A 72,089-nucleotide genomic window follows, 5' to 3' on the forward strand; every position below is an offset into this window, starting at 1 on the left:
AAAATTTTCAGGCAATTTTAGGAGCAAGGCCTATAAGAAGGGAGTGTGACTTTGCACCAATATTGCTAATGCACCAGAATTTTTGGTGCAACTTTCTGGATTAAACAAAGCCAACTAATAGGAGGTGCAAAATACTAGATAGTCTTATACTACACCAGATTTATAATCTGGCATCAACACTACTCTTCACTGCCTTCTTACACTTTTGATAAATCTGCCTAAAAAATTGCCCTTTTTTGGATATTTTTTGTGATATCTCTAAGTGCTGTACTTTTTGACCTTGGGGTGAATTTGCCAGGAGGTCCCTTGCTGAAAAGATTGTCAACTGTTTTGAAAGTTTATGTTTGTTAAATAATAAATAAATAATTAAACAGTGAAACTTTATTGTTGGTCAACTAAGGTCTCAGTCACCAAGGACCAGATGTTTTTTTTTAACTTTGTCTTGATGCAAAAAAAAATCGATACAATTCGAAGAAAATGTACCTTTTTTCTTGACTGTACTTATATATGTAAGTGCTTCTCACAAGCTCCATTATATGTTTGCAGAGCATATTTAAAGTTTATTCTGCAATCTGCCAAGAGCAGGTCTGAAGCCCAACTGTCTCCTACTCTGAGAAGAAGTCAGAGGATGTTTAGAACCACTTTTGTCTTCTTTTCACAGCTTTCTGAGTGGTCTGAAAAGGTCATTAAGTGAATAAAGGTAGCCAAAACTACCTATTTTTCATCTATGTATGTAGAGGCCAATGAGAATGTTGTGTCTCATTTTAAACAAACAAATGATTAGGAAGAAGGGAATGAATTATGCATTGACCATGTGCATTATTTAAAGTCTGTGGAACTGAGAGGCAAGTACCTGCAAACTTAAAGGGGTTTTCCCATCTTGACCTTTTAGGACATATCCTTAGGAGATATTATAAATAGATGATAAATGTAGACATGCACCTATCTCGAGAACAACCACCTTCTCACAGCTGGGCTGTGCAAACAATCTCCATTTAACTTTACAGGAATGATGATAATAGTGTAGACTATATGCTTGGTGCTTCCATCATCTGTCACAGTATCATCCTGTGGATAAGTTATAAATAACCTAGATGAGAAAACCCTTAACATTAGGAACCTGTGAGCTTCCTTTTTATTTTAAGGAGCTCTAAGTTCATTTTTTAAATCAATGGAGCTTATTGTATTCAGATTTATACAACTAGTAAAGTACTGTGCGAAATAAATATTTTATTTATAGCATAAATGTATGCCTTAAGAAGTATACATTTGGGTTTATTTCACACAAAGACACAGGTTTGCATAGAGGTTTATTGATTTGTGACAATAAAGGACAAAGATCGCATAACACATACAACTTCTGATATGCATGAATAGGAGAATGTCAGCTGGGAAAAAGAAATAGGGCAAAGACAGAACGAAAGGTATCACCGACCACCATGTTGCTGCCTGGAAAAGAATTGTTACAGTTAATACAAGGTATTTTTTGGAAATAAGTGTTCAACATTTTTAGGTAGGTCAAAGCTGAATTGCAAATATATCCAACTAAAAGTCCAAGCTGGTTTTCACTATTGTAATTAATACTATTTTTTAAACTTTTTCAATATAACTTTTAAAAATCTTTTTTCACTTTTGTTTGTTGTTGGGACACCACATTATTTGCAACTTTCATGACTGCTTGACTGGATGGTTTTTGGATTATTTACAGTGGAAATATTATTTTGTTTTTGGCTTTGTTTGGCTGGGACATATATGTATACATATACGTTTGACTAGGAATAAACATACATTTCAACCAAAAACTGTTTTATGCATTCATATTCAATTGGTACATTTTTTAGTTGGTCATACTTGTAATTCACGGTTGTTTGAAGGTCACATAGTGCCTCTCTATAGCCCCTCAATGATTTTTGTGAGTCCTCCAGTAATATCAGCTACGATGGTCTATAAAAGAAAGAAATAAGAAAGTGAAAAAATATATACATATATATATATATATTTATTTGCACTGAAGACATATATTGACTGAATTGGCTGATGCATTCTGGGCCTTTCTCGATGGAACATACATACTTGGGGAATTGTACTGTAAATTTAATAAAGTAAAAAAGTCCTACCAGAATGTTGGCAATCTTTGTAAGGTAATGGTTCTATGTAGATAAAAATAGTATATTAATAGAGATTGACATGCATGCATTTAAAATAATTATTACTGAATATAAAATTATAGTTCAGTGATACCAGATCAACACTAATACATGAATATTCTTACCAACACACTGCAGGCAAGATCTCTGACATCTTGAGTAAGAGGAACATCATTCTAAAATTAAATTAAAAAGACTGAGTCCCCACATCACATTTCATAATTTTTCACTAAACAAATTGACCAAGACTGTTACTTACAATGAGGTCACCGATTAATGGAATGTCTTCCTAGATAATGATAATAAAAATACATTTTATTCCAGTATAATATATTGTTTTAAAACATAGTAATGGAATCAGTTATCACCATTAAATATTTCAGACAATGACTCACAAGCTGTAAAAAGCAAAAATAAACTAATCACATAAAAAAAATTCGATCATTTTCACATGATGATATTTTGGTCAGTTTTTGTGAAATGTTTTTACGCTAAAAACAGAAAATTTACAATATTCACTCTCTATGGCATCCACTTATGTCTTTGCTTACAAATACTGACGGAAATTGTAAACTGAGATACTACCATGTGAGAATGATATAAGGCTTGGTTTGCAGGATATCTAGGAGTTATATTCACAAAATACACTATGGAGATTTTTTTAATTGTAAACAAAGATTATCATTAGTAGATGAGGACATGCTATTTGACCCAGAAAATGTTCTACATTTGCTCTTTTGTGGTAAGTAACATGTTAAAGCAGGGGTTACACTTTGTAAAGTTTGTGAACATTTTTTTGTTGTTGTGTTATATGTATTATACCTGACACACAGGGTAATTCATATAAAAACATGACAGACCTAAAGGTTTTGGCTACCATGACAAGCTGATGGGGATTCCAGCCATTGCTTCTAGATGGCAGATGGGTTAAGTTGACTTAAATTTACCTAATGTATGCATATATTAATGATGTAAATGACAATGCCACATCACTTTTTATGTATTTTATTTGTACTTTGTATTGGAAAAAAAAGTTAATAAAGTATTTATAAAAAAAGATTGTTGTCAAGCTCAAGTTCTTTTGAAAGGAAGATTGGGTGGGCCTGGCAAAAGAGCTTTTGTCAGGCTTTTAGACTGTTGTGATTAAAAGAAATCAGATTTGGAATAATAAATGGCCGTTTATATATATTTTTTTAATTTCTTATGACTAAATCAAAAACTGCACGTATGTTGTTAACATATATAAACACAGATTCTTACCAAAACCTTCATGACTCGTTCAATGATGTCTTGCTGTATTAAAGAAATGAAAATACTGTTATTTATGTGTATTAAAAAATTGAAATAAGAATAAGGAAAATGTCATTATTTTGCATGTGAAATATTTGTGAAAAGAAGCAGTAAAGTTACCACCATGCTGTGTAATTGGAAAATTTGTCAAAAACTTTGACACCTTACAAACATGTACTGTTGTTATAGACTTCATTAACAACTCAAGACTTTCCATAGGTATATTATTTAAAATAATATTTATTTAGAAAAAAGTAAAACCCAGATGTCAGAGAAGAAAAATGTTAAATAATTCTTACCAGAAAGTTGAAAAGGATGAGGGAAACTTCATTAGCCAATTGTGCAGCATCTTGAGTATTGATTGTCTGGAATAGGTTGTGAAAAGTACATCTGTATCAGTTTATTACAGATCACGTAAATACCTGACATATAGTATATAACACACTGGCCCACATTTATAAAAGCCCCTGTACCAGTTTTTTGTCTGACTTTGTACATTTTATCTAACTTGCACATGTATTTCTAAAGTGACAGAACAGTGGCTGAACTATACCCGACACAACACAAAGTTTTGCATTGAACGGGCGTTCCTATGCACGGTTGGACCTTGCTCCACACCACATTTATCACGAAGTGTCCATCAGAATTGTGTCATAAGCTATATGTTAAAGTTGCACCAAAAAAAAGTTGACCGGCGCCAGATTCATGAAGAACATGCGCCACAAATCATGAACCTGGCAAACCCTCCACACCTTACCGGTATACTGTACCCACTGCAGTTTTAACAGTTTTTGCTAACTGTGGGCCAAAATGTATCAAGTGTACAAATTTAATAGTATAGAAGTTCTTAGTGGCTTTTTATATGTATAATATAGACTTCATACAATATAAAGAAGTTTGTAGGTTGAAAAAATGGTGTAGGAGTTCATAGACCAGCTGGCTAATATCAAATATATCCATTACTTCCCTTTTAATGTGTTTTCACGTGATGTTTTACCGTAAACTATTACATCAAATATACAGTCATCTAGTTGTTATTTCTGAACAAACATACATCACTTAGCAAAGGCTTAGTGACATTTTATCTTTATGACAGGACACCAGTTAATGTCTGACAAATACTTCTATCATCAGTTTTTTCCATTTCTACACTTGTATAACATCTTTTATTTACCCTGGTTGTTTGGATTAATGTAATGTAATATGTTGTGAGAAATCAATGACTAAAGCTTTGTATTCAGTAAGCAAATATTAACAACAGATAAAAAACGTTTCACTTACCACTGAAGTGCCCAGAAGGTTGCTCAAAGTGCAGCCAACTTCTTTCTTTAACATGAATTGACAAATGTTAGAATTCTCTTATACATTGCATCTAACTTTGGAGTAAGTTAAATATGTTTATATAGCTTATATATATTTTAAATAAGCTATTAATTATCACTTTGTAGGATATTGAGACCTCCAAATTAGGTATGCAACCATACACAATAATGTTAATTTTCTGTGTTTGATATTGGCGCTTAGCCCATTTACATTAATAGGACTGCACCAGTCTAAAACATTGGCATAAACCTTAAAGGGACTCCACCACCAGTATGAAGGATTGTAAACCAAGAACACTGATATGTGTGTGTGTCCCCTTTGGCAGGATCCACTTTTCTTAAAGCTTTTTATGCCGTTGTTTTTGAGAAAAAAAAAGGCTTTAAAATTATGCAAATTAGCCTAAGGAGATCCAGGCTCCATTAACATCTAGGGAACCCAGAGCCCCTCAGGCTTATTTGCATAATTGTTAAATCCTTAGAGGAGATCTTGCCAAAGGGGGCACACACCAGTATAATAGTGTGATTGGTTTACAATCTTTGATCCTGGTGGTAGATGTCCTTTAAACTTGTATTTGTGATATTGTAGTGACTAGATCAACCCAACTCAGTCAAATTGACAGCGGCTGTCATAGCATGTTTATTTCTATCCAATATACTTATTCTCTAGGAATTTCTATTAACATAATAAAGTGTATGAAACTGTGAGATTTATGAAATAATAGTTGAACACAATAAAAGATCAATGAACAGAATGTGAAAAATTGTGAAATATAGAAATTGTATTTATCGACTAGAAAAATAAAGTTGTGAGGAATGGCTATTTCTATATATTTGTTATCTGTACTCCATACTCATATGGTGGTCAACATATGAGTGTGACCAAACTGAAGTTGAAAGTTTTTCCACAGCAATTACTAGCTATTTGTTGGTTATAAAAGTTAAATTTCTGGGGGCTCCATCACTTAAAAGTCAGAATTTTGTAATATGATACTCAGGAGAAATGGGTTACTTCGGTGCTTCATACTAGTGATGGTGTTGGAGCCAACAGTAATCAAACAAACTGTAGATATTTTGTCCAAAATGCCTATTTAAATGCACTTTTTCAGAAAGAGCTTGAAATAAATGCAAATGAAAGCCTAAAATAATTGTTGTTTGGGAGGATATGTGCACATATAGATTATAACAGTTGTATGAATACATTGCAGCGGGTTTTCATTTGCCTGTATTCCTGCAATGTATAATGGAGGAGCATTTGACCGCCCCCGCCCCCCCCCCCCCCACCGCTCCCTCCATCAAGGTTTGGTACAATTGCTGCCTCTATAGATTTGGAACTGGAAACTATAAACATTTTGTAATGAAGAAATATCTTACCAGAATATTGTCTACTTGTTCCAGGAAGGTAATGAAGTAAGCAACATTTTGCTGTCTCTAAAAAAAAGACATTTCTCTTTAATAAAAACACTAAAAATATGAAAAGAAATAATATAAATGGTGGGGTGGATAGACCATTTATGCAGTTTGGGCCATAGGGTATCACATAGTGTGAGGGGCTATGTTGTAAAAATGAAAAGACCATGGCAAATGTTATTTTGACTTGACTTAGTATACAAATATTTATAAGATATATATCTTTTTATCCTCTGTCACTGCAAATACACATTTTATATTGGTTTGCTCTAAAGTTAGTGAAGTGAGCAGAACAAAGGTAAGTGGGCGAAGTCCTCAGGGAGGACTGTGTTCCACCAATAATATAAAGCACAATCCTGTACTACCATTACTACTTTCTTAATTACTTTTTGACAATATGAATATGGTCCAGAAAGACCAAAATATATTTTATTACCTGTGAGATTGAATATTTACATTATTTCTCCAGTGTAGAATACTGTGATGTTCTTTATTATATATATATATATATATATATATATATATATATATATATATATATATATATATTCATTCTCAAAATCCCTTTAGAAATTAAGTGATATAAAGCATCTATGCCAACTTAATGTCATTATCAGCCTTGATAATTCTTACCTGTGCAACTTTGTAGTTACATAGGAGTGTTCCCAAGTTCTTCAGCAGTGTTGGAGCATCTTTCTGTAAAGTTTTTTTAAAATTTTTACAAAAGATAAGTCAAAAATGAATTCATTATGTAATTCCGCGTACATCATGTTTAAAAATAATATTTAAATCCCTTGATACTTTAAAAAGCCTATATCAATGGATCTCTAAAAACTGTGAGCTAATACAGCAGCCCTGACACTTGGTAAATTTCATAATCTTCAAATTGACTCTGACATTTTTATTAGGGTAACTTTATATATTTCAGCTCTACATCAGCATATGTAATTGACGTGACCTTAAACATACATTTTCCATTACATTTTTATCTCATGGCTGGCAATGGCAGATTCATGTTACTATATGAGGTGCACATGCCAGTGAAATAGAAGGCTTAGGGAAACAATTCAAATCTTTGAGTCTAACACTGTAGACCCAGTGACAGACTATAGAGTATGAAAAACAAATCCAGTAGTTAACATCTGTGCAGTGAATTACTCTCCATTCAACCTACAATGTTAGAAAACAAGCATATGGGGAAATTATAATTGTCGTGCTGTTAAGTTGCACTATAAATTAGCTTTGTTTCTAATCTTTGCAATAAAGCCCCCTAATTAATGTTCTATTTATAGCAATGGTTTATTCATTTGGGGAAGAAACACCTTGTGGGACCCCAAAAACTCCTAAGACAGCATCTTCTGTTCCCCCTCAAGTTATACCCCTGCCCCTTCTCATTTATCCTTGCCATATTTTGAAATATTTTATATATATATATATAAAATTGACCAGACTACGCAGCTTGGTTAAGTGTTAAACTACGGTGTCTAGGGCCCGACGTAAAATTCTTTCACTAGTAGCCTCATATTGGCTACATGCACACATATAGACAAGTGCTGCAAGATAGTTGATGAAGGGGACCTTGGAATTTGCCAAAAGAATGATATTTGTTTCCTTTTCTCTTAACCCAGATGTAATTTTAGTAATACAATGTGCGTATAATACTCCATTTATTATAATGGTGTATAGTCTGGTGAAGATTTTCTATGCTGATTTTCCATATGACCAATTATCAGTCAAGTAGGAGGTCTCCCTGTGACCTAAAGGCCAAACCTGATGGACCAAGCAAGACAATTCACTAGATTTACCAAGTGGGCCAGTCCAACCATGGCTTGTTGCAAATTTTGAGGTGCTTTTTAAAGATTAGTATCAGCTATATTTCCAAAAAATCAATAATATTTAGTGAAGACTTCCTAGGAAGCTCAATTTAGAGCAATTTATGCTATTTATTTTCCTACCTAGTTAAGCTTGAATGATAATGTATAGTATACCTTCAAAAGCTGCACAAGACAGTCGAGTTTTGGGACTGGTTTTGGAGCAGGTTTAGGTTTTTGAGGCACAGGCTGTTGCTTAGGAACGGGTTGTGGTTGTTGAGGAACAGGCTGTTGTTGCTTAGGAACTGACTCTGGTACTTTTGGGACAGGTTTTGGCTCAGATTTTGGAACTTTTGGCTCAGGCTCTACAACAGGTTTTGGCACAGGAGCAGCTGGCGCATCTACAAAAAAGGCATTTCAATAAAATGAAATATAAAGTGAAATATAAAGCATGCAATATTCTATATACTAATCTACAATTATATTACCAACCTTTTTTGTCAACTGGTAAAGTGAAGCAACAGTTTAGAGATAAAAGCAGAAAGGCAATAGCGAACTTCATGGTGGTATTGTACTTGGTAACAAGCCGTGAATAGCAGAACCAAAAACAAGAACTGTGCAACTCAGAATGCCTTGCTTTATACTAGGACAAGGTGAAAGGTATCTTTTGATGGTGCCAAAACCTCAATATCATTTCCTTATCAGTTAAATGTTTCTAGATTTCAAAGTGTGACAATAGTTATGTTGTCTATTATGTTATCTCATTTTCTTTCCATGTAGTGATAAGAAATTAAGTTAGATATTATGCCCTTTCATATCATTGAAAAAATGGATTTATACTATGTTGTGTTAAATATTGAGGGCTACAAGTTGAATAATCTTTAATGGCTCAATGTATTTAACAGGCTAATGGTATTTTTAATTTAGGTAGTTTAGGGTAATATGAAGTAAACAAAATAGAATACAGTAAACAACATTAACTTGTTGTGGGAAAAGAACAGGTAATTACATCGTGATGCGGCAGGGGATGTATGAAAAGGGCTTATGGGCCTAGCCCATTTCATACATACTGGATGTTTGCTGCATAATAAATGCTCACCATCAACTTGGCTTTGTCATGTTCATGGTGTCATCGTGGTGTGGCAATCAGTCGCCTTGAAAGTCGTGAGTTTCTATGAGGCAGACCAATACAGATCAGTTTCATATACTGCAATACAGCCTTACAGTCTGCAAAATAATAGCAATGAAAATGTCAGCTTGTCCTGCAAAAAATGACACCATACAAGCTCAGTACACTGAAGTATGAAACTATTATTGGTGTTCGAACATGCTAAAAGGAAGACATTTAAAACATTTTTAAGACATATAAATGTTAGATATATATGACCTTACTGACCCAAAGAATAAAGGAGAGGTGTCATTTGTAGTGCAGAGTGATAGCCTACAAGAAAAACTGATCCACAAGAAAATGGCGTACATATATTTTTCTGTCAATTTTATCTCATTTGGAATTTTTTCTAGCTTCCCTGTACATAGCATTGGATAATAAATACTGACACTAGTACATACAAATTATTATGCAGAAAACAAGCCCTCATACAGCTTTGTACACAACAAAATTTTGGGGTTTTTGAAAATATGGGGGGGGGGGATGCAAACATAAATGAAAAAAGGACATTGGCGGCAAAGGGTTTAAGTTGGTCAAAAAAGGTGAAGAGGCATTTCATAAACAATTTGAGGGTAAACTGTTTATTTTTTTATTAATTTTGGGCAATATACTAAATATATTTATGATTAATTTAGGTGATACTGTATATATTAAAAATAAATATGGCTGTATTCTATATTATAATTGATTTGAGAGAGAGCTACTTTGGTTATTATTTTCATCCCTTACTTTCCCAGCATGTTTTTAGCCATGTCGCATTCAAAGATAATTTTTCATAAACACGACTATACAAGGGTTTGTTTTTTGCAGGACAAATTCTAGTGTTAAATGGCATCTTATTGTTTGCCTTTTCTGGGGAGGAAATATTTCTTTTTTTTAAATTATTATTATTTTGTGGGAGGGGGGTCATCTTTAGACCTTAAAAACAATAAACTATTACCGCAATACCAAACATAAATCATGATCACATTTTTAAAATTCCTTACAGCATTTAATACATTTGTCAGTTCTAAAGTATCCACTATGCACTTTCTGTTAATGATGTGAGCACACAAAATTGTTTGCCCTTTTAACCTTTTTGTTGCATAGGTGAGGCACCATTTACACAAATTGTGGCCTAATCATGGCCCCCATAGAGGTACAACTGGTCACAGTGTACTGAGCATACTGGAGCACATTTACTAAGGGTCGTGCACCAGTTTTCTGGTGGACTTTGCATATTCTTTTCAGTGCAAACTGCATGCACAGGTATTTAAGAAGTGTCCAAGACACACGGTGTTGCACATGACACATTTGTTTTGCAGCTGCACAATGCTGCACTAAAAATGGGCATTCCTGTGCTTAGTTGGACTGGTAGCCACAAAAAAAAAAGTTGTGCACTCTGTCCGAGCAGTGCAGGGAGCGCCAGTGTAAAAAGCAGCGGGTTGTGAACCCATTGTGCTATCTAACTGGTTTGACTTTGGGCCACACACTAAGGGCATTATCCCTGAACCCTTTTGGTATTCACCTTTTTACCCCTATACAGGAATCCAAACTCCGCTGCTGAGAGATCGCAAGGCCGTGGTGGTTCCAGTATAGATAGCAGCTGGCCCAGTGGGCAGAGAGACACCAGTACGTGGTACCAAGGGGTCAGGCAAGGCGGGTAGTCAGTAACAGTCCGTAGTCAAGGCAGGCAGCGTTCAACTAGAATCCCGGGACAGGCAGAGGGTTATGGCAGACAGCACAAGGTCAAGAACAAGCCGGGGTTGTATACCAGGGAGGGCAGATCAAATCAGAGTCAAGAACAAGCCGGAGGTCAAACACAATACAGCAGGACTAGCAGGCTAGGAACCTTTGCTCAGGCATGTAGAAAAGGGTATGCTGGGCTATATGGCTGGATTTGCATGCTGATAGGCGGGGACAGCCTAGTTGGGAAAAACCCTGCTCCTTTAGGGAGTTAAAGCATGGCCGGACACGGTGGCTGAAGGTAAGCCTGCAAAGGGGAATGCAACCCGTCGCCACCATTACAGCCAGATTTATGAAGAACATGAGACAGAAATTCTGAATCTGGCGCCCTCTGCACACGACACAGGCAGTTTGTACTGTTTTTAGTAAATTTGGGCCACTGTGTCTTACTGCACTGTGAAAAAGCCAGCACATAGTTATGTGTATGGGACCCAAGTCTGATGTTTAGAGATTTAACACACCCATTTCCCATCCACATTTTAAAATTGGACAAAAAGTTGAAACTTTTTTGCACATGCAAGTATAAACATAACAAACTCCCATTTTGGGCCTCTTTGGTGACATAATTGTGGGGTGCAGGGCTTGATTAAGTATCCCCATCACATGTTACTTGTTAATTGTGTCAGTTTACAACTATTGGAAAGCAGTAGGATGCAGACCCTAAGGGACATAGTAGATTTTCAGAATAAGTAAAGAATAGAGATGAGCGAACATACTTGTCCGAGCTTGATGCTCGTTCGAGCATTAGCGTACTCGAAACTGCTCGTTGCTCGGACAAATACTTTGCCCGCTCGAGAAAATGGCATCTCCCGCCGTTTTGCTTTTTGGCGGCCAGAAACAGAGCCAATCACAAGCCAGGAGACTCTGCACTCCACCCAGCATGACGTGGTACCCTTACACATCGATAGCAGTGGTTGGCTGGCCAGATCAGGTGACCCTGGAATAGACTAGCCCCTGCCCGCGCTGCTCGGATCATTCTGTGTCTGGACGCCGCTAGGGAGAGAGCTGCTGCTGGTCAGGGAAAGCGTTAGGCTGTTCTATTAGAATAGTGTTAGGCAGGAGTGATTCTACAAGAACCCAACAGCCCTTCTTAGGGCTACAATAACGTTATACTTTTTTTTTTTTATGTACTTGTGGCTGGGCTTGCTGGCACTAGTAGTGCAGCTAGTACCATATTGTGAGGAATTTGCAGGGGGACTTGTTACCGTTGTGTTTAGCTCTTAGTGACACACATATCCACCTCAAACACCAAAGTGGGACAATTTATTAGGGGTTTGAGTAGAATTAGGCAGAGTCTGCTGATTTTTTTTTTTTTTTACCTTTATTTCATTTTATAGCTCAAACTCATCTTGCAAAGCAGTGTGCTTTCAGTGTAGGCTACAAAATAGCCATAGGAGAACCCCAACGGCTTACTTAGGCCTACAATAGCGTTATATTTTCCTTTTTTTTGTTTGCTTGTGGCTGGGCTTGCTGGCATTAGTAGTGCAGCTAGTACCATATTGTGAGGAATTTGCTGGGAGACCTGCGACCGTTGTGTTTAGCTCTTAGTGACACGCATATCCACCTCAAACACCGAAGTGGGACAATTTATTAGGGGTTTGATTAGAATTAGGCAGAGTCTGCTGATTTACTTATTTTTTTTACCTTTATTTCATTTTATAGCTCAAACTCATCTTGCAAAGCAGTGTGCTTTCAGTGTAGGCTACAAAATAGCCATAGGAGAACCCCAACGGCTTACTTAGGCCTACAATAGCGTTATATTTTCCTTTTTTTTGTTTGCTTGTGGCTGGGCTTGCTGGCATTAGTAGTGCAGCTAGTACCATATTGTGAGGAATTTGCTGGGAGACCTGCGACCGTTGTGTTTAGCTTTTAGTGACACGCATATCCACCTCAAACACCGAAGTGGGACAATTTATTAGGGGTTTGATTAGAATTAGGCAGAGTCTGCTGATTTACTTATTTTTTTTACCTTTATTTCATTTTATAGCTCAAACTCATCTTGCAAAGCAGTGTGCTTTCAGTGTCGGCTACAAAATAGCCATAGGAGAACCCCAACGGCCTACTTAGGCCTACAATAGCGTTATATTTTCCTTTTTTTTGTTTGCTTGTGGCTGGGCTTGCTGGCATTAGTAGTGCAGCTAGTACCATATTGTGAGGAATTTGCTGGGAGACCTGCGACCGTTGTGTTTAGCTCTTAGTGACACGCATATCCACCTCAAACACCGAAGTGGGACAATTTATTAGGGGTTTGATTAGAATTAGACAGAGTCTGCTGATTTACTTATTTTTTTTACCTTTATTTCATTTTATAGCTCAAACTCATCTTGCAAAGCAGTGTGCTTTCAGTGTCGGCTACAAAATAGCCATAGGAGAACCCCAACGGCTTACTTAGGCCTACAATAGCGTTATATTTTCCTTTTTTTTGTTTGCTTGTGGCTGGGCTTGCTGGCATTAGTAGTGCAGCTAGTACCATATTGTGAGGAATTTGCTGGGAGACCTGCGACCGTTGTGTTTAGCTCTTAGTGACACGCATATCCACCTCAAACACCGAAGTGGGACAATTTATTAGGGGTTTGATTAGAATTAGGCAGAGTCTGCTGATTTACTTATTTTTTTTACCTTTATTTCATTTTATAGCTCAAACTCATCTTGCAAAGCAGTGTGCTTTCAGTGTCGGCTACAAAATAGCCATAGGAGAACCCCAACGGCTTACTTAGGCCTACAATAGCGTTATATTTTCCTTTTTTTTGTTTGCTTGTGGCTGGGCTTGCTGGCATTAGTAGTGCAGCTAGTACCATATTGTGAGGAATTTGCTGGGAGACCTGCGACCGTTGTGTTTAGCTCTTAGTGACACGCATATCCACCTCAAACACCGAAGTGGGACAATTTATTAGGGGTTTGATTAGAATTAGGCAGAGTCTGCTGTTTTATTTTTTTTTTTACCTTTATTTCATTTTATAGCTCAAACTCATCTTGCAAAGCAGTGTGCTTTCAGTGTCGGCTACAAAATAGCCATAGGAGAACCCCAACGGCTTACTTAGGCCTACAATAGCGTTATATTTTTCTTTTTTTTTGTTTGCTTGTGGCTGGGCTTGCTGGCATTAGTAGTGCAGCTAGTACCATATTGTGAGGAATTTGCTGGGAGACCTGCGACCGTTGTGTTTAGCTCTTAGTGACACGCATATCCACCTCAAACACCGAAGTTGGACAATTTATTAGGGGTTTGATTAGAAATAGGCAGAGTCTGCTGATTTATTTTTTTTTTTTACCTTTATTTCATTTTATAGCTCAAACTCATCTTGCAAAGCAGTGTGCTTTCAGTGTCGGCTACAAAATAGCCATAGGAGAACCCCAACGGCTTACTTAGGCCTACAATAGCGTTATATTTTCCTTTTTTTTGTTTGCTTGTGGCTGGGCTTGCTGGCATTAGTAGTGCAGCTAGTACCATATTGTGAGGAATTTGCTGGGAGACCTGCGACCGTTGTGTTTAGCTCTTAGTTACAAGCATATCCACCTCAAACACCGAAGTGGGACAATTTATTAGGGGTTTGATTAGAATTAGGCAGAGTCTGCTGATTTATTTATTTTTTTTACCTTTATTTCATTTTATAGCTCAAACTCATCAGGCACAGCACAAAATCCAGTTGTGTGCTGTCAGTGTAGGTTAGAAACTAGCCATAGCAATAGGATAGCATCGTTTTGTTAAAAAATAAATAAAAATTAAAAAAAATAAACACGAAAAAAAAAAAAAAAATTAAAAGTTTACACTTTAATTTGGAAAATGTTTAACCCGAGGGCTAGGGGTAGAGGACGAGGGCGTGGACGTGGGCGTCCAACTACTGCAGGGGTCAGAGGCCGTGGTCCTGGGTGGGGTGAGACACCACCTGCTGATGAGGGAGCAGGGGAACGCCGCAGAGCTACACTCCCTAGGTTCATCATGTCTCAAGTTACTGGGACTCGTGGTAGAGCACTGTTGAGGCCAGAACAGTGCAAAGAGGTGGTGTCGTGGATTGCGGACAATGCTTCTAGCCATTTGTCCACCAGTCAGTCTTCCACGCAGTCCACCCATGTCACCGAAATCAGCACTCCTCCGGCTCCTCCAACTCAGCCTCCTTCCCCCCAGTCTGCTACCTCCCAGCAAAATTTGGCATTTGAACCGGCATACTCTGAGGAACTGTTTTCTGGACCCTTCCCACAGTCACAAACCACTTGTCCGGTTGCTGCTGAGCAATTTTCCGATGCCCAGGTTTTCCACCAGTCGCAGTCTGTGGGTGATGATGACATTATTGACGTAGTGGAAGAAGTGTGTAAAGAGGTGTCGGACGATGAGGAGACACGGTTGTCAGACAGTGGTGAAGTTGTTGTCAGGGCAGGAAGTCCGAGGGGGGAACAGACTGAGGGATCGGAGGATGATGAGGTGACAGACCCAAGCTGGGTTGATAGGCCGGGTGAACACAGTGCTTCTGAGTCAGAGGCGAGTCCTATAGCAGAACAGGTTGGAAGAGGCAGTGGTGGGGCCAGACGGAGAGGCAGGGCCAGAGCTGGTGCATCAGCGCCAAATGTTGCCCGTTGTCAAGCTCCCGTGGCGAGGGCTAGATTTTCAGAAGTCTGGAGGTTCTTTAAAGAAACACCGGATGACCGACGGACTGTGGTGTGCAACCTTTGCCAAACCAGGATCAGCAGGGGTTCCACCACTACTAGCTTAACTACCACCAGTATGCGCAGGCATATGAATGCTAAACACCCCACTCAATGGCACCAAGCCCGTTCACCTCCGGCCGGGCACACCACTGCTCCTTCCCCTGGGTCATCTGCTAGTCAGCCCCCTGCCCAGGACCACGGCCCAAACACCTCCCGTGCGAAAACCCCATCTTCGCCTCCACGATCCTCCACAGCATCCACCAGCGTTCAGCTCTCCATACCCCAGACGCTGGAGCGCAAAAGAAAGTATAGCGCAACCCACCCACACGCCCAAGCCCTCAACGTCCACATCTCCAAGTTGCTTAGCCTGGAGATGCTGCCCTATAGGCTGGTAGAGACCGAGGCCTTTCGAAACCTCATGGCGGCCGCCGCCCCTCGGTATTCGGTCCCCAGCCGCCACTACTTTTCCCGATGTGCCGTCCCAGCCCTGCACAAGCACGTGTCAGAGAACATCTTCCGTGCCCTGACCAACGCCGTTTCTGACAAGGTCCAACTTACCACGGACACGTGGACGAGTGCTGCCAGGCAGGGCCACTATATATCGCTGACGGCACATTGGGTTAACTTGGTGGAGGCTGGGACCGAGTCTGACCCTGGGGCTGCTCATATACTGCAGACGCCGAGGTTTGCGGGGCCTACCTCGGGCCAGGTCTCAAAGGCCTACTATGCCTCCTCCTCCTCCCACCCCTCCTCCACCTCCTCCTCCTCCGAATTACCATCTGTGGGCATGGCGCCATCAGTCGGTAGCTCTAGGCACAGCAGCAGTGCCATTGCTAAGCGACAGCAGGCGGTGCTCAAACTGCTGAACCTAGGCGATAAAAGGCACACCGCCCAAGAGCTATCACAGGGCATCACGGCGCAGACTGATCTGTGGCTGGCACCGCTGAACCTGAAGCCAGGCATGGTTGTGTGTGACAACGGCCGAAACCTGGTGGCGGCTCTGCAACTCGGCAGACTGACACATGTGCCATGCCTGGCCCATGTGTTAAATCTCATAGTTCAGCTTTTTCCTCAAGACATACCCCAATCTGTCTGATTTGCTCACGAAGGTGCGCCGCATCTGTGCGCATTTCAGGAAGTCCAGCACAGATGCTGCCACTCTCAGGGCAGCGCAGCGCCGCCTCCAACTGCCCGCTCACCGACTGTTGTGCGACGTGCCCACGAGGTGGAATTCAACATTAACCATGTTATCCAGAGTTTACCAGCAGCGCAGAGCGATTGTAGACTGCCAGATGTCAACTTCCACCAGAACTGGTAGTCAGGTCAGTCAGCTTCCTCAAGTCTACAATGAGGAGTGGACAAGGATGTCTGATATCTGTCAGGTGCTGAGTAACTTTGAGGAGTCAACACAGATGGTCAGTGGCGATGCCGCCATCATCAGCCTCTCCATCCCGCTGCTTGGCCTGTTGAAAAACTCTCTGGTCAGCATGAAGTCGGAAGCTTTGCGCTCGTCACAAGAGACGGGGGAAGAAGATTCCCTTGTTGATAGCCAAAGCACCCTTAGGTCTGTTTCTCAGAGTATATCGGAGGAGGTGTAGGAGGATGAGGAGGAAGAGGAGGAGAATGTTGGCGAGACAGAAGAGGGGACCATTGTTCAGTCCTTCACTGTTCAGCGTGTATGGGCAGAAGAAGAGGAGTTGGAGGAGTTGGAGGAGGAGGAAATGGGCAGTCAGGCCAGTGAGGGGAGTGAATTCTTGCGTGTTGGGACTCTGGCACATATGGCAGATTTCATGCTAGGCTGCCTATCCCGTGACCCTCGCGTTCAAAGAATTTATTCCAGCACCGATTACTGGGTATTCACTCTCCTGGACCCACGGTGCAAGCAAAATCTTTCCACTCTTATCCCTGGAGAGGAAAGGAGTGTGAGAATGCATGAATACCAGCAGGCCCTGGTGCACAAGCTGAAACAGTATTTCCCTTCTGACAGCGCTAGCGGCAGAGGGCGTACTTCTGCGGGACAAGTAGCGAGGGAGAGTAGGCGAGCAGGCAGCTTGTCCAGCACTGGCAGGGGTACGCTTTACAAGGCCTTTGCCAGTTTTATGTCACCCCAGCAAGACACTGTCACCTGTCCACAGTCTCGGCAGAGTAGGGCTGATCTTTACAGAAAGATGGTGAGGGAGTACGTAGCTGACCATACCATCGTCCTAAATGCTCCACAGCTCCCTACAACTAATGGGTTTCAAAGCTAGACATGTGGCACGAACTGGTGCTGTACGCCTTGGAGGTTCTTGCCTGCCCTTCCACTAGCGTGTTGTCCGAGCGGGTTTTCAGTGCAGCTGGTGGCATCATCACCGATAAGCGTACACGCCTGTCGACTGACAGCGCTGACAGGCTGACGCTTATCAAGATGAATAAAGCCTGGATTTCTCCGGATTTTCATTCTCCACCAGGTGAAAGAAGCTCAACCTGAATAATGTATGCGCTCCTCCTCCTCATTGTCCTCCTTCTCCTCCTCTTTGTACACTAAAGCATAGGAAACTGGCTATTTTTTGCCAGGGCCAACTGGCTCTAGCTATAGTACTCTATGTATTTAATTTTTCTGGAGGGCCACCTACCCGGTCCTCTGTTTTAAGCAATTTTTGGGAGTGCCACATACAGGCACTAAATCTATTTAATTTTTCTGGAGGACCACCTACCTGCTCCTCTGGTTTGAAAACTTTTTTGGATTGCCACATACAGGCACTCAATTTATTTAATTTTTCTGGAGGACCACCTACCTGCTCCTCTGGTTTGAAAACTTTTTTGGACTGCCACATACAGGCACTATCCAAATTAAATTGTCTCCATAGCAGCCTCCACATGTCGTCTTTTTAGCTGGCTCCACACGTTGTCTCCATTGCTACCTCCACACGTCATCGCCATAGCTGCCTCCAAAAGTCGTCCATATAGCTGCCTCCATACATGGTCTCCTTATCAAACGAACTGTGTCAGGCAGAATTTTGGGTTGTTTTCATGGATTCCACATCAAACTTGTTAACTTTGTCGCCACCCTGCTGTGTAATCCACAAAATATACTGGCAAACTTTTATCATTTACCAATATTATTTTAGCGCTTCTTGCGCATCTATTTACATTCCCCTCACCCGCCATATCCTAAACTTAAAAGAACGCTACTACACTTGATCTTATACAAAAGGTTCTTTGAAGTGCTGTTTGGGGAGTAGCCTAGAGACAGGGGCTTGGATTGGCGAAAGCTCGTCTGGCTGCGGAGCGCCAGTTCCATCTCAAGATCCAACTAACATAGTTTTAACTGCAGCACCTTTAATCTACTACTAGTTCACTGCCTCCATACATCGTCCCCTTATCAAACGAGCTGTGTCAGGCAGAATTTTGGGTTGTTTTCATGGCTTCCACATCAAACTTGTTAACTTTGTCGCCACCCTGCTGTGTAATCCACAAAATATACTGGCAAACTTTTATCATTTACCAATATTATTTCAGCTCTTCTTGCGCATCTGTTTACATTCCCCTCACCCGCCATATCCTAAACTTATAAGAACGCTACTACACTTGATCTTATACAAAAGGTTCTTAGAAGTGCTGTTTGGGGAGTAGCCTAGAGACAGGGGCTTGGATTGGCGAAAGCTCGCCTGGCTGCGGAGCGCCAGCTCCATCTCAAGATCCAACTAACATAGTTTTAACTGCAGCACCTTTAATCTACTACTAGTTCACTGCCTCCATGCATCCTCCCCTTATCAAACGAGCTGTGTCGGGCAGAATTTTGGGTTGTTTTCATGGCTTCCACATCAAACTTGTTAACTTTGTCGCCACCCTGCTGTGTACTCCACAAAATATACTGGCAAACTTTTATCATTTACCAATATTATTTCAGCGCTTCTTGCGCATCTGTTTACATTCCCCTCACCCGCCATATCCTAAACTTATAAGAACGCTACTACACTTGATCTTATACAAAAGGTTCTTAGAAGTGCTGTTTGGGGAGTAGCCTAGAGACAGGGGCTTGGATTGGCGAAAGCTCGCCTGGCAGCGGAGAGCCAGCTCCATCTCAAGATCCAACTAACATAGTTTTAACTGCAGCACCTTTAATCTACTACTAGTTCACTGCCTCCATACATCGTCCCCTTATCAAACGAGCTGTGTCAGGCAGAATTTTCAGGTGTTTCACCAGATACATAGTGGAACACGGCCCATCTGTCGCCGCCCTGCTGGAGACCTGAAGTTGCAATCATAGCAGCGCAATATGGATGTCCCATACTGTCGCTCTTAATCATGGAACCATTTCCATAAAAACAATTAAAAATAGAACCACTATGCTATTCCATTATTCCTAGGTGAAATATTCAAACGACCCGGCCTGCTTTGAAAATTATAATTTTTTCTAAGTAAACGCTTCTGGCCCCCAGGCCCATTTTGGGTGGGGAGGAGCCGAGAGACAGGGGCTTGGACATGCGAAAGCTCGCCTGGCAGTGGACCGCCAGCTCCATCCCAATATTAGGCAGCCTCAGAGGCATCCATGCATGCTGGCCCTGCTGTTTCCTGTCCATTTTGCCTCCACGATCCTCCACAGCGTCCACCAATGTCTCATTTCAACTCTCTATACCCCAGACGCTGGAGCACGAGAGCATATGCAGCACATCATCCCCTTATCAAACGAGCTGTGTCAGGCAGAATTTTCAGGTGTTTCACCAGATACATAGTGGAACTCGGCCCATCTGTCGCCGCCATGCTGGAGACCTGAAGTTGCAATCATAGCAGCGCAATATGAATGCCCCATACTATTGCTCTTAATCATGGAAGTCGTCTCCATGGCTGCCTCCACATGTCGTCCCCTTATCAAAAGAGCTGTGTCAGGCTCATTTTTCGGGTGTTTCACCAGATACGTTATGGAACTTGGTCACTATGTCGCCACCATGCTGTGTTATCGACTAAATATACCGTCAACCTTTTGTTCACATAGGAAATCATTTCAGCGCTTCTTGCTCACCTCCTTTGGTGAAGCCTGAGTCCATTTAGGGTATGTTGCCATGACACTCTCTAGCCTGCCACTGCTGCCGCTGCCTCTGCATGCCGTCCCCTATAGTGTCTGGGTCAATTATTGGATGTTTTAGATGCTATCTAGCCTCATTCGGTCACTCTGTCATGGCCAGGGCCGGATTAAGGGTGGTGGGGGCCCCTGGGCACAAACTGGTGGGGGCCCTTCCAATAATGTTTTTGGAAGTATATAGCCAGCCAGCCCCTGTAGAATATAGCTGCCAGCCCCCTGTAATATACAGCCACCAGCCTCCTGTAGAAAAAAGCCACAAAATAATAAAATTTATACTTGCCTCACCTTCCCTTCCAGTGATCCCACGACGCTGCAGGCTCTTCCTCGCTTTTCGAGCAGCCGTCGGCCACTGAAGACACAGCTGCCATCACTGGTGGAGATCACGATGCACTGTTTAGGTGGCAGCATGTCCCACGTCCCATCGCAACCTGCTTCAGCCGAAATAGTGCATCTGCGATCTCCCCTAGCAATGGCAGCTGTGTCTCACTGACACAGCTGACATCCTAGACCTCTATGTGTGATGCTGCGTATCGCACTCAGAGACAGTCAGTGACTCAGCTGAGCTGAGTCGCTGACTGTGGGAAACTGGTGGGGGCCCCTTTAAAAGTGAAAGTGGTGGGGGCCCCGGGGCTCGAGCCCCAGGAGCCCCTCCTTTAATCCGGCCCTGGTCATGGCCATGCTGTTGCCCATAATTTTGGCATAATGGTGCGATTAAGCAGCCTCAGAGGCATCCATGCATGCTGCCCCTGCTGTTTCTTGTCCATTTCCGTGGTGTTTCCATCCTTTTCTGAGGTTCCCAGGTGTTTGGCCAAGCTTCTCTGTGCAGAGCCTTGGTCCCCTTGAAAAATGCTCGAGTCTCCCATTGACTTCAATGGGGTTCGTTATTCGAGACGAGCACTCGAGCATCGGGAAAAGTTCGTCTCGAATAACGAGTACCCGAGCATTTTAGTGCTCACTCATCTCTAGTAAAGAACTAATATCCAAATGATTTAGGCCAAAACTATTCAGTCAAAACAGGAGTCCTGTCTTTGAGATGAATTCTGTAAATTGTTTGATGACCTGTTGCACCACGGACATGGCGGTAACATTCACTGCATGCATGGTCATGTAACATGACACCTATAGTTTGTATATAAGAAGCTTTGGAAATGACTGTGATGTAAAAAATTACTGTATTTTTCTAACTATAATTTTCCTTTTTGTATGTTTATCCTTGAATCTTAATTTTAATATCCTGGATAAACCTTGTAATCATAGTCCTTTTGTGGAAAATGATACAGTGCTTTGAGATTTTAGTCAATCAAATCTGCAAACTTCATGGTAAAATATTTCTTATCTCAATATTTGATTTAGATTATTTTACTAATGCATTTATAGGTAATATTCCAGGATGTTATCTCATACCAACGCAGATGCCTTTTTATCGTATTACATTTCTACACATTACATTTTAATAGTGATATTGCACAAGAATTTGTGATTCTTTTACTATTTCTTCATAAATAAATCGCTGTATAAAATCGTAAACTCACCATATGATGATGACCAACATAATTGTAACAAGTTATTTATGTTGCACAATGAAAATAGTTACGTGATAATATTTAATTGCCGAAAGAGTTAATACATATTTTCCAAAAGTTTCAGATATGCTAAATACCTAAACTCCTCAAACCACATGTTAATACCACATAAGGAAAAATCACTAATATGCTTCTGACCAGCAGAAAAAGCCAAAAAAACAGACGCCCAAAGCCAGACTTAAGAAACATATGTCTAATGTAGGAGCACCCAGCTAAACCTATTCTAATCAAAGGTACAGTAAATAATAACAATAGAGATTATGTTATACATATTACTTTACATTATGGGCTACACTATAGGGGAGATGTATTAAACAATTTTTTGTGCCACCACATTTATCAAGGCTTTAGACACTCAATACTTTTCCAACTTGTCCAACTAAGGGGGTGTGACCTCTGAGAGTGATGCATGTTTTAAAAAAAAGGGGGAGTAGATGGGCATAAAGTAGGCCATGCTCCAAAAAAATTGTGGAACACATTTTAGACCACCTCAGTGAAGTTGTAAAGTAGAACATGACAATTTTAAAAAGAGGCAGAATTTATCACCACAGTGATGAATTTGGTGCAGCAAAAAACTAGTCTGACTTTTTGTTGACAGATCCTGCTTCACATTGATATATCTTCCCCTATGTGTAATCCACTATAGAGAAATACAGAGCTTTTGGGAAGTAGGGAAGCAAGGTAGTGGATTTTGCAAAAAAAAAAAAAGATTAGTGAAACATTATCACTGGACTGTGTAACCTCAATTTAGCTACACGGCCCTAATAGTCTGATAAGTCCTATTAGGGATAAGACTAACTCGACATATATGCTCTATTCTGGACAACAGAGCAGATCTATTAAAGCCCCTGCACCAGTTTTCCTGCCTGACTTTGCACATTCTTTTCAGTGCAAACCACTGGCACATGTATTTAAGAAGTGTCCGCAACAGGTTTGTGTTGCGGCTGCACTATTCTACGCTGAAAGGGGTGGTCCTGTCCACAGTCGAACCATTAGACACATTTATCAAGCAGTGGCCGACAGAATTGTGACACAGCCCTATGTAAATGTGCACCGAAAAAATGTTGGTAAACTTTGTCGGGGCACAATGCAAACAGATAAAAAAAAATAGTGCCTGTAGAGTGTGCAGTGTGCAACAGATTAATGAAATGTGTTGTTTGTTCTTCATGAATCTAGCACCCCAAAGTGTGGGAGGAGAGCACAATCCCTTGAATAGGAAGTGATAAATGGCACCATTACTGACTAGAGAGGGTTGTAATGTGTTTCCTGGTTTCTGACCAGGCAGAGACTTAATTATCTAACACAAAAAATTTTATTTAGTACATAAACGTGTATGGCGTAGTGGTGCATAACTTTATTAGCTCTTAGAATGTATAATACAACTATATTTTGCCCTCTTTTGCATATTCATTTCATTTTGCATATTAAATTTGTTTTGTATCCACTATATCCTTTGTCTAAATAAGGCATTTAGGGATATGTTACAGGAATTACTCTGCTGTAAACCTATTCCAGATGTCCTAATTTTGATTTGTATTTTTGCACTTTTGGCACTAATTTAGTATAATACACATACGTGTCTCGCGATACCATGACGTCACTGATTTTACTTGCGGTATGCCAAGAATCTCCCTGCCCGGTCTTTTGTAACTCAGGTGTTTTACTTTAATCCATTATGTGCCGATCTCTGATTGGATGGCTATTGTTTTTAAGCTGTATCCTCCTTTTGCCCAGTAGTCCCCCAGACGAAGCCGTTTCCTGGCGAAACACGTGTCGGGGCCATTGCACACTACCGACGGTCTGTATGTGAACTCCTTATTTATTTGCACAATATGTAGCTTTCCCTTTATTCATTGTATTTCCATTGGTTACTTTTATATATACCTCTGTATTCCTTGCATTACTATGAGCTGCCTTACTGTGGCGTGTTAGGGAGCTGCTTGCTGCTATATACTACAGTTTACATTGGGTATTGTGCAATTTTTTCTGTGTGTTCCCCTATTTATGTTTGTCATTTAATATATATATACAATAATAAAATGAAATAGATTTTTTAACCACTCGGTTGTTTATACTCGTTATTGGTTTTTTTGTTCCTGTATGTGTTTTGCTTTTTTGGGTGGTTTGAAGTCGGTGGCCCACTGACCTCACCCCCGTTTTCCTTTCGGTGTTTATTTTTTTACTAATTTAGTGTAACATAATGGGGCACGTTTACTAAGAATAGTGCAAACTGCACTATATGTAGTTTGCCTGTGTAGTGTGCAGGGTGTGCCACATTCAGGATTTATGGCACCCTCTGCCTTGCTCTGCCACTTTTTTTTTGAACATGGGGCGAGCAACACAAAAGTCTGTTAGACTTTGCATGGTAAATCTGGCGCACAGTCAAACTTAGCACTGTAATGCCCCTTTCAGTGCATAAATTGTGTTACGTGAAGAATAGTACATGTGCAAAACAAAAGAGTCGTGCGCAACATATATTGATATTGTGCAAGCAGTTTGCACTAGAAAGAGTGTGCAAAGTCCAACAGAAAACTGGCCCACGGAGCTTAGTAAATGTGCCCCAATGTGTCTCTAAATGCTAATTTATTTTGTGAATTTGGACACATTGAGGATTGTTACAAGGAAAATTTGTATGAAAATCTGAATCCAATATGCAAGTTTTTATGTGCATTTTTCATGCAGATTTTATACGGATTTTTCTATTTAGTGTTGCATTTTTAATTTTTTTGTAATGCAGATTTTCCCATTGCGAATTTTTACCTCTTGTTTCACCTGATTTGACATCACTTCACGCATCATTTGATGCGTATTTGATGCTTATTTCAGACTTGATACAGATTTACACTCTCCCATAGATTTCTATGTAAAAAAAAGGCATGAAATCCACAACATGTACAGATAGCACTCTAAGGCTATCACTTTTCTTTGGAGAACACACATAATAGCAGCAACCACTGTTTTGAGTAAAATGGAATTTGAGTTGTTAAACAGAGTTATTTCTTGCAATGTTTAGAAATTTCTTTAAACATTAATATTTTGGGGCACATTTATCATACACTGGGGCTGAGTGACCCCCAGCCGCTGCCAGATTTATCAGGATGCTCTGGGTTTCTGATGAATCCACTGGGGAGCAGGGCTGCGCTGCCAGGGAAGTTCACACCAGGTCTAATCTGGCATAGAATTGTGCCATAGCCAGCACTTTGAACGGGCACAATGTCATAGACAGTGTACAGTTGTGAGAGTGTGCCCAGCTTCACATCCCTCCGTGTCTACTTGCCATGGAGAAACTATTTGCGGGTTGGGTACTCCAGATTTCAGAATTACAAACACTGCTAAATGTGGCCCTTTGCATGTGGCCCACTGTACATAATTGAAAAATTACATGTTTTGTGCAATTTATTGGAGGAATATAATATTTAATCATGAGACAACCACAGTAAGAAGGATGCAGACTCTGGGTTATAAATGCTTCTATCAGAATTTTATATCCACAGCAGTTGTTGCTTAAATGACATTTGATTGGTCTAAGTCAATGAAGTGGAAGAGGGCGTCCTTTTCCTGACAGTTTCCTACCAAGTTCACTTGATGTAATTCAAAATGATAGAGTGGTTATGAGCTGCAAAAAGTGTATTTACGTATTGGGTGGTTAATTGTAAAATGTATCCATTTTATCCATTGATCTTTGTCTCCCTCTTCAAATATATATAACCTCAATGCAGTATTACTGAATAAGCAAACCTTCGAGTTTGTAATTTAGCAAATTTAATGGAATGCAATTACATAATAAGGGAAGCCCATGTGCACAGAAAACCATGGTAGAAGAGTGCAGATAACGTGTCACCTAAAATAGAGAAAAAATGTGTTAAAAAAATAAAAAGATAAAAATAATATGTAAAAACGTTGACATTTGAAAGAGCAATTTCACAATAAAAGGAGAACGTCAGTGTTTAGTCCTTATCTTTTGACATCACTATTACATGTCTCTTTCCTGTAACAGAACTATGCATTGGAATATTGAATTCTGAATTTTGACATCATTAGGTGCATATTCCTTACACAAAGCTGCAATGTTTACTATCCCCATACAATGGCATAACTGTAGTTTTTAGATTAGAGGCTACAATGAAGTATATATATATAAAGACCAATCTTCATTATCTGCTCCACTGACACAAGGGGCTTTAGAACTAGTAAGAAATTTAAACTTCTCAATAATAGTGGTAAATCATTCAAACTTCAACTGCGTCCAAAACGCATTGGATGTAAAAGATGTCCCTCTTTATAAAATTGCTGAAATAAAAAGAAGATTTTAATGAATATAATGCCCTGGTTGAATTGAACTGAATTGTGTGGTAAATGTGCATGATTGATCTCAGGTGGAGTCGGGGGTCCATGCTCCAGGAACCATGCATTCCTCATGGTAGAGCTGGATACTGACATCATTCTGGCTCTATGACTTGACTTTGCTCATTATTACCCTTCCATGACCTTATACAATGACAAATACCCCTTGTTTTAGCACCATTTGCCCAATATATTGGGCACATTTACTTAGGGCCATGCGCCAGTTTTCTGTCGAACTTTACACATTCTTTCTAGTGCAAACTGTTTGCACAGGTATTTAAGAAGTGTCCACACCACAACTGTGTCACACGCAGTTCTTTTGTGGCGCGACTGCATTAGTCATCATGTGACACAAATTAAGGGGCATTCCGGTACTCAGTCGTACCATGCACCAGATTTAATATGCACAGTACAGTTCGCATTGTTTTAGTAAATGTGCCCCATAATGTCTTGTGCAGTTGCATCTAGGAATTGACCACATAGATAATCCTATGGTTTCCCCTTGTCAATATCTAAAATAGAAATAAAGTTGGAAGTCCTGTTATATACCTGGACCAATGCACTTTATCTTTTAATCTATACCTGTTTTTTTTATTTTTGGTGCGCTCCACTTACTTGTGTGGGTTTAGTTCCTCTCTCCTTTTTAATATTCAGACTACAGGGTGAACCGGTTTTGTTTCTGCAAGGTCTAAGTCATTCTACAAAGATGATGACAATAAAATTAGAATGAGCGAATACTTTATTATAAACCTGAAACCTGATATATTTATGCTTACCAGAATGCGATCCAATACTTCTCCGCCAATGCTCTATTGTAATAAAATGTATTTTATTTAATATGTCATTTCCACAATGTAAAGGTGAAAGCATTTATAGATTATTTTAAAAAAAAGTAATCACTTTTATTAGGTAACAATTGTTATGCCTTCTTTACATCTTTATTAACAGGTTCTATCAGGCATTTTGTCTAGCAGTCCAGTATAGTAGAAGGAAAAGTCTGTAGAGCTATCCTTGCTGCCAAATATTCCATAACCTTGGCTGATATCATTAAAGAAGAACCCATCACAAAATCTTGACTTCTGTTATAACTCTCTAAATGGAAGTCAACAGGCAAGAGTGAATGGAACCTGAATTGAAGGCATGCTGTACTTTTTCTGTATATAAAGCGATTGAAAACTAATAGAAATCTACTGTCATTGTGTTATTACCAGTATATCCGCGACTTTTGGTAGTATATCCTCCTGTTAATGGCAAGAAATGAATAAATGAATAAAATATTAAAAGTATATGTGATCAAAAAAATGTTTAATTTTATCGAACCAGTAATTATAGAGAGGGAGATAAAAATATTTTTCCTGTGCCTGGGTATAACCATAGGACATACAGGTAGTCACAAGATAAGTTTTGTAGATTTGCTTTTATGTTTAATTTGTATGTATGTCAGAACAGGTATGATTTGTAAATGGAGGTCAAGACAAAATTTTTTGATCACTGTGGCAATTGGATTTTTGAGGATTCACAATAAAGTTTCATAGCAGAGACCTTTCATAACTCTTATAGCCTCAGTCTATCTGTAAATAGGAGTTGTCAGTAAGTTGGGTGTTCTTAAAGGGGTATTCTCGCCTGGGCATTCACATTCAGTTTCACTAATCTTCCATTTCTAAACATTTCTTCAATTGGATGTTATTAAAAAAAATGTTCCTGTGTGAAGATAATTTCTCATAAATGTAGTCATTCTGACCCTTAGAAACGAGATGGCTTCCTCGGTTACGACCACGTCACACTCTGGCAGCTGTGGCCAGACATGAGCTATTGAGTCTTGTCTGACCTCCTGGATTCAGTGATCATTACCACAGGACGGCTGTGGGTCATGTAGTAAATCCCGGACATTTCATATACAAAAACAATTTGTTTCTTTGTGCAATCCCTCCAGCAGATGTGGCCGTATCCGAGGAGTAAGTCTCGTTTCTAAGGGACAAAATGACTACATTTATGAGAAATTATCTTCACACAGTAACATTTTTTTTAATAACATTTAATTGAAGAAATGTTTATGTATGGCAGATTTATCAAACTGAATGTGAATGCCCAGGCGAGAATACCCCTTTAAGTTGTATCTGTATATTACAATTGACACCCTGCTGAAAGGGCTAGAATTGGGATATAAAATGTGGTGGTAAAAGGCGTTCGATTGCCATGTTTGAAAGTTAGGGACAGAAACTTTAAATGATTACTTAAAAAAATGTTGACAAATAACATCTTTAACCTCTTAACGACCTGGCCCTTTTTTATTTTTTCATTTCCATATTTCACTCAACCACCTTCAAAAATCTATAACTTTTGTATATTTACATGTAAAGAGCTCTGTGATGTCTTGTTTTCTGCTTAACAAATTACACTTCATAGTGATGGTATTGAACATTCCATCTCATGTACTGGGAAGCGGGGAAAAAATTCCAAATCAGTGAAAATGGTGACAAAACGCATTTACTTCGTTTTCTTAATAATTCATAGGTTTTCATACATTTTACCCCCCAAAAACCCTCTGCTACATTTTGTTTTGATTTTGCCATATTCTGGCACTAATAACTTTTTCATATTTCAGTGTATGGAGCTGTGGGTGGTGTCATTTTGTGTGACTTTTGATGATGTTTTCACTGCTACCATTTTTAGGACTGTATGACATTTAAAACACTTTTTATTGAATTGAAAAGTGGAAAACCATTATTATATTTTCAGACGCGGTGATACATAATGTGTTTATCATTGTTACTGTTTATTTATATTTATATATAAATTCTAAGGAAAGGGGGTTGATTTGGATTTTTAGGTTTTTTTAATTATAATTTATTTTAACTTTTTAAAAATTTTTACTATTTTTCAGAGTCCCTAGGGTACTTTAACCCTAGGTTGTCTGATCGATTCTACCATATACTGCCATGCTAGAGCTTTTTTGAAGCAACCGGCAGCTTTGCCGGCAGTGAACACGGGGATAACAGCAAAGACTTACCAGCTTTGGAGAGGGCTCAGCCCGTGAGCCCTCTCCATGTACCCACAACCAACGCGCACCACACTATTACAGCGCATGTCAAAAACGGGTAAAAACAGATTCTTAATTTATTGTTGGTAATACTTACCAATACATCACAAGCAACATTCTTAACATCTTGAATATGATCCAGCACATTCTAAAAGGAAGCAATATTAGCAATTACTTATTTAGCATAATTGTTACCATTGTAGTTAGCGTTATACAACTTACACCTGACCTATTTGTAGTAGTTGTTTCTCTGTAGTAGAATTATTCCATAATGCTAGTCTATAACATTTCTCTCCCTAATGTGTACCCATATAAATATGGATGACAGGATGTCAGAACCAAAACTCAAGAGTATTACAACTTGTAAATCTTTATTAGCATAGAAAAGGTTGTATTTAAATAGTAAACAAAAGATAAGTCCATAGGTGACAATACACAGGAATATGGTTTTCACCATACGGTACATTTAAGCTTAAAAGGTAATGACAACATACTGCTGCCTATACAGGTACCTTTTAAGCTCAAACCTTTTCTATGCTATCTAATAAAGATTTACAAGTTGTAATACTCTTGAGTTTTTGTTCTGACATCCTGTCATCCATATTTTTATGGGGACACATTGGGTAGTGGATTGTATTTGATGTCTATGACATTTTAGTATGATATGTTGTGTTGATTTGCTGCACAATTCTTTATAGTCCATAACATTTTCCCATTCATTGCAGCTGCTACAAATCACACGCCCTGATGTTATGACTTTACAAATAACACAGGGATGAATTGTGTGCGTCTGGTGTGTAGAATAGAAATAAAACTAAAAAAAAGGTTTAGAACTTTCATACATAACTACTTAATTTATTATTATAGAATGGTCTTTATGGTTAAAGGTTGTATTTCCTCAAAACAAAAAATGAAAGAAGATATTATCTGAATCTATTATTTCATAATATTAATTGGTATAAGTAGATATACTCTTACCAACAGTGCTCCTACTTCTGGTACAAGAGTATCCTGAATGTAATGAAAGATGAAAAGAATGAGCTTATGTTAACATTTGAAATCATTATTTGGTTAAAAAAATGAGGACAGATTTATCAAATTGTCTAAACCCAAAGTGAAGATAGAAAGTCTTGTGCTGCAGTGAATTTTTCAAAGCGTCTACTATTCCCGCCAAGCCACCTCCTTTCCCAGACCTTTTGTCATACTTCCTGAAAAGTGTATAGAAAATGTCAGGGTGCAGGATTGTAAACCCAGCACACTGACATACTGATGTGTGCCCCATCTGGCAGGATCTGCTCTTCTGTTAGCTTCCTATTACCTGTTTTTTCTTATTACATTGACAAAGGAGATGTCTATCAGACACCTTAGTCTTAGACTTTTATGTACCAAGATATTTACATACTTCACTTCTATTTATTTTCCAGTAAAATAGATTTCTCGGTGCACTATTTCAATATTGAAATTCTCTGTTCATTTCACTCTTTTTTTTAATAATTGCACTTCCATATTTCTAACAGTGATTTGTGTATCCTTGACGGTTGGAAGTGTTTTTATTGTATAGAACATACAATAAGGTGCACAATCCTACATATGAATAAACTGTAAACTCAGGGCACATGTTTGGGAGTGATAAAAATAGAATGAATGTTCACAGATGTAATTGAAATACAACGTTATAGGGTTTATTCACTCAGTTGTTACAAACTCGTCTTATAGATTTCACACAGTAGATGGCAGTAGTCTCCCTATCCATCATATTCACACTTGCACCCGTATTGTTTATAATAAGAGTTGAACAATCCGAGGATGAGTTTGCTATCCCAATGATATTGTTAGATATTCCATCTTGTCACTTTATTTCACTACACGATTTCTGCTTTGTTTTCTTTTACTGTTATGTACTTATTCATTTATTGTACTTTCCAATATGTGCTACACTCAACATTGCGTCCTGTTTTTTTTTATCAGGGTCTTAATCTAACAGTTTATTATTTTTTACTTAAAACACAAAAACATTGCTAAATGGACAGTCATGTCAATATTGTAAAACGGAAGGATGTTACAGTAATTGTTCAGGATTTCTTACCACTATATCAGACACTAAAGATGGGAGGCTTTTCTGGAATATAAATAAAGAGGTCAGTTAATTTACCTGTTTTACTGCTAACACACAATGATCTAAGTACACCTTTTAATTTAACATAAAATTCTACATTTTTCTCCCTATTGCAGTACAGGCAGTCCCTAAGTTACCAACAATATACCAACAATACCAACATATACCAACAATATGGGGCAGATTTATCAAGCAGTCTGAAAGTCAGAATATTTCCAGTTGCCCATGGCAACCAATCACAGCTCCCCTTTAAAATATTCATGAGCACTGGTGAAATGAAAGCTGAGCTGTGATTGGTTGCCATGGACAACTGGAAATATTCTGACTTTCAGAATGCTTGATAAATCTGCCCCTATATGTTCATTAGGTTTTTTCCTAAGTTGCACTTGTATTTAAGCAGGAACAGGTATATTTCGTAAGTGAAACTCCAGACGAAGTGTTCAATGTATGTTTTTTCTTTGCATTTTTTTTTCTTTTGCGTTTTGATTGTATTTGCCAATTTTCAGCAACTTTTTCATGCATTTTCTGAATCTAGTGGCACTCAGGTTTTCCTGCTTTGTGCCCAATTCATCTTTGAACTCTGTCTGGTGGCATATATTGGTGCATTATATATCACTGATATATGCCTACAAAGTTTCAAAAATTGTGCAAATAAACTCCAAATTTTGCACAAAATTTGCACAAAAAACACAATTCATCTAAAGGAAATCAGCCCATAGATAAATTAAAGATCAGAAATATAAAACAAAGCAGGCACAGATTGCAAGTCTTACAATACATCTGCCCTTAAAGAAAATTGACCTGTTATAAATGGATTTTTTTAAATTTTGGGTTGCCGTTTGAACAATGATTAACAACAAAGCTTCATTTCAGACACCTTTGATAACCGTTAAACATCTTAGTAATTTACCAGAACCCAAAACACTTGACCAGAGGTCTAAGTGAACAGAGAGAGAGGTCCGTCTATAACCGTCTATAACGGGTGTTCTTGGATTGGGGACTACCTGTACTAAATTAATTATGAATTGAATTATTAATTGTTATTTAATTATCTGTATTAATGAATTATACAGAATTTCATTCTTTAGACATACACAGTTCTTACCAGCACATCAGAGACTATGGCCAGAATATGATTCTAGAATTAGAAAAAACGATAACTGTAAGCAATAAAGTTTCTATGATAGTCATTAGAGATGAGCGAACACTAAAATGCTCGGGTACTCGTTATTCGAGACGAACTTTTCCCGATGCTCGAGTGCTCGTCTCGAATAACGAACCCCATTGAAGTCAATGGGAGACTCGAGCATTTTTCAAGGGGACCAAGGCTCTGCACAGGGAAGCTTGGCCAAACACCTGGGAACCTCAGAAAAGGATGGAAACACCACGGAAATGGACAGGAAACAGCAGGGGCAGCATGCATGGATGCCTCTGAGGCTGCTTAAACGCACCATTATGCCAAAATTATGGGCAACAGCATGGCCATGACAGAGTGACAGAATGAAGCTAGATAGCATCTAAAACATGCAATAATTGACCCTGACACTATAGGGGACGGCATGCAGAGGCAGCGGCAGCAGGCTAGAGAGTGTCATGGCGACATACCCTAAATGGACTCAGGCTTCAAACCAATGGGTGGCAGAGAGGAACCAAAGGAGGTGAGCAAGAAGTGCTCAAATAATATCGGTACATGATAAAAGTTTGCCAGTATATTTTGTGGATTACACAGCAGGGTGGCGACAAAGTTAACATGGAAGCCATGAAAACAACCCAAAATTCTGCCTGACACAGCTCGTTTGATAAGGGGACCATGTATGGAGGCAGTGAACTAGTAGTAGATTAAAGGTGCTGCAGTTAAAACTATGTTAGTTGGATCTTGGCATGGAGCTGGCGCTCCGCTGCCAGGCGAGCTTTCGCCAATCCAAGCCCCTGTCTCTAGGCTACTCCCCAAACAGCACTTCTAAGAACCTTTTGTATAAGATCAAGTGTAGTAGCGTTCTTATAAGTTTAGGATATGCCGGGTGAGGGGAATGTAAACAGATGCGCAAGAAGCGCATGATGCGCATGGAGCTGGCGCTCCGCTGCCAGGCGAGCTTTCGCAAATCCAAGCCCCTGTCTCTAGGCTACTCCCCAAACAGCACTTTTGTATAAGATCAAGTGTAGTAGCGTTCTTATAAGTTTAGGATATGGCGGGTGAGGGGAATGTAAACAGATGCGCAAGAAGCGCTGAAATAATATCCCTAAATGGTAAAAGTTTGCAAGTATATTTTGTGGATTACACAGCAGGGTGGCGACAAAGTTAACAACTTTGATGTGGAATCCATGAAAACAACCCAAATTTCTGCCTGACACACCTCGTTTGATAAAGGGACGATGTATGGAGGCAGCTATATGGACGACTTTTGGAGGTAGGAATGGAGACAACGTGTGGAGGCTGCTATGGAGACAATTTAATTTGGATAGTGCCTGTATGTGGCAGTCCCAAACATTTTTCAAACCAGAGGAGCAGGTAGGTGGCCCTCCAGTAAAATGGGATAGATTGAGTGCCTGTATGTGGCAGTCCCAAAAATTGTTCAAACCAGAGGAGCAGGTAGGTGGCCCTCCAGTAAAATGGAATAGATTGAGTGCCTGTATGTGGCAGTCCCAAAAATTGTTCAAACCAGAGGAGCAGGTAGGTGGCCCTGCAGTAAAATGGAATAGATTGAGTGCCTGTATGTGGCAGTCCCAAAAATGTTTCAAACCAGAGGAGCAGGTAGGTGGCCCTCCAGTAAAATGGGATAGATTGAGTGCCTGTATGTGGCAGTCCCAAAAATGTTTCAAACCAGAGGAGCAGGTAGGTGGCCCTCCAGTAAAATGGGATAGATTGAGTGCCTGTATGTGGCAGTCCCAAAAATGTTTCAAACCAGAGGAGCAGGTAGGTGGCCCTCCAGTAAAATGGAATAGATTGAGTGCCTGTATGTGGCAGTCCCAAAAATTGTTCAAACCAGAGGAGCAGGTAGGTGGCCCTCCAGTAAAATGGGATAGATTGAGTGCCTGTATGTGGCAGTCCCAAAAATGTTTCAAACCAGAGGAGCAGGTAGGTGGCCCTCCAGTAAAATGGAATAGATTGAGTGCCTGTATGTGGCAGTCCCAAAAATTCTTCAAACCAGAGGAGCAGGTAGGTGGCCCTCCAGTAAAATGGAATAGATTGAGTGCCTGTATGTGGCAGTCCCAAAAATTGTTCAAACCAGAGGACCGGGTAGGTGGCCCTCCAGAAAAATGGAATAGATTGAGTGCCTGTATGTGGCACTCACAAAAATTGTTTCAAACAGAGGACCGGGTAGGTGGCCCTCCAGAAAAATTAAATGCATGAAGTATAGCAAGAGCCAGTGGGCCCTGTCAAAAAATAGCCATTTTCCTCTGCTTTACTGTACAAAGAGGAGGAGAAGGAGGAAAATGAGGAGGAGGAGGAGGAGTGGATCAATTATTCAGGTTGAGCTTCCTTCACCTGGTGGAGATTGGAAATTCTGAGAAATCCAGCCTTTATTCATTTTAATAAGCGTCAGCCTGTCAGCGCTGTCAGTCGACAGGCGTGTACGCTTATCGGTGATGATGCCACCAGCTGCACTGAAAACCCGCTCGGACAAGACGCTAGCGGCAGGGCAGGCAAGAACCTCCAAGGCGTACAGCGCCAGTTCGTGCCACATGTCCAGCTTTGAAACCCAGTAGTTGTAGGGAGCTGTGTGATCATTTAGGACGATGGTATGGTCAGCTACGTACTCCCTCACCATCTTTCTGTAAAGATCAGCCCTACTCTGCCGAGACTGGGGACAGGTGACAGTGTCTTGCTGGGGTGACATAAAGCTGGCAAAAGCCTTGTAAAGCGTACCCTTGCCAGTGCTGGACAAGCTGCCTGCTCGCCTACTCTCCCTCGCTACTTGTCCCGCAGAACTACGCACTCTGCCGCTAGCGCTGTCAGAAGGGAAATACTGTTTCAGCTTGTGCACCAGGGCCTGCTGGTATTCATGCATTCTCACACTCCTTTCCTCTGCAGGGATGAGAGTGGCAAGATTTTGCTTGTACCGTGGGTCCAGGAGAGTGAACACCCAGTAATCGGTGCTGGAATAAATTCTTTGAACGCGAGGGTCACGGGATAGGCAGCCTAGCATGAAATCTGCCATATGCGCCAGAGTACCAACGCGTAAGAATTCACTCCCCTCACTGGCCTGACTGTCCATTTCCTCCTCCTCCAACTCCTCCAACTCCTCTTCTTCTGCCCATACACGCTGAACAGTGAAGGACTCAACAATGGTCCCCTCTTGTGTCTCGCCAACATTCTCCTCCTCTTCCTCCTCATCCTCCTCCACCTCCACCTCCTCCGATATGCGCTGAGAAACAGACCTCAGGGTGCTTTGGCTATCAACAAGGGAATATTCTTCCCCCGTCTCTTGTGACGAGCGCAAAGCTTCCGACTTCATGCTGACCAGAGAGTTTTTCAACAGGCCAAGCAGCGAGATGGTGAGGCTGATGATGGCGGCATCGCCACTGACCATCTGTGTTGACTCCTCAAAGTTACTCAGCACCTGACAGATATCAGACATCCACGTCCACTCCTCATTGTAGACTTGAGGAAGCTGACTGACCTGACTACCAGTTCTGGTGGAAGTTGACATCTGGCAGTCTACAATCGCTCTGCGCTGCTGGTAAACTCTGGATAACATGGTCAGTGTTGAATTCCACCTCGTGGGCACGTCGCACAACAGTCGGTGAGCGGGCAGTTGGAGGCGGCGCTGCGCTGCCCTGAGAGTGGCAGCATCTGGGCTGGACTTCCTGAAATGCGCACAGATGCGGCGCACCTTCGTGAGCAAATCAGACAGATTGGGGTATGTCTTGAGGAAACGCTGCACTATCAGATTTAACACATGGGCCAGGCATGGCACATGTGTCAGTCTGCCGAGTTGCAGAGCCGCCACCAGGTTACGGCCGTTGTCACACACAACCATTCCCGGCTTGAGGTTCAGCGGTGCCAGCCACAGATCAGTCTGCGCCGTGATGCCCTGTAATAGCTCTTGGGCGGTGTGCCTTTTGTCGCCTAGGCTCAGCAGTTTGAGCACCGCCTGCTGTCGCTTAGCGACGGCACTGCTGCTGTGCCTAGAGCTACCGACTGATGGCGCCGTGCCCACGGATGGTAGTTCGGAGGAGGAGGTGGAGGAGGGGTGGGAGGAGGAGGAGGCATAGTAGGCCTGAAACACCTGGACCGAGGTAGGCCCCGCAATCCTCGGCGTCGGCAGTATATGAGCAGCCCCAGGGTCAGTCTCGGTCCCAGCCTCCACCAAGTTAACCCAATGTGCCGTCAGCGATATATAGTGGCCCTGCCCGGCAGCACTCGTCCACGTGTCCGTGGTCAGGTGGACCTTGTCAGAAACGGCGTTGGTCAGGGCACGGATGATGTTGTCTGACACGTGCTGGTGCAGGGCTGGGACGGCACATCGGGAAAAGTAGTGGCGGCTGGGGACCGAATACCGAGGGGCGGCCGCCGCCATGAGGTTGCGAAAGGCCTCGGTCTCTACTAGCCTATAGGGCAGCATCTCCAGGCTAAGCAATCTGGAGATGTGCACATTAAGGGCTTGGGCGTGCGGGTGGGTTGCACTATATTTGCGTTTCCGCTCCAGCGTCTGGGGTATGGAGAGCTGAACGCTGGTGGATGCTGTGGAGGATCGTGGAGGCGACGATGGGGTTTTTGGGCCAGGGTCCTGGGCAGGGGGCTGACTAGCAGCTGACACAGGGGAAGGAGCAGTGGTGTGCACGGCCGGAGGTGAACGGGCTTGTTGCCACTGAGTGGGGTGCTTAGCATTCATATGCCTGCGCATACTGGTGGTAGTTAAGCTAGTAGTGGTGGAACCCCTGCTGAGCCTGGTTTGGCAAATGTTGCACACCACAGTCCATCGGTCATCCGGTGTTTCCTTAAAGAACCTCCACACTTCTGAAGATCTAGCCCTCGCCGCAAGAGCCCTCACCACGGGAGCTTCACTAGTTGACAGTGGCGCTGATGCACCAGCTCTGGCCCTGCCTCTCCGTCTGGCCCCACCACTGCCTCTTCCAACCTGTTCAGGTCGAGGACTCTCCTCCGTCTCAGAAGCACTGTGTTCACCCGGCCTCTCAACCCAGCTTGGGTCTGTCACCTCATCATCCTCCGATCCCTCAGTCTGCTCCCCCCTCGGACTTCCTGCCCTGACAACAACTTCCCCACTGTCTGACAACCGTGTCTCCTCATCGTCGGACACCTCTTTACACACTTCCACTACGTCAAGAAGGTCATCATCACCCACAGACTGTGACTGGTGGAAAACCTGGGCATCGGAAAATTGCTCAGCAGCAACCGGACAAGTGGTTTGTGACTGTGGGAAGGGTCCAGAAAACAGTTCCTCAGAGTATGCCGGTTCAAATGGCAAATTTTCCTGGGAGGGGGCAGACTGGGGGGGAGGAGGCTGAGGTGCAGGAGCTGGAGGAGTGGGGATTTCGGTGACATGGGTGGACTGCGTGGAAGACTGACTGGTGGTGGACAAATTGCTCGAAGCATTGTCAGCAATCCACGACATCACCTGTTCGCACTGTTCTGGCCTCAACAGTGCTCTACCACGAGTCCCAGTAACTTCAGACATGAACCTAGGGAGTGTAGCTCTGCGGCGTTCCCCTGCTCCCTCATCAGCAGGTGGTGTCTCACCCCGCCCAGGACCACGGCCTCTGACCCCTGCAGTAGTTGGACGCCCACGTCCCCGCCCTCGTCCTCTACCCCTAGCCCTGGGGTTAAACATTTTTAAAATGAGAGTTATAACTTTTTTTTTTTTTTTACTTTTTTTTTTTTTTTTGTGTGTTTTTTTTGTGTTTTTTGTTTTTTTTTGTGTTTTTTGTTTTTTTTTGAGTTTTTAGAACCAAACAATCCTATCCTATTGCTATGGCTATTTTCTAGCCAAGTATCAAAGGAAGCACACTACTATGCCAGATGAGATGACACTGAGTTATTGCCTAATAGAAATCCAACCCCTACTGAATTTTGCCACTTCAGCCTTTGCTATGGATATGTGCGCCACTAAGCGCAGAACACAGCGGTCGCAAGTCTCACTACAAATTGCTCAGAATTGGCAAGTACATGCACTGCAGAAACTACAGCCACCAGCAGATCAACCAGAAATCAAATATATAGAACGCTACTGTAGGCTTCAAGAAGCTATTTGTATTCTCCTATGGCTATTTTCTAGCCAAGTATCAAAGGAAGCACACTACTATGCCAGATGAGATGACACTGAGTTATTGCCTAATAGAAATCCAACCCCTACTGAATTTTCCCACTTCAGCCTTTGCTATGGATATGTGCGCCACTAAGCGCAGAACACAGCGGTCGCAAGTCTCACTACAAATTGCTCAGAATTGGCAAGTACATGCACTGCAGAAACTACAGCCACCAGCAGATCAACCAGAAATCAAATATATAGAACGCTACTGTAGGCTTCAAGAAGCTATTTGTATTCTCCTATGGCTATTTTCTAGCCAAGTATCAAAGGAAGCACACTACTATGCCAGATGAGATGACACTGAGTTATTGCCTAATAGAAATCCAACCCCTACTGAATTTTCCCACTTCAGCCTTTGCTATGGATATGTGCGCCACTAAGCGCAGAACACAGCGGTCGCAAGTCTCACTACAAATTGCTCAGAATTGGCAAGTACATGCACTGCAGAAACTACAGCCACCAGCAGATCAACCAGAAATCAAATATATAGAACGCTACTGTAGGCTTCAAGAAGCTATTTGTATTCTCCTATGGCTATTTTCTAGCCAAGTATCAAAGGAAGCACACTACTATGCCAGATGAGATGACACTGAGTTATTGCCTAATAGAAATCCAACCCCTACTGAATTTTCCCACTTCAGCCTTTGCTATGGATATGTGCGCCACTAAGCGCAGAACACAGCGGTCGCAAGTCTCACTACAAATTGCTCAGAATTGGCAAGTACATGCACTGCAGAAACTACAGCCACCAGCAGATCAACCAGAAATCAAATATATAGAACGCTACTGTAGGCTTCAAGAAGCTATTTGTATTCTCCTATGGCTATTTTCTAGCCAAGTATCAAAGGAAGCACACTACTATGCCAGATGAGATGACACTGAGTTATTGCCTAATAGAAATCCAACCCCTACTGAATTTTCCCACTTCAGCCTTTGCTATGGATATGTGCGCCACTAAGCGCAGAACACAGCGGTCGCAAGTCTCACTACAAATTGCTCAGAATTGGCAAGTACATGCACTGCAGAAACTACAGCCACCAGCAGATCAACCAGAAATCAAATATATAGAACGCTACTGTAGGCTTCAAGAAGCTATTTGTATTCTCCTATGGCTATTTTCTAGCCAAGTATCAAAGGAAGCACACTACTATGCCAGATGAGATGACACTGAGTTATTGCCTAATAGAAATCCAACCCCTACTGAATTTTCCCACTTCAGCCTTTGCTATGGATATGTGCGCCACTAAGCGCAGAACACAGCGGTCGCAAGTCTCACTACAAATTGCTCAGAATTGGCAAGTACATGCACTGCAGAAACTACAGCCACCAGCAGATCAACCAGAAATCAAATATATAGAACGCTACTGTAGGCTTCAAGAAGCTATTTGTATTCTCCTATGGCTATTTTCTAGCCAAGTATCAAAGGAAGCACACTACTATGCCAGATGAGATGACACTGAGTTATTGCCTAATAGAAATCCAACCCCTACTGAATTTTCCCACTTCGGTCTTTGCTATGGATATGTGTGCCACTAAGAGCTAAACACAACGGTAGCAAGTCCCCCTGCTAATTCCTCACAAAATGGTAAAAGATGCAAATTAAAATAAAAAAAGTAGAACGTTATTGTAGCCCTAAGAAGGGCTGTTGGGTTCTTTGAGAATCACTCCTGCCTAACAGTAAGCTAATAGAACACCCTAACGCTTTCCCTGACCAGCAGCAGCTCTCTCCCTAGCGGCATCCAGAGACAGAATGATCCGAGCAGCGCGGCCAGCGGCTAGTCTATCCCAGGGTCACCTGATCTGGCCAGCCAACCACTGCTATCGACGTGTAAGGGTACCACGTCATGCTGGGTGGAGTGCAGAGTCTCCTGGCTTGTGATTGGCTCTGTTTCTGGCCGCCAAAAAGCAAAACGGCGGGAGCTGCCATTTTCTCGAGCGGGCAAAGTATTCGTCCGAGCAACGAGCAGTTTCGAGTACCCTAATGCTCGACCGAGCATCAAGCTCGGACGAGCATGTTCGCTCATCTCTAATAGTCATCAATTCATTCAGTTTATGACAGTTTTATTATTACTTCTAGCAATACTAAACTCTAATACACGCATTTAATTGCCATTTGGTGTAAAACTGGTGTCTTCTTATCTGCCAGAATCACCACATTAGAGACTAGGCTTCACATGCTATTATAATGGACAGAACAGGTCTCCTCTCCCCCTGCACTTTCTGCTGCTATTAAATTACACAGTCAGAATGAATATGGAGAGAGCAGGGGAAACATGTTCTGCTTATTATAACGCCTGTGAATCTGCAGCATTGAGAGCTCTGGTAATGCTTCCCCCCCTGCTGTCTGGATCATTAGCATAATTTAACCCCTTAAGGACCATGTAAAGAGTTGTGTATGGGCTTGTTTTCTGTGGTGGTATTTATTATTCTGTGCTGTGTACTTGGAAGCGGGAAAATAACTTCTGAATGCAGTGAAAATGATGAAAAGACACATTTCTTGTGGGCTTGGATTTTACGGCTTTCACTGTGCGCCACAAATGACAGGTCTACTTCATTCATTGGTTCAGTTTTTATAATTTATAGGTTTTATAATGTTTTCATACATTTACAAAAATTAAAACCTCCTGTACTTTTTATTTACTTTTTATTTTTTTTACTATTTTTTAGACTCCCTAGGGTACTTTAACCCTAGGTTGTCTGATTGATCCTACCATATGTGTCCCTGGTTATCATGATGGATTTGACTGTAGAATTTCTTTAAGTTTCATTACTTTATACTGTGTATTGGAAAAGTCATAAAAATCGTTTAAGGTTGTTGTCATAGGATACAAAGACATTCTGGTTTCAACTTTGCAGCAACAGTTTGGAGCAAACCTTACTGTTGAGAGGCCAGCACCTAACCTGAACTGTTACCTAATGAATACATTTAATACATTACATGCTCAACACAATAACAACCTTGATTTTGAAGAAAGAAGTGAAGCAAGTTTTTTCTATGCATGGTTAGGTTTGGACATAAAGTGTTTACAGCGGTGGACTGGCCATTGAACCCACCGGGGCAAATCCAAGTGGGCCGACTGGTTTGGGGCAAGTCTGGGGCCGATCTGGGACTTATGGGGCCGGTCTAAAAAGACCGTCCCCACGGAAGTTCTACCACCAGCTCAGGGGCACGGCAATGGGTAGCCCTAGTGCACCCACGTACGCCAATTTGCTCCAGGGCTGGTGGGAGGCGACTGTACTATTTGAGGACACCCCTCTCCCTGGGATTGAGAGGGTTGAAATATTTCTCTGTTTCATAAATGATATATTTGTACTATGGGAGAATTGAAAGACTTTCTCGAACTAACAGACAATAGAGTCTCTCATTTACGTAGTGAACAGGAACTTATCAAAAGAGCAAAATGGTCAAGAGACAATGACGATTATCGTGTTGGCAGAATCTACAATTGGCAAGGCACACACACGATTACTGCGGGGACCACGACGAAGGATTCACCTACCAAGAAAAAAAGACGGGGTCAACCCAAAAGAACACAGGAGAGTGACATTAATCCAATGTCCAGAGGAGATGCATCACAAGCGTCTTTTTTATTGGCCAGTCAGGACGGAGACGAACCCGGAGGGGCGGATGTCGCCACTACCGGAGAAGAAAGGCACAAAATGCCAAGGAACAGGACTCTACCACCGCGAGCTGTGAACAACAAGAAAAAGTCGACACAGTAGTGGTAAATATATCATCTAAAAAGTTATCCAATAATGAACTGTCCTTGTTACAAAAGGGTTTATCGTACTGTCCGTGCTCTAACACTGATTGGTTTCAGCTTGATGTGGATTTATTTAGACTGTACCGTAGTGTTGGTTTAAAATACTGGTTCCACAACCACCCTTTGATACCTAAGACATATGACAATCTTGACCCAAAACGCTTTAATCTACCCCACAGAAGTAATTTTTGTCCGAATGTAGAAAGCCCAGCCATTCTAGCATTCATAAATGCTGTGAAACATGATGTTGACATACTTAAACAAGAGAGAGGGAGTAATCTCACACAGGCCAATTTGAGCTCTGATGAGATTACAGCCCTTGACCGACTAGCCCGGGACAACAGTCTTACCATTAGGCCCGCGGATAAAGGCGGCGCAATTGTGGTTATGGATACATCGACGTACGTTACAGAAATTAGACGCCAATTGAATGACGACACAGTTTATAAACAGGTCAACATTGACCCTAAATTCGAACTTCAACGTCGAATTTCAGTTATTTTAGACTCTGCTAAAGACAAAGCAATCATTAGTGACAACATGCACAAATTCCTTACAGTCTCAAATCCCCATACCCCAATTTTGTATACACTGCCCAAAATACACAAGAATTTGGAAAACCCTCCGGGGAGACCGATTGTGTCAGGCAGGGACTCTATCACATCCAATATTGCCATTTTCTTGGACCAGGCTCTTAGAGAGCTCTCGACGAGGGGACAATCACACATTCGAGACACCACTGATTTTCTGTGCAAATTACGCCAACTTCATGTCACTGATACTTCTCAAATAACACTCGTCTCGTTTGACGTAGTCTCCTTATATACGTCAATCAACCACCAGATGGGTCTCAAGTGTGTTGAGAAACAACTTCAAAATTCTAGTTTCAACACACAGGAAACAGCTTTCATTCTTGAACTCTTAGGGCTGATTTTACATAACAATTACTTTCTGTTCGGTAATGACTTTTTTATGCAATTGAGGGGTGTGGCAATGGGGGCCAACATGGCCCCCACATACGCCAACATCGTTATGACCACACTTGAGGAGGACTTCGTCTATGTGTCCCACCACTTCCAGCACGTCATGAGGTGGTGGCGATACATAGACGACGTCTTTCTCTTGTGGACAGGCAGTCTTGAACAACTGATGATCTTTCATGAATATCTAAACACGATCGACCATGATATAAAATTTACCATGGTCCAGTCAAAACATGTCTTACAATTTCTGGATGTATCAGTGGAGAATACACCCCAGGGAATTTCCACTGACGTTTTTGTTAAAACTACCGACAGAAACACAATACTACATTTTAATAGTAGTCATCCACGACCCATGATAAACTCACTTCCACTCAGTCAATTGTACAGGGTCAAACGCATCTCAAGTGACCAAGACAAACTAGAAAAGAACACTAATCAAATGCTGCTAAAATTTAAACACAGAGGATATCCGCAACGAGTCCTTAGGAAGAATAAGCAGACGTTAGATGCCAAAGACAGAGAAGAACTTTTAATGTCTAATCCCCGACCTGACAAACAACACAGGATTCCCTTTATTTCCACCTTCTGTGACACTAGCAATAGAATATCCACGATAATTAAAAAACACTGGAGGATCCTCACGAGTGACCCCACAGGGGTACCTGAATTTGACAACCCCCCAATTTTATCCTATAGGAGAGCTAGGAACATCAGAGACCGGCTAGTCAAAACTGATATAGGTCCAACAAAAACCTCTATACAAAGAGGTATTACTGGACTTACACGCAAAGGGTGTTACCCATGCCGATCCTGCGTCAACTGCTCCTATGCCATTAAAGGTGATACATTCACCCATAATGGTACCCAATACAGAATTAATTTTTTTCTTGACTGCAACAGTACCTTTGTTATTTATTTGCTGACATGCCCGTGTGACTTAAAATACGTTGGAGAGACAACGTTAGACTTTAAAACGAGATTCACACAACATAGGTACACTGTGAGAAAGAAAAGGAATGACTTACCTGTCAGCAGACACTTTCACGAGGCTGGACATAAAGAAAGTGACCTTAAATTTAGGATTATTGACCATATTCCCCCGCTTAGACGAGGAGGCAATAGGGAAACACTATTGCGCAAGAAAGAACTTCGATGGATTCAGACGTTGGGTACTTTACAACCCAATGGCCTGAACATCGAGTACAATCTGGGAAGTATCTTGTAATTATATGTTTATTAACGGTGGTCCAATAGAAGGTGTCAGCTGTTCTTCTCTGCATAACTTTACTGCATTCCGACCTATAGTGTGATGCTGGTAAGGAGTTAACACTCCTGTGGCAAGCTATATAACAACATTTTTTTCGATATGTATTTGTTTGATTTATTTTTTTACTCTCTCTGTTCTCTTGCTTCTTAGAATGAAAATGAACAGACAGCCTTTATCGGCCAGGATCAAGATCCCCTCAAGTCTCGTGCACTATTTGATTTCATTTTTCTATACTGTGCCACATGCCAATTCTCTGACATTTTTTTACTTTTTGTCCACATGTGCTATACAGGACCTCGTATGATAACCCAGTCATCGGATCCGAGGTGGTTTGTACAGCGATGCCACATCTCCGTAGGGACCGGGAGGACACCGAGTAAGGAAGGCGACAGTCTCACCGATTGCGCCATCTCAAGGCCCGTGAGTCCGTGCAAGGGTACCAGGGCGGTGATCTAACTACCCAGGTCCACCCACATGCACCGGGATCCAGGAGAGGCAGTATGCTGTTTACCTCGGTTTCCATGGGAACCACGGTTCTCTTTGCTTCACTAATTTGACACATGGGCACCGGACTTGGTCCTAAGCACTATTTACCCTCTTCCAAGATGGCCGCCGATGCACAGAGGTCTAGCGCACATGCGCCAATTCTTGTATCATTCGGGCATGTTTACAGCACACATTGTTCTTCCGCCCACTCTGGGGAATTAAGTCCAGAACACTCCCTCTCTCTGGTAGTGGGAGACAAACTCCGCGCCCTCACTCAGCTGGAGATACAATCAATGAGGAGTTTATGAATGAACGTGCCGAGATGGGGAGGATCCGGTAGCCGATTGGTTGTCATTCACTTAGGTGTAAGATTTCACAATGAATTATCTCACTCTTCACTATGTATTTTCACTGTTTAACTGTGATATTGATCTTATGTTAACACTAGTATATATCATATGATGTAACACTTGTATTATTATGTATGCACACACGGTCCATGTGGACCAATGAAATGCATAGCAGGCCTTTATATGTTTGATTGCTGGCCTCCTTTCACCATGCTTGAAAAAGGCTCGTAAGGAGCTGAAACGTCGCTCATGGAATAAAGACACCCCACTTTTTTGAAATTACCTTTTGGAGTGCTGCCTCTTCCTAAACCTTATATTGCAGTCCCCCTGCCTGGGGACTTACGGACTTGCACCCACCGGAGTTGCTGTGCTGCTCTAAACTTTCCTTTTTCTACTATGGAGAGGAGATAGAAAGTCCTTCTCTACTTTTGTGGACAGTTTAAATGTGAATTTGATTGGCCTAAGATTCACACATGAGGTTGACAAAAAAAGATTACCGTTTTTGGACATACTTATAACAAAAAACACAGATGGGTCCCTTGGAACCACTATTTACCGTAAACCAACAGCAACGCATTATTGAGATGGGAAATTCATCACCACCTACCACTCAAAAGAGGGATCCCAAAAAAAATGCACAGATTATGTATTTAGATGAAATTATGCATTGTTGTTTGTGGTAGCCAAATGTATATAAATGTCTGTATTTTTCATTGATAAAATAAAGATCATTTTAAGTAAAAAAATAAAAAATAAATATAAAATAAAAAGAAACACTGGCACATTTAGTAGATGGAGGAGGACATTAAGACAATGGTTGGTCCTAGGCCACTCATCTCGTACAGACGTGGACGCTCTCTGAGAGATAGGTTGCTACATAGTCACTTTGTGCCCCCAGGTAATATATACATGGCTAGATCGTAAGCCTAAAGTATGATTTAGATGTGGAGGGGGTTGCGTGGCTTGACCATATATTGATGCTTCTAAGACATTTAAGAGCAATGTCACTAGGGAGGTCTTTACAATCAGGGACTTCATAAACTGTCTCTCAGTAGGAGTGATCTACAAGGCCACATGCATCGGTGGTCTTAAGTATGTTCATATGACGACAAGAGAACTACGTCGGAGGGTAAGAGACCATATTGGGGACATCCGCAATAATAGAGACAAGCCGGTAGTTAGACACGTACATACTCTCCATGCAGGCAATATGGAGGTCATTAGATTCATGGGGATCGCGACACAGAAAGGGGAGGGGACTGGAATCGCCAGATTCTGCAAACTGAGGCCTGCTGGATCTGTAAGTTAGGAACAAGGGCACCGAAGGGCCTAAATAAGCAACTACAGTTTACATGTTTCTTATAAAACCATGTGACCTCTCCCACCTTGAGTATAGGCAACACCTGAGGTACCCTTGAAAACTTGACCCGGTTTATGTTTACCCATGTTATCCTATTTATGGGGTTATGTTTTAAGTATGAATTGATGGCAAGTACAATAGGCTAATATTATTCATTCATGTGATGATATCTACAAGAAATTATTATATGAATACAGTGTCCGTCTGACTATATGTAGACCCCCTCTTATCTTTTGAGAATGCCAGTATCATTCTATATGCATATTTACCTGTGTTTTTGGTTTCATTTTGAACTCTGGGGCAGGATATGCCCTATATGGCATTCTATATAACATGTGTTCTTGTAAATAGAACGATGATGAGTACAGTGGTAAGCTTGGTTGGCGCCACTGTTTTGTGATAAAACTAGTACAGTGTACAAAATTTAGTTTATAGGCATATTCACTTGCTATTGCTGCATGTTTTGGAAACCAACCTATACAAACACTTTAGAATTACATGTGATCTGCGCATGTCAGGGTTGCAGTAGAATCGCCATGGCAACCATGATGCTAACCACCCTCCCTAAAAAACTGCATCTTGGTCATGTGACTGCACACGTGGGGAGCGGCCTTGACGCAGGCAGTGTCCTGTCATAGGGTGAGTTAAGGGATGAGGGGGCATAGGAACTGCTTTATAATGTACCACTTTAGTGTTGAATAGAGTTAGACACCATACTATCAGTCAGGAAGTCTAGGTGACCAACACTAGGTACACCTCAGGGGTGAGGGGTCACTACCACCCACCCTATACATGTTTTCATACCCCATGATGAGTCAGACGGTTTGAATGACTTCATCCTACTTTTTTCTCTTTCACTTTCATCCTTTTGTTTGGCAACCTCTGAAGAAACCGACTAGAGGAGGAAACGCGTCAGGGCAGGGGGGATGCGGGGTATATCTAGGTACTAGTACTTGTATTGCCCTTGTAAGGGAGGGAGTCTATTGGGGATGTCAGGGACAGTTAACATCGTGCTGCTATTTACTGTGTTGCTGCAACTGATGCTGATATCCTGTGATTATTACCCACCCTTTGCACCGTTGAGATCATCAGGAGTGGTAAGACAAAACTGTCTAATTCATCATATCCTATTTTCACACCTGGACTGTTCAGCCTGTTTTATTGTTTACATTTTGTTTACATCGTGTTTACATTTGTGGTGTAAACAAATGTGTTGTTTACATGTGAAGTATATATGCCCAGTACTTTGGTACTCAATTTTAATGCATATCTAATAAATGTTGTGGATTTTAGATATTATTTGATTTATGAGCTCTCATTGATTGTTATGCTGGTCTAGTCTTTGAAATATATGAGAGAGGGGGTCCAACTTAGACCATGGCATCTAGCTGTAATGCATGAGGACTGTTTATTTTGCTTTCCACATTAAAAAGAAAAGAAGCGTTATTCCTGTATAAGGGAGGTAGCATGAGTTTCTTTCTCTGCGCTGTACATGTTAATTTAGACCATCTATCAACAGTTTGTGCGGAGTTTAGGAACTCCACCCACATTGCATGGCCACACCTACTTGTTTTGACCCCGCCCATAGAATGGGGTCACTTTTACAGTTTTTTCCAGGGCCGCTTTAAATTCCCTGTCCGCCCCTGAGTGTATACCCTTTACTACTGTAGGTTCATACTTATTAGAATATGTAGTTTCATACTTAACAGAATATGTATGCTATTAAAAAATGCTTCCTTATCATATGGTGTATACCTTTAGCACTATAATATGTATCATAACAGTGATTATTACACAATGATATAATATTTAGTTATTTAATATTTACACTTTAATTATGCTCAACTATATACTAATATCTTAGTTGAGAAAAGCGCATGGTTACCATACAATTACATTTTAGCAAAAATGTTTTTGTTAAAATTCAAATTTACCAGAAAGGAAAACAGTATGTCAGCAACCTGATCAGCTATCTCCTCACAATTGTCAATTGTAGGCACCTGAAATAAAATAAAAAAAATACAAAATTACATAGCTGATAAAACTTTAATGGTATCTTACACTGTGTGTAGTTGTAGTTGTCTATTAAATATAAAGGATGGTTGCATCTATTATGGAGTTTACAATGATGTCATCATGCTCAGCCTTCACTTGTACTGCAGTCTAAGGCCTGAATCTGAGGCTCCATCTCCAATACCTTAAAGAATGACTGCATCTATTATGGAGTTTACAATGATTTATCATCCTCGGCCTTCACTTGTACTGCAGTCTAAGTCTGAATCTGAGGCTCCATCTCCAATACGTTAAAGGATGACTGCATCTATTATGGAGTTTACAATGATATTATCATCCTCGGCCTTCACTTGTACTGCAGTCTAAGTCTGAATCTGAGGCTCCATCTCCAATACGTTAAAGGATGACTGCATCTATTATGGAGTTTACAATGATATTATCATCCTCGGCCTTCACTTGTACTGCAGTCTAAAGCCCCTTCTACACTGGCGTTTTTCACGCGCGAGTTCTGCGCGTGCATTTGACGCGCAGAACTTGCATTGCACTCTGTCCCATTGTATTCAATGGCTCTTTCTTCATTAGCGTTGTTTTTCACGCGCGTGCTTGCGTTCGTTTGCACGCGCGTCAAAATCGCAGCATGCTCTATTTTTGCGTTTCACGCGCGTTTTTCACGCCCCATTCAAGTCTATGGGGACGTATCAAAAACGCATTGCACTCGCGAACATTGCAAGTGCAATGCGAGTGCAATGCGTTTTAAACGTAAGGGTTGCTAGGTGACCAGAATAACAGTATTTCCCCTGCTCGCGAACGATCATTTAATTAAAAAAACACAATGAAGAACAGTGAAGAATAGAATAAAAACAGTGAACACAGTGAACACAGGATCATTTAAGAGAAAAACACAGTGCAGAACACAGTGCAGAATAGATTACAGATGTTCGGCACATCTGCTTACTTGTCGGGATATACGCGCGGAACGGTGCGCCCAAAATAGCATGTGAAAACAATATATATGTGTGAAGAACACATTGCAGATGTATTTTTTCTCTTAAATGATCCTGTGTTCACTGTGTTCACTGTTTTTATTCTATTCTTCACTGTTCTTCACATCTGCTAACTTGTCGGGAGATAATATACACGGGGAACAGTGAAGAATAGATCGCAGATGTTTGCAACTTATCAGAAGACATTATTTTTCAATTAAATAACCCATTTTAATCCCAAACCATGGTCCCTTTGAAAAATGTTCGATTCTCCCATTGACTCGCGCGTGAAAAATGCTCCGAAAACGCAAAAAAAACGCTAACAACACGCGCGTGAAAAACGCAAAAACGCTAATTACTCCAAGGAAAAATGGAACAAAAACGCAGCCAAAAACGTCAGTTTTTCACGCATTGCACCCTGACGTGAAACGCAACGCTAGTGTGGAAGAGGCCTAAGTCTGAATCTGAGGCTCCATCTCCAATACCTTTCCATTCTCCAAAATTCTTTTTAAAGATCTTACCACTCTTATTCCAAGCAAACTGTCCAGAGTGCAGCCCACATCTCCCTGCAAGCAAAAAAATAAAATAAAATGGGTTTTAATAAATAACATAAACTGTAAGATATGTTATCAGAATACATTATTTGTATATTTTTATTTTTCTATTTAAATGTATAAGATATATATATATCTTGTAATGTCTGTTGTAGAAATGTATATAAAGCAAATTAAATGTTTAAGATCATAGAGACAACCTCCTCCGTATTAAAGTCAGCGGTTAACATCAACAGTTGCAGGCAGGTGTATTTATTTGGTAAAGCCTTAGCACATCGGAAAATTCCTGTTGCACTAGCCAAATGAAACAGTAGTGATTTCCTTTTGTTTGATAATGGGAGTCTTGAGTAGGAGACAGGATGGGTCACTATGACATTCATATGCTCTACAGTTATAAAATATTTACATCGAAATACCATTGGATACTAATAGTGCTGGTGATCCCAGCATGTCAAGCTTGAAGAAGACCACCACCGGGATTGAGATGTTCAGTGTAATTTTACTTAGTGGTAGATTTCCTTTAATAATGCTTCTGTTAGAGCAACAAGATTTTTTAATTCAGTTTTTATTTAATACTGCTGGGGTTTATGGGAAAGTATGTGGTTATCTGTTGGCATAAAATATATTTGTAGTTACATTTATTTTATTTTATCTGTGGTTAAAAATGTGATGTACTGGTTATATTTCCTTTTACATTTATATATTATACTCACAGCCATAAAGAACTTTAGGTTTGGGAGATTGATTTTTTTAAATTTTGGAATATAATAAAATTCAATTACCAATAATTTGTTGACTCCGTCTAGAAATTCCATGAATAACTGCTGGTTTTGGGATGTCTACAACAAACACAATATATTATTATTATTGTAAAGTTTTTAGTTTGTAAATAACATATTTCTAACATAAGACAATTCTCTTTCACATAATTTGTGTCCTATTAAATTTATTTTAAATTATAATTTTGATCTTGAAGGTAACTACATGCTATGTCTCAAACATTACCCTTTACCCTTCTTCTTTACCCTAGCATTGTAAAAATGTTTGCTGCATTTTATCCATTTTTTACATGGTCCACCGGTATTGAGTGCTTTAAAGCATAACCATCATTTGAAATAGTTTTCTAATACAATTAATTAATAGGACAATTAATTAACAAATTTTGCTTTGTTTATAAAAAAAATCAAGCCTCCCATAGAGATGCATGTACTATGGAGGCTGCATGAGCTCACTCTAAACTTTCTGGGTTTGGTTAAACAGCTCTAGCAGTGAGGATTAACCCTTTTACTTTCAGCTTGATGTTTGAAAATTATGCTCAAACCATACTGCAGCCAGGGAGAGAAACATTGCCCTTGCAATGTAGAATTAACATTGTAACTAGGGGCACTTTGCAGCCTGTTACTTTACACACTAAGGAGAATTTGTTAATGAAGTATATTAGAAAAATGTTCACAACTGCCCCCTCTCCACAATGTCAAGAATCAGTAAATTGTTCATTCTGCTTATTTCTGCTTCAACTTGGAATATATTACTAAATGCACTAAAGTCATAGTAAAATGGAGAAATAAAAGGGATTACAAACTACATTTCACTATAAAGAATTAACTATACCTTGGCAAGTTGATATTTGCAAAGAAGATTTCCCAGGTCCTGAATAAATTGAGGAGCATCATTCTGCAAAAATATAAATGTAATATTGTAAAATGTGGCTTTTTCTAAATGTTATTAGGCATGCTAAAGAATACAAATTCATTGTTTAAATGATATTAAAACTTCTTAAAGTAAGTTTAGGCAATGGAAAATGGATTGAAATATGCAGCAATCATCCACTTTAAAATCAAATGAAGAAACCACCTTAGTATGGTGGCATGCTGGTAAGGGCTCTTTCACAATGGCCTTTTTTCCCATCAGTCATTTTTCACTGATGCAATTTTGGCTTATGGACACATGTAGATTCGTTTTCAATTTTTTTCTTCCTGTCTGCACATCTTTTTTTAAAGGATTAGAAGACAGTGAGAAAAAAATTATAGCATGCACTAATTTTTACTCACATGGGAAGCACGGACCTCTATATAAGTCAACCGATCTGCCAAAAAACGAATGGCATATTGATGACATATGAATAAGCCCTAAGGCTAACAAAATTGGGCTCACCTGAGTGAAGCATTTTTATCCTATTTGAATGTAGACCCACCACTGAAGCTACACCAAGAAAGCTAATATCACCTTTTGTTGGCACCTTAGTGCTCATGTTAGTGCACCCTAGTCTTCTTCCAAATGAAATGAATAGAAAGTCAGACTCCAGAAGAATCTTTTTTGCCTGAAAATCTGCATATTTTCAGCACATACAACAAGCCTAAAATATGCATAAAAAGACTTTGGCTGATGTCCAACTTTTCTATGGTAATGATTCACTGAACAATGCCTTGCACTTGCATGGATATCAAAGTATAATAGGGGACATTTATCTAAAGTCTGGAAACATGTCTAGTTTTTGGGATATTTTTTAGAGTTTTGGGCTCACCTGATTTATCTCAGTGGTTGATGAGGCATGTTACTTCTTTTGAGAATTTTGTCTGAAAAGCCGCACAAAATTCTCAAATGTTTAAGCAACCCCTTGCTTACAATCACTCTGGACTGGAGGTTATTTGCACAAAAATGTAAACTTTTTCAGCTAAAATCTGTGACTTTTTCAGATGTTCACATCTAAAAACTTATGACAAATCGGGTTCTCCACTGAAATAAAACAACATGACAAACTTTGTGTAACAGTCACAAGAGGCACTAAAAAGCACACAAATGCTTAAAAGTTACAAAAAAGAAAGAAACAAATGAGTAAAAAAATTAATGAATGCCCACTATTGTGTTTTTGATGCATCTCTATGCATCTCTGGTGAAAAAAATACGTATGTGTGAACAAAAATGCATGTCTGACAAAAAAACTGAATAAAGTGTGACAGCATTTGATGTTAACCCTACACATCAGAAACATATGCACAAAAATGTGCACAAATGTGCAAAAAACGCTTGTGTGTAAGGGGCTTTACAGGTGCAATTATTTTGAATATGTGGAAGCAATTCTTCAAGTTTTAATCCATAAATACTGGATTAAAAAGGATACATACTTTTAGAAGCTGTTGGAGACAGGCGTTCTGAATCGTACCAGTCGATAAGTCTATAGAACAGAAAATTGCATACTTAAACTTTTACTTTTGAATGAGATTGATTCAGCATCATGTACATGGTATTTTACAAATCTCATTTACTTTGAATGTATAGATCAGTTGCAGAAATGTTGGCAGCCAATCTGCATGTCTGAACTAACTGCTAATGTAACTATAAGATGCAGGATGAAACACATAGAAACAAGTAATTTGTAAATATATTGCAGTAAATATAACAAACATATTACCAAAACTGGAGACCAAAGTTGCCAAAAGAAATATCCCAGCAATTTTCATTGTTGTATGAAGTTTGCGTGCAGTCATACAATAAGAAAAGTAGTTGCAGATGCATTTATGTCTCTTTTTATACAACAATTAAGAGATTTGATTGGACACTATTTCTACTTTGCAAACTAAGAAAGGATTTAGTGGTTTAGACAGTTTATCCAGCTTTATTTATACAGCACGTGTCAATATTTTCAAGATTCTTTTGTTATGTGGAAAATGTATAAATGAGCCTGATACAATATTTACATATGAGTATTTGATGTTCTTTATTCTTTCACCTTTTTCACATTGACATATAACTGCAATAAGAAGCATGATTTACTAGGCCAGAGATACATGCTAAGGTCAGGCTTATTTGGGTAATATATAGAAACAGTATAAATTCGATTCAAACTATAAATTAAAAATAGAAAATGTGTAACATGTTTTGTACAGCACTGTCTTTAGATCATATTTATTATTTTTCTAATTGTATTACCATATATACTTTAGTATAAGCCAAGTTTTTAAGCACAAAAATTGTGCTGAAAAAACTAACTCGGCTTATACTGAGTCAATAAAAAATTAATACTGTACTCACCTTTCCAATGCCACCTCAGGCCTCTTCGGCTCCTCTTCAGGTCGTTCGGCACCTCTTGGGGTCCTTCGCAATGCCGGTAACTCACAAACAATGATGTTGGCAAGTGGCTGATGTCATTCTGTGTGCCGGCCGCGCTCAAAAACCCGAAGAGAGCCAAAGGACTGGAAGAGCCGACTATATACTGGGGGAGATGGGCTGGCTATATGTTGGGTGGGGCTGCCAGGCTATATACTATAGGGACTGGCATGCTATATACTATCGGGACTGGCATGCTATATACTGGGGGACTGGCATGCTATATACTGGGGGGCAGGCTGGCTATGTAATGCAGGGACTGGCAGGCTATATACTACAGGGGCTGGCATGCTATATTCTACAGGGGCTGGCAGGATTTATACTGCAGGGCAGGGGCTAGCTATATATTGGTTGGAGGCTGTGACCATTGCATTTCACACCCTCTGCTTATACTTGCGTCAATAGCTTTTTAAAGTTTTTTTGTGTTAAAATTAGGTACCTCGGCTTATACTTGGGTTGGCTTATACTGGAGTATATACGGTATGTTAAATATGGAGAGTAACTATTACCTGGTGGATAAATAGTACTCGATACCATACATATATATATATATATATATATATATATATATATATAAATAAGGTACTTGACTATGGACAAGGCTAGGTGTATGTGGGTCTAGTGGTGAAAGAATAACAGAAACCATTTATCATTTGTTGTTCATCTTCTACTATGTAGTATACTCAGCATATTTAGCACTTTGTTTATTTAGCGTTTATGTTCACACTCTTTAATACATACATAAAGCACCATCTGTGAACTTAACCCAAAAATGAGGATGGGAGTAGTGTGTCATATTTTGTAATTTAACCACTGTTCTGCTAAAAATGCGAGCACTGTCCTTAATCCCAGAATTCTGCTATTCAGCCTGGTTTTTAAAAAAAAATAGACTTTGAAATGTATGCAAACAAGCCTAAGGAGCTCCAGGCTCCATAGGTGTTAATAGAACCTGGAGCACCTACGGCTCATTTGCATAATTTTTAAAGCCTTTTTTTCTTAAAAACCAGGGCATAGTAAGATAAAACAAGAACATATCATGTCAGAAGGGGCATACACCAGTATGTCCTTCTACTATTTATCTTTATTTGACATGTTTGACATTTAGGTGTCATTTAATTGACTGTTTACAGCAGATTTACTTATATTTTGGTGAGTACTGAACAGTATAAAGGGCTGTAAATAAAGATAGCAACATACTAGTAGCATAATGTGGAACATTTTAAATGTTTTATTTAATTTGTTTGTTTGTTGTCTTATATTCTTTTTAGCTCATTTATTTAGATCTATTCCCTTTAGTTATAAACTTGTGTAAGTTATGATGGTTACTTTATTAAAAGCCTCTACATAGATGTACATACATACTGTATAAAAAGAAAACAGATTTGTTTTTTTATGATGAGAAGTAGATTTATTAAAATCAAAATCATTCACTTATAACAAATATGAACAATAGAACTTGCAAGAAGTTGATTATTCCAATTTGATTGATGGCTTCATGCGTGAAAATGCTAATAAAATAATAATAGAAATGCCAGTTAATAAATTCTTAAATTTCTTCTTAAATTACTACATAATTCACTAACAATCTGCGATATAACTTTTTATTATAGGACCAAATGCACAAGACAACCTAGAAGTTGTAATATGAAATTTGAGATCAATAAAAGGTTTCGTTGATTTAATGTGACACAATGAATGACAGGAGGTTCTACCAGATGTATTATCTGTTGCTTTATTTGCATTAAAGAGATGCTAAAAATCTGATATGGAGTATTTTTGGCTAAATATTTTAACTATAAGGTAGTGTGTATTATAATAGTTTTTAATTTATTACTCCATAATGAAACATAACATTAGATGTTTTTCAATATATATTATAACTTACATTAGCATAATTTCCTCAGCCTAGGATTGGTAATCCTTTCAAAATATCCGATACCCCACTAAGGCCACTCTGAAGGAAACATCATTGTAAAAAGAAGAACATGCTTGGTAAAAGTAATCTGGAGACAAATTGAATTATTGATCAACTGATATGTGTTGATGAGAAAGAATAACAAAATATGAATGGAATAATATCTTTAAAAACCACTAAATATACATTATGATTCTGTGCTGGAAAGTGAAATAATAAATGTTTTGCTTGCATAAATATAACTATGTTATTAAAAGGTGTTAAACATAGCTAAATACATGTCTTACCAGTGACTCGCTCAAACTTTTAAGTGTTTCTCCCTAAAAGAATGAGTTATATACAAAATAAAATGTATTCTTTTATTAATAGGTTGACAAATTTACCCTAACAGTTAAGTATTGATTTAATAATATTTTTATGATCTTACCAACAAATCACATAAGACATTGAGGACCACATCGCTTACTCCAAGCTGCTCCTAAAATGTAATAAAAAATATTTAGATCTATATGTATAATATATTCATGGAAATGACACATCTACTGATGACATGATTTTTCTTATTAAATATTTTGGAAATTTGTAAATCTTTCCTTTCAATATATTTATAGTGCATTTAAGTGTAAACTTTCTGTGAAATATTCTAGTAATAATAAAAAAAAATCTGGGTCTTTCTAAAATGATTCAGAACCACTGAGAAAATGGTTACCCAAGGTATTTTATCAATTCTGTAATCTAGACTGACAATTTTATAGAATGAAAAAGCTCTTCTGAAAAGTAAATTCAGATTGTAAAATAAGCACCATGAACTTACCACCAATTTTAGAAGTTCTAACCCAAGTTTTTCGGCAACCTCTCCAACTTTGTCACCAACCTTTTCCTATTAGCCAAACAAAGGCATAGAGATAGCAGAATTAGACATTTGCTTACTTGAATTAAAACTACAAAGTGGTAGTTTATAAAATAAATACCAGGAATTCTTTGGTGCTCAGGATTTCATCCACTGTACAACCTGCACTTATCTAGATATATAATATAAAATATATGTTAAATAATTTAATTTTATTTTAACATTTAATTTTCTTTATGTATCATTAACCTTTCTATGAAGCAATTTTCACTGACTAAAGCAAAGACATTGGGCAGGAGTTGTCTTTTTGTTCTTTTTTGTAACTTCTTTTAGCTACTATTTTGGGCGCATTGGTGGATTTGCACCTTTTTTGTAAAACTGCAAAATTAAGTAGGATGGATTGCTCAAAAATAAGACATTTTGTGTAAGATTTGATTGGGTTGCTCAAAATTTTGTGTAAGACTTCAAAAAAAGTAGCAAAAACTAACAGACTAATATGCCAGATTTAAGTAAAAAAATAATTATAAATGTGACAAACAGAAAACCACAAAAAGGTGCATAATATCAGCACAAAATATAAAGATACATTGCATAAAAATAAGTATAGAAACATTAGTGGTGAACTATTTACCAAAGCCTCATGCAATTCCTTTAAGAACTGCTTGTATAGTTCCTCATTATGTTCTTTCTAAAAATTAAAAAAAAAGTATTATATAATTCCTTAAAACACAGATCTTCACTTTAACAGCAAACAATAATATATAAATACAATAATATAATATATTAACATTTTTTTAACGGTTATTTACAACATTGTATGCAGCCCATGGAAATGGGCCCGTATGTTGCCCCAATTCCATGGACTACAAACCTTGCACAGAAATGAAGTCTTTGTAATATATCAAAATATGATACAAAGACTACCCGTCTGAGAGCTGGACTTTAGGGTTTGCCTTGAGTAGAAAAAAACTAAAAAAAAAAAAGGATAGACATTTTAAAATATGGATACAAACCTTTCCTTTCATGTAGAGACACAATAATTCTTGGAGCTTCTTCAGTGTTTCTGGAATATTAACCTATTAATGATATTTACAGTCAAAATCACACAACCTTCATATGCACCTCTTATATTTTTTCTTGATCCTATGCATTGAAGTGCTAGGATTTTTAAATTACATTTTCATAATAAATTTTGATAAGTAATACTCAATGAAAAATATACTTTTGCTGCCCTATGCCTATTACTCATTTCATGCCATCAACAAATCTGTTAAGTGAACTTTCTTTATACCCATATCTGTTATGGATAATAAGAAAGTCATTTTTATAAAGTCAAGGATTATATGGTGAGGGAGAAGGTATGAGTCACTGATCTAATATCATAGTCTATATCTTCAGTAGATGATAACTGTTTGTGATTGGTATATCCATTCTCCTGGGGATTTTTTCCTTGTAATTTAAAATTCTAAGATTTTCAATATGTTAAATAATCTTTTTACATCTCAATTTTCCTACTAATAATATGTCTTCACTTAGACACATTTTATATTATAATTTACATAAATAGTTTAATATATGCTGCATAAATATTGTTTAGAGCTGCTTTCACAATTCTCCAGGCTTCAAGTATCAACTCTTTGATTAATTTATACTATTTCAATTATATTTGTGCCAGTAGTTCATGCTGACAATCATTACTGCCTTATTTTTCTAAGTTACAATAGGTATGAGTAGCAGTAAATTTAACTGTAGTCAATCAACTGAGGTATGACTATATTAAATAAAATGTATAAATGTATCTGCCGTATTATACAGACAAAACAGTGTACATGTGCATTAGTGTATATTGGGGCGCATTTAGTAAGAACACTGCAAACTGCACTATGTGAAGTTTGCCTGTGTATACTGCAGAGGGCACTGATGCCCCTGCACTGCCCTGACAGATTGCACCACTTTTTTTTGGTGCACCTTTAACTTGGGGCGTGCAACACATTTCTGTCGGATTTCGCATTTTAAATCTAGCACATGGTCCGACAACTCTCCTTTCAGTGCAAAAATTTGTGTTGCATGAAGCATAGTGCAGCTGCGCCCCCAAAACAGTTGCATGCGACATAAAAGTGTCTCAGACACTTTTTAAATACCTGTGCAAGCACTTTGCACCTAAAAGAACCTGCAAAGTCTGATAGAAAACTGGCGCACAGTTACCTTTATTAACTTTTGAAGGCAGTCCTTTGGAATAACAGGTAGATCTAGAGAAAAACAATAAGATATTGGAAAATGAGAAACAGTCTTGTTTCCTCAATACACAAAAAAATCATATTTCATTAAAGAAAAAAAAAACATTTTATATGAGGAACTTATATTAAATGTGTAATAACTACTCACCTGGCTGAACTCCACCAGTAGCTATAGAGCCAGAATTTCCAATTCCTGTAGAATGTATAAAACAATAGAATTAGATTTTTTTATGACAGATATCCTTAACTCAATTCAGGTAATTTAGCACTTCATTAGCAGTCATTCATTTTTCATTTTAACATGTTTACATACCTATATATCTTGTACTTGCATATGTACTTACCAAAGTAGCAGTTTAGAGCAAAAAAGAGAAAAGCAATAGTGGGCTTCATGATGGGAGCTGATTTAGTCAGTCACGTAGATGCTAAGTGGTCCCCTGTAGATCTATTAAGTTATCTCGATGGCTATTATATTTATATCTTTGAATGATACATTTTTCATCACCTCTCTGAGATTAAACATGATGTAAGCAGTTGTGAAATATCCTCATCTGTCATACTTTTGTAATTTTAGAGACTATCAAATAGCCTGATACTGCAAAATAAACACTACAAATACTTTATGATAATAAGTGAGCATATTTAATTATATTAACTCTTCAAGGCCTATTTTGGCCTCAAGGACACATCCCCATTTTCAAATCTTCCCTGTGCCACTATAAGTGGTTATAGCTTTAACATATCCAGGAGATTTTGAGATTGTTTTCTTGTGACATAATGTACTTCAAATTAGTTTAACAACTCAGATAATATATTTGAAAACAGAAATTTGGCAAAAATTTTGAAAAATTCTTTTCTGGTACTCGGGGATATGTGCGCATGTCAGTAGGACTTGCTTGGTTGGGATCTGTGCATGTCTCTGGACTTTATGTTCTTTACGTTCGGCATATCAAGAATTTTTGCGCATGTCAACGGACACTGTACTCCAATGCACTCATCAACACTGCGCATGTTATTGTTATTGTGTTTTCATCTATTCGGCACATTGGAGTGGTATATACATGTTTCTGAACTTGATGTTTGCTATCACTCGGCATAAATGCAAGGTAAGCGCCCTATCTCCAATTTCAGTGTATACCATAACGTATCATATCAAGATGGTCTAAATTTGGTATTATCTCATCTTCTGGATGTGTTGGTGAACTCCTATTTTATTGTTTATTATTTATCATCCAGCAGCTCACAATATTGAGCATCATTGAGTATCCACTATTAGATATTCCAACTATCAAATTTGTTCTTTTTGAAGGCAACTATTCTCCTATCATGTTTTTTACATAATCTAACTTTTGTTCTTTAATAAGGCATTCTATGCATTTAGGTGTAATAGTATTATCGTCAAGCTATTATTCAGTGTTTATATTTCGTATAAGTCACCCTTTCTTCACATTTGTTATGTTTATCTTTATTGAAGGGGTTTAGGATGGTTTAGTTATCAAGTAAATATTTACAATATAAATATGCATATTAATTTCAATGAATTTCATCATATTTATCTCTTACTTTTTACTTTCAGTATTATATAGTATGTGTAATTATTGACCCCATTTGGTATCACAAATGCCATTTTGCACAGATTATTTTAATTTTTATACATTTACTGTCATGTAGTTGTGTATAAAGAATTACATAGTATAAGGGGATTCTAATGTGTTTGTTTATATTTACTCTAAAGAAGCGCTGGTTTCTAATATTTATTATAGAAAAGCTACAAAGGTAAAACCTTCATTCAGGCCTTTTGGATTCCGACACTTTAATCTGTGGATCCATTGTGCCTCCGTTTCTAGCAGCTTCCTGACCAGGTTTCCCCTTCTCTGGCCTAGTTGTAGCTTCTCAATTCCCCCAAATTTCTGCCGCTTTGTATAAGGAGATACATTTACTGTCCTGATGTGTTTAGATATCGGAGTATCCTTATTGGTAGCTCAGATGTATTGTCTGATTGTATATTCTTCCCCGTCAATTGGATTGATAAAGCATCTGGTGTAAGGCATGAATTTGCAAAAAGTACAGTTTCCACAGGGATATGATCCTGTTTGAGTGGAACGTTACATTTGCAGGTTCTTTGGAGAAATGGTTGTTTACTAGATGGTCTCTCAGATTTATTCCTCTTCAGCAAGTGATAGCTGGGCTAGTAGTGAGTTTTTCTCTCAGATCATTGTCCGCTAGTAGAATTGGCCATTGTTTTTTAATTATGTTGATAATCTGGTCAGCAGAGGCATCATATATGCAGAGTATATAGTCCTGTTTGTCTTAAGTTTGGGTTGTTCATACGAGTGTATCCCTTTCTGTTCTTCTAGCTCTAGAGTAAGCTTTGTAGAGAGGTTTCTTGGGATATCCCCTGTTCTTGAATCTATTAAACAGGAGGGTGCATTCTTTGTCAAAAGAGGCTTCACTTGCACAATTCCTACGAGCTACCCATAGGTATTGGCCTACTGGTATGCCCTTCTTTAAACTCTGCGGATGACAGCTTTGCCAGTCGAGGAAGCTATTTGCTGATGTTGGTTTCCAATAGATCTGTTCATTTATAGAAATTGTGAGGTCCAAATATGAATTGATTTCTCCTGTATTTCGCTTGTAAATTTCATCCCTTTTCTGTAATGTTTCATTCCTATTTGTAATATTTGAAGAGTAAAAGGTTTTTTTATCTTTGCTTGTTAAACAGGATAGACATTTTTTTTGATGGCATTTGTAAGCCCCTTTTTTGTAAATCTTTACCTGGGGTGCTTTTAGGTTCTTTTATATGCCTGAGTTTACTTGGTGCAATAATACTCTTTATGGTTTGGGCTTTCCTGAATGTGATCGCAGGAATATTTGGAAGTATTTTTTCCGAATTGGTATAATTATAATATAAAGCCTTGAACAAAATGTACTGTCCAAGAAGTGGACTCTTTGACAGTTTATTCCACAAAGGACAACCACGTTTTTGCCACTGTACTGATTCATAGGTCTGAGAGTCTTTACTTGACTAAACCTAAAAGTTTATTAAGTGTCATGTTATATGGACAGCACCAGAGGATGTTTTATGTATAACACCACCACTGTATTATTGTAATTTGTATTTGTTATTCCTTTTCTGCTCCATAAACAAAATGATAAAAAAAAGAGTTACTAAAGAGAGGATAAAATACTGGATTATAAAATGGAGAGAATTCTGCCAGATCTGATTTTCACAGACCAAATGGGGTTTGTTTTTGGGAGGTGTGGGAAATGGGACCCTTCAGACAGAGTTGTTGTCTGGCACAAATTCATATTCAGGCAGGTTTGTACAACTAAAAGTCCAAAGATTTTTTTAACACAGTCCAACAAGAACATAAAACAAAAATATAATGTCCTTAGTTTCAGGGTAGCAGTACAAGAAATAGTCCAACAATGGCTCTCACTCAGCTTTTCAGGCTTTTGCTCATGCTGTGTAGCCCAGGACCTGCAGTTGGTCTTCTCTTTAGAACAACAGCGCCCAGCAACTCATGGCTCTGTCCATTTGCTCCTCAACAATCTGAACACCCACATCTGCAGCTAAAGGGTCAGGTATATAACAAGTCATGAAGTATGGAGAGGAGCCATCAAGGCAGGAACCCTGCAACATCTAAACCCTGGATCTAAAGTTCAGTTACAAAACCATGGAGCTATTATATAACATGGAGACAAGGAACCTTAAAGAACATACTGCCCATCTATCACTCTTCCAAAGGATGGCTTACAGAGGTTAAACTAGGGATGCCACTAGAAGAATGATTGATCTCACAAGTGAGTGATAAGAACCCTGAGAGGCATAGGTGCATTCCTGTCACTGGATGCCGAAAAGGCTTTTGACAGGGTGCACTAGGGTTATTTAAAGGAGGTCTTAAAAAGTTTGGCATCTTTGGACAGATACAAAGAGCTATTAAGACTTTATATTCTGCCCCCTCTGCGAGGGTCCTAATTTTGGGTTTTCTATCTTCAGCTTTTGATATTTCGAATGGCATGTGCTAGGGCTGACCTTGTTCTTCAATGATTTTTGCTTTGATGATGGAGCCCCTGGTGGAGATCATTAGAAGTAATCCTGAAATTTTAGATATTTTGGTGGAAAGGGAGAAATATACAATTTCTTTATATACAGGAAACATTTTATTACCTGCTGTGACCCTGAAAAGTCATTGTGGCAAATTTTCTTACCTGGTCCTGTCGCAATCCCCGATTCAGATGAGAATGAAGGCCGGCACGATTCATGAAGATCTTGCGCCCGAGTTCCTGCATCCGCTTCTCTTCCCTGCTGAGGTCCGCCGGAGTTCACCTTCTTCTTCCCAGTGCTTGTAAGTGCATGTCTTGCGACACAATTCTAAATGTTAAATCCTGCACGTTGTACAAATCCGTCAGGTTATCCTACGGCATGCGGTTGAGCCAAAATCCAGTCGCGTGCACCAAAATCTCCTGTTAAATACAAAAACAGAAAAGACGGAAATCGTCGGGAAACCCGACGAAAATGCTCTCCTCAGACCCTTAGTAAATGAGCCCCATTGTCTAATGATATACATATTTTGCTGCAATTTTCTAAGATATTGGGGCAGATTTACTTACCCGGTCCATTCGCGATCCAGCGACGCGTTCTCTGCGGTGGATTCGGGTCCGGACGGGATTTAATAAGGTAGTTCCTCCGCTGTCCACCAGGTGTCGCTGCTGCGCTGAATAGCATCTGAACGCGCCGGAATTCACCGAGGCCGGCTGAGTGAAGGTAAGCGCGTCCCGAGCGACACATTTTCCATTCTTAAATGCAGCGATTTTTCCGAATACGTCGGGTTTTCGTTCGGCCACGCCCCCCGATTTCCGTTGCGCGCATGCCGGCGCCAATGCGCCACAATCCGATCGCGTGCGCCAAAATCCCGGGGCAATTCAGGTACAATCGGCGCAAATTGGAAATATTCGGGTAACTCGTCGGGAAAACGCAAATCGGGCCCTTAGTAAATGACCCCCATTGTATTATAAATTTAATATGAAGAAGTCTTTGGCTGTTTTGATTTATATTCCTCCCTCCACGGCATGTCTTTGGATTAACAATACCTTAATTATAACATGAGGGTATCTAATTTTACTGTAATGTAAATGAAACAGTTAAGAGGAATCTAAATGAAATCTTAAATGAAATCTTGGAGCAGACTTCGAGAAATTGTTAAAAAATATATGTACTTGGTAGCAAGAATTCAATATTGTAAAATATTGACAACTCTCCCAAAGACTTAAGGAATTTCTTAAAATGTCTGAAAGAGATTCAGTCTCTATTAAATAATTTTGATCACTTTTTATAGAATTTATTTTTGTATTTTTCAAAATGGCAAAAAAGTGCCATTTGCAAATTTGGGCGCTATTTTCCTTTATGGGGTTAAGTGAAAAAACGTTATTATATTTTAATAAATTGGGCATTTTTGGACACAGTGATACCTAATGTGTTTATGATTTTTACAGTTTATTTATATTTATATGACTTCTAGGGAAAGGGGGGTGATTTGAATTTTTATTTAGTTTTAATATAATTTTTGTAACTTTTTTGTTTTTTACTATTTTTCAGACCTTTAAAAAATAGGTACTTTAACCATAGCTTATCTGATTGATCCTACTATTTACTGCCTTACTATGGTATGGCAGCATATGGGGATTCTGCACATAATCTATTACAATGTGCAAATCGCACACTTAACCTTCCTAATAAGTTTTTTTTTTCCATTTTCTCCAAATAAAGAATATTCTAGGGGAAACGGAGCAGAGAAGTGGCCCTACAGTCCCTTCAAAATATGATTGGTAGTTCACAAAGGTATCACAATGTTATATAGTGTTCTCAATGCTCCTAAAAAAACTGAGAAATTAGGTAATATCCTAAGATGGGAATCAGATTTAAATGTGGTATATGATATCAAGCAATGGGAAAGGACATGGCTCAAAGCTCACCATGTATAAACCATCTAGGGCAAATTTTAAAAAATGCACTTACCCTGGAAATAAGGTCCTTATGTGGTAACATTGAAAATATTCTGCCACACTTGAGGAGGGAAAGTGTGTGGAAAAGTCTCTTGAAAGAGTCTTTGGACTCAGGAGATGAGCCCGGGATTGGAGTCTAAGTGGACACCTGGTCTTCGCCAGAGCACGCCGCAAAGCGGGATGGTCTTGCTGCAGCTGGGTGCAACCAGGTCGTTCCACGGGTGCAACTAGGCCTCTGGTGGCAGCCAAGGTAGTACGGCAGGAAATGCAGGAAACAGTCCAAACCTGAGATGTCAGCAGGAAACACGGAGGGATACTGGTAACGCTGGCACACAGAGGAACACTGGTGATTCTGGCATGGACTGTAGATTCTGCTGTACAGGAACCCTGGAATGCACAGCAGGACAGGAAAACTGGAAGGCACAGCAGGTCACAGGAATGGCTGAGATACAGAGGAATACTGGTAACGCTGGAACTCAAGAGGGCTTTCTCTTAGCAGGAAATGATGCTGAAGATCGGGCAGGGAGTGAAGGGAGGTGCCGGATTGTAAGGGCAAGCCGGATTAGCCAGAGCCAATCAGGAGGGCGCTGGCCCTTTAAGTCTTAAAGAGCCGGTGCGCGCGTGCCCTAGAAGTAGCAGCGCACGGCCTAGCAGGAGTACAGCCAGGAGCGTGGAGAGGTGAGTCCAGGCCCGGGGAGCGGGACAGCGGCAGCGGGAACCATGACACATAGAGGGGCATGGGTGTGCCTGCGATCTGTGACAAGGAACGCTGGTGCATCTGTGACATATTCTAGTTAGATAGAGGTAGAGATAGAGGGCCTTTTTTGATCCCATTTCCCCCTCCCAGAGAATGTGGCTTGAACTAAGACAGAGAGATTTTTCTGTCTTTTGTGTAGTATTTGTGCTTTCAATATTTGTATTTAATGGCCATATTCTTTATACTGCAGACCGTAACTGTGATCAGGGATATTACCAGAATTACCAGAAACTTAGCCTCAAATCTCATGGTCAGTGGTGACCACAGCATCTGAGAGGTCACTGTGAGGCAGAGAGCTACCCCCCAGTGACTGACCTACCTCCCTCTTGTGGTGAGAAAGCAGTAGCAGTTTTATCTTTGGCAGGGAAAAGCCTTAGAAAGCTATGCTTTTAGCAGAGCTTCATTGTAATATAATAGGATCCCCATTGACTGCAATTTTATAGTACTGAGGCCTATTGCATATGTAATTCAGTGTTGGTTGGTTTAAGAAAAAAGTAAAAAAAAAGTTTCAAAATCTGAAAAATCTAATGCAGAACAAGCTTCTAAAGGAAAACTACCAGTTAGTTTTCAAAATAAGAAGCCAGACACACTCACCTGTATTCCTCTTCATTTCAAGTCCACCAGTATTTTTCTTTAATATTTACATGATTGGATTGCCTAGAAAAAGACTTAAAATTAGCAGTCCAGAATATGGGGACAAAATGCCCAGAGCTCCTGGCTGCTAATTATGCTTGCCTTTCCCATCATGCTTGAGGCATGCATAATAAGCAGCCAGGAGTGCCAGACATCTTGGGGCACATTTACCCATCGCGATCCCCGAGGTGCATTGTCCGATTTCCTGCATGTGTCGCTTCCCAGCTCAGGTCCGCTGGCGTTCACCTTCTTCTTCCCAGTGAATGTAAGTGCATGGCTTGCAACACAATTTTGAGTGTTAAATCCTGCGCTTAGTCCGAATCAGTCGGGTTGTCCGACAGCCGCACCCCCAATTTGTGTCACATGAAAGTCTGCGCGATTGCGCCAAAATCCTGGTTGCGTGCCAAAAACCCTGGTTAATTTGGGCGCAAACCAGAAAAAGTCGGAAACCCGACAAAAATGTGGTATACGGACCCTTAGTAAATGTGCCCCCTTGTCTTTTCATATTTTGAAACGTTTACTCCTAAACCAGCCAATATGCATATGCCTCAGTACTATAAAATTGCAGTCAACGGGGATCCTACTATATTACTCTTCTCACCACAAGATTTCAATCACTGGAGGGAACTCTATGTCTCACAGTGAACTCTTAGATGCTGTGGTCACAACTGACCATGAAATGTGAGAAGCTAAGTTTCTGTGATTTCTGGGAATTATCCCTGATAATTATTGCCGGCATGCAGTATAAAGAATATGGCCAAAACACAAGGCGATCGTGAGGTGCCAGGTGGTTACCATGGCAGCCGGAAGAATGATGAAGACCTCCAGGTCTGCCATGAGGGTGGCCTATTAGAGCTAGTTCAAGAAAGGATCTATTAGGCAAACTGTCAGTAAAACACAGAAGGTATATAATATAAAGCAGCACAGAACTACTGCAATATTTTGAATCAAAATATCCCCACTGTCCCTGTAAGGACAGCAAAAAAAATTAAATTAAGGTTTAAAAAATAAATTTAAAAACCCACAAAAATCACCCATTTCCCTATACATAATTATATTATGTGCTAAAAAAAATTAACCCCCCCCCCCGCCTACACATACACAATGGTATTGTTGCTTCCGTAGCATCCTTTCTCAAGCAGACATTACAGTAATATGCCCATATTGTGAGGGGAATTAAAAATAAAAAAATAATTAATAATTGCAATTTCAGTGCTTCCTAACTCCCAAAAATATGTAATGGAAAGTGATTAAAAAGTCACATGTACCCTGTAATAGTGCCAATCTAACCATTACTTTTTCCCACAATAAACAAGCTCTAATAATCATCTTTTGATGAATAAAATCATTATAGCTCTCAGAATAGCTCAACACATAGGAAAATGGAGTTTCTTAAAAAAAGGGTTTTATTTCTAGTAAAAGTAGTAAGTAGTAAAACATAAGAAAACTTGTAAATGTTTGGTGTCCTCTTAATTGTACTAACCTACAGAATACTTTTATTAAGCTTGTTATAATGGTGAAGTGTGTAAAAGTTTTAATTAACCCCTTCCCGCCGCAGCCCTTTTTCGTTTTCATTTTTCACTCCCCACATTCAAAAATCAGTAACTTTTTTTATTTTTCCATGTACAGAGCTGAGTGATGGCTTATTTTCTGTGTAATAAATTACACTTCAAAATGGTGGTATTTAATATTCTGTACCCTGTACTGGGAAGTGGGAAAAAAAATCCAAATGCAGTGAAATTGGTAAAAAAACCACATTTGTGCCGTATTCTTGTAGGCTTGGATTTTACGGATTTCACTGTGCGTCCCAAATGACATGTCTACTTTATTCTTTGGGTCGGTACAATTACGGGGATACTACATTTGTATAGGTTTTATAATGTTTTCATACATTTAAAAAAATGAAAACCTTCTGTACAAAAATGTTTTGGGGGATTTTGCCATCTTCTGGCACTAATAACTTTTTCATACTTTGGTGTGGGTGGTACCGTTTTTTGCGGATTTTGATTATGTTTACAATGTTATCATTTTTAGGACTATATGACCTTTTGATCACTTTTTATAAAATGTTTAATTTTTTTTAAAATGGCAAAAAAGTGCCATTTTCGACTTTGGGTGCGATTTTCCGTTACGGGGTTAAACACAGTTAAAAACCATTATCATATTTTGATAAATCGGGCATTTTCGGACACGGTAATACCTAATGTGTTTATGATTTTTACTGTTTATTTATATTTATATCAGTTCTAGGGAAAGGGGGGGGTGATTTGAATTTTTACGTCACATGTCGGTAAGGGGTTAAAAAACAAGTGGCAAAACAACTATTTAATTCTATTCCCCTGAAGGAAAGAGTTAATAAATTTGAATCATTATGCTATTTATACTATAAAAATTGTCCCATTAGAAGATAAAAATCTCAAAAAACAAGCCCTCATACTTCCATGTCGGATAAAAAAGTTACCTCTTTGAGCACAGAAAAACAAAAAAGGTGATGTGTCCTAAAGGCCATTTTAGGCGTGTCTTTAAGAAGTTAAAAGAACAAGATTAGAGATTTAAATAAGATAATACCAAAAAAATTCTTGCAAAGAAACGGGGCCTAGCAGAAAAGGTCTGCTACTAACTCGGGCGTCAGGTGTACTTTTCATACACCTTTTCCTCAGCTTTTCCTAAGCTGAGGTATGTATTATGATGTCCTGGAGAAGATGAGATGTGAATTATGAGGTCCTACTATAATGATGTTCTGCAGCAGCTGAGGTGTGTACTATGAGGTTCTGTACATTGTTATCAATGTACAAACCAATACCTATAATCCAACCTATTTATAGTTATAGAGCGCAATTACGTATTATATTGTTTATTGATTTTTTATTAAAAACTATTTGTGATGAGTAATGTTTTGGGTCTTTTTTCATTACACCATTCATTGACTTTTTTTGCTCGGGTATTTTAAGAACAATGAAATGGCTTATTTTTATTTGCAAGATAGAATTGTTTTTTTTAAAGGAAATCTACCAGCTGCGATCATGCACGGGTTAAACTTCCCAGCAAGGAGAGTTCTCCCTTCCAGTCAGATGAAGCAGGGACCAAGCTTTATGTAACAGCCAATCTTCTGCTGTGGATCACTATGGCACATTGGCAGTGCCAGTGCGATCAGCTGGAAGGTAGGGATCGACCTAATGTGGAAAGTGCCTAATCATTAGGACGATCTATATCATCATGTAACTTTAAGCAGTTAATGTCACCAAATCCCTTAGTGCTAAAAAGTTATATAGTAGAAATATAAAAACAACACTATGATACACAATGATGAACAACTACATTTATTTTGATCTCAATCATTTATATGTGTCATGATTATCATTCGACTCCTTGATTTGTCCTTTATGTTTCCGATTAATTTTGGCATCTATAAAAAACATAAACAGAGAGGAAAATTACAATAATAATAATTAATAACAACAAGCTAGTAGCTCATAAATTGTATTTATCTTTTTATGGATTTACAGTTATAGTGAGGAATAATAAAATAGTAACTGTATTCTCTCCCTGTACTAGTTTTAATTACAGTAGTAGAAATTATAAAGTATGAAGTCATTGTTTTATATTTAATATTTCACTTAATATTTCCAATGAAAAGTAACTCACAACAGCTGTTTTATATACAGTATCATATGCAATGCTGTTGGTAATTATTTATGACCTTTAATTTTTTCAAGTACTATAAAATAAGGACCATTTGGGGGTGCATATAATTTATTAATTAACTTCAATTTTGCATGAAAAGTGGTACATTGGTTATTGGCACTTTTTTATTGTGAGAACGAGAAAAATGCTGCCGTCTTCTTTAAGGGTTATCACCACATTATGTGGTATGCAAAATAATATATGAACATAAACTCTTTGCTGAAAGATGTCAATCCATAAAGTTCCAGCACAGGGGGCATAGGAAGGTGATAAGGGAAAGGGATACAAGGCAATAGAAGGCCAAACAATTATTTAACCATCTGTGTTATCTTCCATTAAGAAGGTGTTTAGACCCTTCCTGAAGCTCTCTGCAGTCTCTGAGGCAAGATATTCCACGGATTTGCAGTTGTTATAGTAAAGAAATATTGTTGCTTTTTGAAATGAGAACTAAGACAAAAAAGAGACCCCTTTTAACTAAATGTTTTACATGGGTCATTTATATATCTCTTCTGGAGACTAAATTTATCCAGTCCTTTTAATTTTTCATTATAACTGAGAACCTCCGTATCTCTTCAAGTTTTTGTTGTTATCCTTTTTACCTTCTCCAACTCCATCTTTTTTATGATCTGGTGCCCCAAACAAAACACATATTTCAGATGTGACTGAACCAATGCCTTGTACAGTGGTAATATTACCTCCTTATAAGTTATCCCAAGAGTCCATGCCACTTTAGCTACATGACAAGGTTCTGCTGACTTTAGAGGCTTTTGAGATTGCATGCTGTCATTTAATCTATGCTCAAGAAGTATAACCAGGTTTTTCTATACAATGGAGTCTCCCAGATTTACTCCCCCTAGGACATGTTGTATGTGGCTCATTGGTGCCCAGGTGCCAACCTTTTCATTTATCAATATTGAAATGCATTTGCCAAGGAGATGTCCTAACACTCACTGAGGGAAGATTTATTACCACATTGTTTGTTTTCTTGTACTACTTTTTGAGACTTTTTTGTCACAGTTGAGATTTAATTTGTCCCATCTGAGACTTTTTGATCTCAGTTGATACAATAAAGTCACAATAATTAGTTCAAGGAGCCACACAATGTGGTCAAAAATCCCCTCAATGGGGCAGATTTACTTACCCAGTCCATTCGCGATCCAGCAACGCGTTCTCTGCGGTGGATTCGGGTACCTCCGACGTCCACCAG

General features: G+C 39.5%; 2 protein-coding genes and 1 long non-coding RNA gene across 4 annotated transcripts; all 3 read right to left on the reverse strand.

The window, feature by feature from the left end:
* Positions 1-1,293: 1,293 nt before the first annotated feature.
* Positions 1,294-8,623, reverse strand: LOC140126601 (uncharacterized). The gene is made up of 12 exons (XM_072146229.1): positions 8,470-8,623; positions 8,155-8,378; positions 6,800-6,862; positions 6,131-6,187; positions 4,719-4,763; positions 3,737-3,802; positions 3,408-3,440; positions 2,407-2,436; positions 2,273-2,323; positions 2,118-2,150; positions 1,852-1,944; positions 1,294-1,449 (listed from the first exon to the last, which is right to left on the reverse strand). Exons 1-11 carry the CDS (start codon positions 8,537-8,539, stop codon positions 1,891-1,893), a joined length of 726 nt encoding a protein of 241 aa, XP_072002330.1. The 5' UTR covers positions 8,540-8,623; the 3' UTR covers positions 1,294-1,449; positions 1,852-1,890.
* A 16,995-nt stretch (positions 8,624-25,618) lies between these two features.
* Positions 25,619-54,255, reverse strand: LOC140126602 (uncharacterized). Of its 2 annotated transcripts, XM_072146230.1 has the most exons (14): positions 54,106-54,254; positions 53,819-53,868; positions 52,305-52,367; positions 51,476-51,532; positions 50,661-50,705; positions 49,078-49,143; positions 32,765-32,797; positions 31,630-31,662; positions 30,522-30,554; positions 29,641-29,691; positions 27,712-27,744; positions 27,280-27,312; positions 27,119-27,201; positions 25,905-26,000 (listed from the first exon to the last, which is right to left on the reverse strand). In XM_072146230.1, the coding sequence occupies exons 1-13, from the start codon at positions 54,179-54,181 to the stop codon at positions 27,154-27,156; spliced, it is 621 nt and encodes a 206-aa protein (XP_072002331.1). In that variant the 5' UTR covers positions 54,182-54,254; the 3' UTR covers positions 25,905-26,000; positions 27,119-27,153. The 2 variants fall into 2 exon arrangements, with proteins under 2 accessions (XP_072002332.1, XP_072002331.1); XM_072146231.1 differs by lacking the exon at positions 32,765-32,797 and having other exon boundaries at positions 25,619-26,000; positions 54,106-54,255.
* Positions 54,256-58,578: 4,323 nt separating this feature from the next.
* On the reverse strand, positions 58,579-60,232 carry LOC140129003 (uncharacterized). Its single transcript, XR_011855244.1, has 4 exons — positions 60,147-60,232; positions 59,951-59,995; positions 59,771-59,814; positions 58,579-58,641 (listed from the first exon to the last, which is right to left on the reverse strand). It is a non-coding gene; the product is annotated as an uncharacterized lncRNA (long non-coding RNA).
* Positions 60,233-72,089: the final 11,857 nt, after the last annotated feature.

This window comes from Engystomops pustulosus, chromosome 4 (assembly GCF_040894005.1).
Source record: "Engystomops pustulosus chromosome 4, aEngPut4.maternal, whole genome shotgun sequence".
In the NCBI taxonomy this organism is placed as follows: domain Eukaryota; kingdom Metazoa; phylum Chordata; class Amphibia; order Anura; family Leptodactylidae; genus Engystomops; species Engystomops pustulosus.

Coding starts and splice junctions, on each gene's coding strand:
- LOC140126601 (XM_072146229.1), bottom strand. CDS start 8,539: ATGAAGTTCGCTATTGCCTTTCTGCTTTTATCTCTAAACTGTTGCTTC. Junction 4,764..6,130: donor AACAAGTAGACAATATTCTG/GTAAGATATTTC, acceptor TTCATGTTAAAG/AAAGAAGTTGGCTGCACTTT. Junction 3,803..4,718: donor ACCTTCTGGGCACTTCAGTG/GTAAGTGAAACG, acceptor AACCTATTCCAG/ACAATCAATACTCAAGATGC.
- LOC140126602 (XM_072146230.1), bottom strand. CDS start 54,181: ATGACTGCACGCAAACTTCATACAACAATGAAAATTGCTGGGATATTT. Junction 32,798..49,077: donor ACATACTGTTTTCCTTTCTG/GTAAATTTGAAT, acceptor TTCTAATTCTAG/AATCATATTCTGGCCATAGT. Junction 27,202..27,279: donor AAGTATTGGATCGCATTCTG/GTAAGCATAAAT, acceptor TCATCTTTGTAG/AATGACTTAGACCTTGCAGA.